The sequence below is a fragment of the Oryzias latipes genome, chromosome 4, assembly GCF_053564925.1.
Source record: "Oryzias latipes strain Hd-rR chromosome 4, Olatipes_Hd-rR_3.1".
Taxonomy (NCBI): Eukaryota; Metazoa; Chordata; class Actinopteri; order Beloniformes; family Adrianichthyidae; genus Oryzias; species Oryzias latipes.
In genome coordinates, this window is record NC_136240.1 from 7,198,494 (window position 1) to 7,270,582 (window position 72,089).

The 72,089-nt window shown below is 40.6% G+C and overlaps 4 long non-coding RNA genes across 4 annotated transcripts; 2 read left to right on the forward strand and 2 right to left on the reverse strand.

The window, feature by feature from the left end:
* Positions 1-34,363: 34,363 nt before the first annotated feature.
* On the forward strand, positions 34,364-35,519 carry LOC110013948 (uncharacterized). The gene is made up of 2 exons (XR_013655710.1): positions 34,364-34,500; positions 35,247-35,519. It is a non-coding gene; the product is annotated as an uncharacterized LOC110013948 (long non-coding RNA).
* Positions 35,520-35,525: 6 nt separating this feature from the next.
* Positions 35,526-36,528, reverse strand: LOC111947341 (uncharacterized). Its single transcript, XR_002873148.2, has 2 exons — positions 35,943-36,528; positions 35,526-35,864 (listed from the first exon to the last, which is right to left on the reverse strand). It is a non-coding gene; the product is annotated as an uncharacterized LOC111947341 (long non-coding RNA).
* A 104-nt stretch (positions 36,529-36,632) lies between these two features.
* Positions 36,633-37,452, forward strand: LOC110013949 (uncharacterized). The gene is made up of 2 exons (XR_002873150.2): positions 36,633-37,035; positions 37,114-37,452. It is a non-coding gene; the product is annotated as an uncharacterized LOC110013949 (long non-coding RNA).
* Positions 37,453-37,458: 6 nt separating this feature from the next.
* LOC144992007 (uncharacterized) lies at positions 37,459-38,890 on the reverse strand. Its single transcript, XR_013655711.1, has 2 exons — positions 37,818-38,890; positions 37,459-37,731 (listed from the first exon to the last, which is right to left on the reverse strand). It is a non-coding gene; the product is annotated as an uncharacterized LOC144992007 (long non-coding RNA).
* Between the last annotated feature and the right edge of the window lie 33,199 nt (positions 38,891-72,089).

The window sequence follows — 72,089 nt, forward strand, 5'->3', positions numbered from 1 at the left end:
TTTTCAAACATGCTAACAAAAGTCCGCAGACTCAGAACAAAAGTTTTATCTCTTTTTTGGAGTTTCTTCTTCATTTTTAACCCATCAGCAGGGATGCCCTCTCTTGTTCCAGTCACATTCAGTGTTGGAAAAAAATCCCACTGCTCCCACTGGCCTGAGAGCTATTTAAAAGCCACCTCTTCTAAATAACAGACACTCTTTATCCTCTTGAGACCTGAGATCTTGTTTGATATGCCTTTTTTTTTATTTCGTTGTCACAGGCCTCCTGGTGATCAGAATAACCTACAGTGGTTACAAAACCACAGTGACTACTTCCTTTAGTCATTGGTAGTATCCTCCGGTAAGTTCAAGGACTTAGTAATAAATTGTTTCCAAATGTTTTCAAAATTTCTTGTCTACCCATCAATATACATGTAATTCATTGTAGTGGCAAACATCTGTCAGATCCACTGGGTATTAGTTGGCTGGAGAACTTTCTTCCAAATTAACACAATACACCGTAAAGCAAGAATTATATAGAGGTCTATAAACGGTTGCTCAGAACTAGTGTAGTTGTGCTTCTCTGGGTATAAACTAAACAAAATCAACATTAGGTCTAGTATTATTCTTTTCGGAATAATTTTCTCTGTGATGTACCTTACGTCTTCTCAGGAAAGCGTAGTGTTTGCAGTACCACATACAGTGAACCAGTGTTCCTCTACATTTTGTTCATTTGGGACAAACATCAGATATATCTTCATTATATTTTTTTAAATCCACTGGTGTCACATACATGCACGTTAACCACTTGAAATGAGTCCATTTGAGACAAGTATTTACAGTTGTATTATGAGCCAGTGTATATACCGTAAATTCCGGACTACAAAGCGCACCCGATTACAAGCCGCACCCACCCATATTCACGCGTTTGACTGTTTTTATACATACACAAGCCGCGTCAGAGTACAAGCCGCGCATGTGTTAGCCGATATTGTCATCCTGGTAGATCATGCCCAGCATCCCAGAGTGAGTGCAATTTATTAGCACATTGTGGGTGGTGCCAGTTTTGTCTCTGGGTCACGTATTTGAGTGTATCGACATCTGTCAAACAGCATGGACCTATATTCTGTTCACAAGTCCCTCAGTTATGGTGTTTTTATTTCATTTTTTTTTTTTACTTATTGACAATCTAGGTATCTAACATAAAATTACAAACAGTAACCATATAATCAACATTACATCCCTCAGTTATAATGAGGAAATTTACATCCGCGATTCCACATTTCCCATGAGTCTTAGGGGCTAAAGGCGGGGCCAACGCCCGGCTCGCCATTCTGTTGTACGTGTTTAAGAATTACCAAGTAGCAGCAGTGCATGGAGGGGTGAACGGGAAAAGCTCTCCTTCCGCTTGTGTCGCAGCAGCGTTATGGGAGTAACAGGACTGGTTAGAAAACACAACGGTAAAATACAGCAGCGGCGACTGAAAAGCCCGCGCCTCAGCGTGATACGCGCGCCTCAGTGCGGCGCGTGCGTCAGAATTCAGAAGCCTCTGCACTCCGCGGACGCCTCTGCGCTCCGCTCCCGCCCCGCGCGCTCCTTGTCTCCCCTTCCTATCTACTCCGACACCTCTGGCCAGGGCAGCTTCAAGGAGGAGCACTTCGTCCCCGTTGCGCCGGTGGATGGAGCAAATCGTTTCTGTGCAAAGCAATCGGACTTAATACTGTACGATTTGTGTATGAGGGGCGGATGCGTTGTTACGTGTGGGAGCCATCAGACTGCCATCGGCCCCGCAGCTCAATCAGCAGGAGAAGATGTCTCCAGCTCACACGGAGGCTGTGAGTTTTTCAAAGCAAAATTCCGCTTTTACGGTTTCCTTAGAAACCGTAAATGGAGTGTACATTCACTCCATGCGCTGTTCTCTCCGTCACGCAGCAAACCGGCTTTTCCAAACCCGTTGGTGACGGTGGACTTTTTTACGCTGCTTTTAACGATTGCTTTTAACTTGAAAGCTTCATCATAATGTAGCGGCGATCACGTGCACGTTGGGTCTAATGGCCCCGAAGGATTCTGGGATGCGGCCGGGCATGCGTGTTTCATTTTGTTGAACCATGACTGAAGTGTCTAAGACCTGAAGTCAAGTCCATGCTGTTTGGCTGCTAAGAGGTGTGTTGAATAAAAATGCCTCGTGCTTGGTGTTAGATAGAGAATTCAAACTATTCACTGAGTTCGAAAGTACGTACATGGCGGCCGCCAATTAAATCCATAAATTAGCCGCGTCACTGGATAAGCCGCAAGGCTGTAAGCGCAGGAAAAAAGTAGCGGCTTGTAGTCCGGAAATTACGGTACTCTTCTGCACTTTTACTTTAGATTTACTGTGTGTACTAATACTTAAATATAGGGGTGTAGCAATTCCATTCATATCCGATTCATAGTCAATCTTGGTTCTTTTTTAACGATCTGATTCAATCCAGTTCACTGACCTCAAGTGGATCCAGAACATCTTTATCCAAAACTTCAAACAGGATGAATCAGAGAGAAATTTCTGCTACTTAACAGTGAAGTTTTCCAGATTCCTGGATTTCTTTAAGATAATCAAGAGTAAATGAAATATGTGTCCAAACAAACAAGTAAACAAGAGTGAATGTTAAATCCATTCACATGTTAGTTTCCTAAAGTTCAGCCCACTGTTGTTTTTCCACATCCAAAGAATCCAAAGGGAACATTCTTAGAACATTCTAGAACACTGCATGGTCACACGACTTTACTAAATTCAAAGTGTTTCCACACATTGGACTGGAATAATGGACTGATCAGTCTTTGATGACATCACATGTGTGTTGCCTGCTGTGATGCATTTGGTGTTTTTTCTGTTTGTTTTTTTCGCATATCATAAAATAAACCTGTGTCTCAATCCAAATGGTATTTTCTTAAATTGATATAATCAATGTATTTATTTCCTATTTTAAAACAATTTTATAATGGTATAGGTTAAGTCGAATAACAACTTCCCTCAGACATATCAGTTTTGTTTGATCCTGGGTCTCTAAATCGATTCATAGATTAATCGTTACACCCAGGCCAAAACAAGATATTTCTTATAGTATATGCTTTTGTTCATTTTAGATTAGATTTATCAAATTTCAAGTCATAGTTATTTTTTCATTTCTAATTTCATTGTAATACGTACGTTTAATGAATAAAATGTATGTCTTGGTATTTAAGTACGTAGTTTTATCTGATCCATAACAATAATTTCAACCATGTACACCATCCATCCAAGCTAACAGTGCATCTCCCACCTGATGACGCACAGCTGCCAGTAACCTGATATTTTACTTCACCTGTGACAAAATATTAATTAAACCCCGTCAAATGCCAGCCCGGTAATTGGTTTGCACCTGGATATGTGGATCTGATTTCATGATTAATGTTACCCCCTCTCACCTCTCCGTTCCTGGTAAGGAAAAAAAAGAAGTACTGGAACATGCAGAAGAGTGCAGAGTAAATATTGAATCTGGGACTAAACTCCCTCCATATGCCAAAAACGAGGGGAAGAAGATGTGTGAGAGTTGAGAAGCTCTCCTAATTAAGAAGATGTAATCAGGCTTGGAGCTTGAGGGTAACTCCCTGAGTGTCATTTGTGATATTAAACCATGCCGTCCTCCTCCCCTTTTGTTGTGCTTCACCAGCTCAAGTTAATCTCTTGTAATATAGCTGCAAATATGCAAACGGTTGTTTTAATATGCCAAACCTCCGATGGCTATCCTCTTTTAATTCAACAGAAGTCAAGAGCAGGACCTTGTCAGTCAAACTCTCTTTCCCCTCATAACAAAACTAATTTTCTCCCTTTACTCTCTGTCCAAATAATTAAGGGAAAGTTTGTGTGACGTAGGATTTGTGGCTCCTCGGAGAAAACAGGATGAGGCTTTTACATCTTCTTGGGGTTGGACTCAGGCTGGTCTGAAAGTTGTTTGCATACACTTGAAGACTTCATATAATGACACAAAAATGGAAATGAACACAACAAGCAGCTTAGGTTTGGTGTGGACCAACTCCCCGGTGCAGTCCTCTCCTCATGAGCTGTGGTTGGAATGAAAAGCTCAGCACAACTGTCTGAGAATTGATGACGCAGTTTGTGAGCAGGGGTTCAAAAGGCCAAGTACCCCACATTGAGATAGCAGCATTTATGTCCTTGCAACACAGTTCATAAATAATGGATTCATCTGTAGATTTTGCCCTGCACATGCACATGCCACCAGTGACTCAGCGATGATCCCATAAAGCAGAGCTAAAGTGGTTTAGGGTCTACTCTGTTGAAGTCTCTGGGTAAGGAGGGCTAAGAGAACCCAGGGACGCATTTCCTCTGCTATTCCCTCGCTGGATGTGAAGAATAATGCAGAAAGAAAAACTCTGCCATCAGCTGCTTAACCCTCAGACTGAAAGCAACACAGCAGTAACTCTGCTGCTGTCTGGTGGTAGAAGTTTCACTAACACCCCAGGGTGCTGCTGTCTCAATTCAGCATTGACGCCAGCAAACAGGTGGCTCAAATCCAGGTGGACGAATATCTGAGCAAATCTGTCAGCTATGAGCTGCAGGCCCACCAGGTCCGTCCTCAAAAGGTTAGGGTTAGTCTGTGGTGTTTATGGCTACAATCATGCACAGCTTCACAATTTGACTGTGAGGGAAACCAAACTGCAAACCACAGTCTGCTCCACAAGACCAATGACAGCATTAAATGTTGATAAAAATCAACCCGCTTTGTTAGACTATTTTGAGCCTTTATTTGATCATTCACTGGTGACTGATAAAATAATGAACAGAGTGGATAATACCACCCACTGAAGGGGTGTGAAACGGTCAGGCCAGGATTGCTTTGATCAATTTGAGAGATGGACAGGAAGAAGTCAAACTGGTAAAACAATCGCAATCAACCTTTACAGGTTGGAAATCAGTCATTTGTTCATTTGTTCATAATTTGAATGTCATTCATAGTAGAAATAAGCTGTTTTTGAACACCACTCAGAAAATGTATTATATTCAGTGTACATGTTCTGAACCCTATGTCATGGAGCATGGGTGTCAAACAGGTCCTGCTTGTTCTCAAAACCAACTCTGTCAGTCGGAAAATGTGCATTTGGGCTGGGTCTTAGGTGTAAATCAAGGTTTGAGTCCATCCACATGCCAGTCAAACTCCTGATTATCCACAAATTTAAAATCGGATCAAATTAAGTCAGTTGATTTGACAATGCCGTCCAATCAAACCTCGAGCACATAGTTGTCATCAATGTAAATGTAAATGAAATGGAAACAAATGTGAGAAATCTTAAAACAAAAACAGACTGCAAGCTAGTTTGTTTTGAAGTTTATTTTGTATTTTAAAATTTGGAGTTGAAATGAACTGCTCCAGTCTAAAACCACTCACTGGTTGTTTTGAGGACTCCAGTCCTTAATACTGGAGCTTTTTGGACTACTGTTACTCTTTAACTGTTGCAGGTGATTCTTAAGCAAAGAAAAGCAGCTTTGTGCTGAAACGCAACACACTTACAGGTATTACGTATTAGCCAAGCTGCTTTCCTCTGCATTACATTAATTGCGTAAATGGTTGACGAGACAGAAGTTCTGTATATTGTATTATTCTGTGGTTGCCACAGCTCCGGTGGTTAAGGGTTAAATCATTGACTGAATAAGAGAGAACTAGACTGAGCGTGTGTGAGGTCACCCGTATAAAATGCATTTCTTCCGGCTCCAGCCAAATGAAGCCAATTCGGTCGCCATGTTGGAGCCAGACGGCAGTGATTGGTCCAAGTAGTCGGAGTCAACGTTTCTATGGAAATTACTGTCGCCAAACAGGAATAAGCTTGCTGCACTGCACTGAAAGCAGCTCGGGAGAATGTGTCAATCAAACATTTGAGGTGGGGGCCAGCATTTTACTGAGGCTTCTGATTGGTCAGTTTATAACTTGACTAACTTGCGATAAAGAAATAATATCATGAAAAAATTTTGATTATCAAGAGCACGGTAAAAAAAAAGGTGTCAGAGAAAGAATAATTATTCTAAAAAATAGAATGACTGAGTAATAGTTTGTTTATTTCTCTATAGAATTTTACAGGATTGTGGCTTCTTGGATCCAGCAGGTACTTCCTATTTGGAATGTGAGGGGGGGGGGGGGGGGTCACTCAGTCCAGTTCTCATTTACAGTCAATGGGTTAAATTTGGAAAAAGAATGTGGGAGCTTGGGGGGAAAACTTTAATTATATCAGATTAAAGAACTGATGTACATATATGTAAGAATATAATACAGTCAGAGTCAATAAGATGTGTTTTTTTGACTGACACGTAGCGGTTTTTTTAACCCACCCACACTCATCCAGGTAATCAGTACTGATTACCTGGATGATTACCTGGATGAGTGTGGAGCTAGAATAGGGACTTTAGTTTTGTACTTGTAACTTTTTCTATGTGTCTTTAGCTCAAGACTTGAAAGTTTCGTTCTGTACTTATAAGTACAGAACCCCATGTTGAAACCCATGTACTTCTTAGTACTTCTAGCATACATATTGTATTTGCAAGTTATGTTTTGTAACTTTTATACATTTTAACCCTGGAGAACCCACAGGGTTGAACGATAGGAAGAATGCTGTTAATTGCTGCTTCCCAAAATGAAAAAAACGAAGAAAAAAAACAAAGAAAAACACATTTGTTTAATTCACTTTAAAAGCCCTAAAAGAAATTGTTGTCGGGTTCTCCAGGATTCAAAATACAGGTTTCAATCTCAAGGCTACAGGTACAAACAACCCTGCAAACCATTTTTTACCACGTTTGGCATGCCTGGAAGAACCATTGAGTGGTAAATTTTGACCAACCAATCTTTTTTTAAGATTCTCCATCCAATCATGGTGAGAGGAGGGTAGAGCTCTGTACTGCCCTCAACAAACATGATTACATTCACACAGTGGGTTGAAGTCTCACAACTCCTCAAATGTAAATAATGTTATAGACACTAAGATGTTTATTTTCGGGTAAGAATATTATCTCAAATATTGCCAATAGATAGGAAATAACGACAGGATAAAGCCCACAATTTTTTGAAACACTTCAAAACACATGTTTGATGAAAACATATAATATATGTATACACACACACAGATACATATGATATCATCACATCAAACAATTTGCTCATTGAGGCCCCTTTATAAAAACAAAACATTATTGACATCTTTGAACTCAAGATATTCCTATTAATAAACAAAATAAATACTCTGGATGCCCATATAAAGTGCATTATGACACATTACATGTAGAAAAACAAATTTATGTTTAAAAAAAAAGTAGGAGAAGCAGGGTCTGTTTACTACTTTCCATTCTTTCACATTTTAGCAGCGTCTTTCTCCTTCGGGTTAACACAGTTAGTCAAGCAGGAACTTTGACGCATGTTCAAACAAAGATGGTGTACGCAAATTTGACTCGTGAATTGCATTCGGAGTGAACACACAGTTGATTTACCTGATGTACGCGCGAGGTGCACAAGGAGCGGAACTGTGGCTGAGAAGCTAAGCTGGAGAAGCACATAATGCAAATGTATGTAAAGTGAAGAGAATGTAATGTAAAGTGAATGTTTGGTTGAGAGCAGTGCAAAGCCTTACACACACATAGTTGATAATTGGATGGAAATGCTAGAAACATGATATGTTGGTCAAAACTGATTGGTTCACATCAAAAGCCATTCATTCGTCAAATCTGGGTCCGCTTTCTCTTTTGACACTCGTCAAATGGTTGGTCCAGACATGCCAAATATGGCAACAACAAAAAAAAGGTTTTTGTCCAAGTTACAAAGCATAACTTAGAAGTATAAAAGCTGGAAGTACAAAACAAAAGTTACAAGAACAAAGTACAGTATAACTTACAAGTACAAAACAGAAGTTTTAAGTCATAAGCTACAGATACAAAGCGAAAGTTACAAATACAAAACTAGAGTCCTAATTCTAGCTTCATAGATGAGGTGATTTTAGTCAGACCAAAATCTGAAATCACTTTCTTCACATTCATACACATTTTTTCATTTTTTGTGCTGTTCTGGTGCTTTAAATATAGTATATTTTCCTTTCATACATAGATTGGACTCAAATTGCTTTTAATTGCACAAATGTTTTCAGGGTTGGTTATTTTTTAGGATTTCTGTTGTATATCTGCACTAAACCCCCACCCAGCCATCAAGAACTGGTCTGATAATGACTCTAATTACTGTCTGCATACTTGTCTTTGTTTAATTACTTGTAAACTGAAATCCACAGCTCTATAGCCTGTCTGAATTCACCGGTTAGCTTCAGTCACAGTGAGATGTTAATAAGCATCATGCTTGACTTGACAGATGCTTGAAGGTGTTAACTCTAGCAGGGTGAGGCTCTGGTCTCTGGCCTGTTGTTAATAGTAGTCAGATGCATGCACATAGGTGTGAATGAGGTGAAAATGAGAGCCGGACAGAAACGGCTGAGACCACAGTGTGTTTATGTACCGTGTGCTTTTCAAAGAAGAATCACTGAAACATACTCTTCCATCCTACACAGTGAAGCATTGTCCTCCTTCACAGCAGCAGCTACTCGGTCTGCAAAATGTGCTTGCTGGGTAAACTCAGCCACCCTTGTGTATCTTCAGACACTGTAGCAGTGTAAAAAGCTCTCTCAGTGGCTTTTCAATTATTGATTGACAGCAGAAAGCTGGTGGGTTCATTAAGATCATGGATGTGCTGGGGGTAAAGCTTCAAAAGTGGGGTAACTGCACAGCACTTAGTCACAGATGGCCCGGTAACAGTGCTCAATGGCTGGGAGGAAGCAGAGCCTGGGTATCACACTGAACCTGGTATTGGTGTACCATTAAACACTGAGCCAGACTGTTTCTGCTAAGGATCTGTGTATCTGCTCGAGGGGAGCTCAAAGCAACAGCCGCAGACAGCCTCCTCAAGGATGCCGCATAAACGTCACCTTTTCCTGCCGTCAGAGAGGAGCCTCCATCTGCAATGTGAGTCGAGCCTGTCGAACACTGAAAAGCATGCACACATATCCACATGGATAAGCCGCTGGGAAAGCAGTTGAGTTCATCATGACAATGAGAACGGATCCAACACAGTTCTGTACGGTAACCTAACGAAATGACACGATCCAGGAACCCCTCCTCAGGCATTTATATGGCAGGGCAGAAGCTTGAGGGCAGTTTGTGGCTTAGTGTATCCAGACAATGAATTTCTCAAGTAAGGTGCAATAGGAAAATGGAGACCTTTACATAAAAAGCCAAATTTGGCTATTTAGGTCAGCGGAAATTACAGAATTGAAATCACGAAATTATTAAAGATCATGAGAGGCCATAGTTGAAAGAGGTCAAAGAGGTCAAGAAGACTGTTTACATTACAATGTACAAAGGGACATTTTATATGAAACTTGCTGTGATTACAGTTCAGAAATTAAATGTGTTTGCATTGAGATTTAAAGAAGAGTGTTGTCTCCTGTTTGTCAAACCTCACAATGATCATAGAGAAAAATTCTTAAATTTCCATAAGTGCAGCTCCATAATTAGGGTGTGTAAAAGACCTCTCCATTCCCCTTGAGCTCGACCAGGTTAAATTGAGTTGAAAATGAGATTTTAGCATCTCCTGCAATAATAGCAGGGAGCTGAACTTGGGTATGATCTCTGTTAATAGAGTGAGAGCACAGGAGAATTTGGTGTTACACTGTGAATAGAGGCAGAGCAGGTGGAAACCAGGATCCTATTCATGAACAGGCATGAAGTCAATTAGACAAGAGAGAAGGAGTGTGAAGGGGGGGGGGGGGGGGGGGGTATGTGCTTATGGGTAGGAGTAATCTGTAGCTTTAGTTAACCATCTTTTGGACAGAAATGATTGTGTCATGATAACAAAGCTAAACAGTATATTGATTTTGCTGTATTGTACTTTTTTACACACATAATGAAACATAAGGGGTTTTAAAGCTTTATCTAAGGTTCTTAAACTGTTTCATCAGTGGTTTAAATGGGTAGAAATGCTAATAAATACCCCCCTCCTTTAATCTGCTTTGGTTTGCCTCCACGCCTGGCATTCTCAAGGGAGAACTGAAGGCCACAGCGGACAAAACTGCATTGAAAAATCATGCAGTTCCAACATCTGCTCAGGTGGGGGCGCAATTGTCTGACCACTTTAGATAAAAAGCAGAAGGAAGAAAATACTGGTCTAGAACTACACCAGTATTTTAAAACTTTTCAAGATTCCTGCTTTTAAGGATTACCGTAATTGTTTGTAGTAGAAGTCGCGTTTTTATCCATAGTTTGGCCAGGGGTGCAAAATAGCTTAGAAGCAATGTTTTGGTAATTTTTGTTAAACATAAATAGGCTCATATATTTATTATTGTCCCACAAAAAAACGCTATAGGGCAGTGTAGGTTTGTGTATCGCAGAAGAAGCGTCGTCCAAAACAAACATGGAGGAAAATCTGGCCGTTCTCCTGAATTTCATATTTTGCTTATTTTGATCTGAACATTATTATCGTTGTTTTTATTTTTTCCTTCCTTTGAATAATGCGGGACAGCAGGGGCCTGTTTCAGAAAGGAGGTTCAACCAACTCTGAGGTTAAACTTGAACTCTGAGTTGGTCAATCGAGAGATTAACAACTCTGAGTTTTCTGTTTCAGAGAAGCTGATCGGAGTTAGGTCAATCAACTCTGAGTGGACTGATTCGGAGTTAAGCATGCGCACCGCGACTATAAGAAGCCGTTATCAATGGAGCGCAGATATCACGAGTCACCATGGCAACTGTGAAAAAAAGAGGTCTGCGTATTTTTCGCCAGCTGAACTTGACGTGCTGCTGCAGAGTTACAGTGAATATGAGCACATATTCCAGAAGAAAAGCAACACCGCTGCATCTGCAAAACAGAGACAGTTAGCGTGGGAAAACCTAGCTGCTCCAGTTAATGCCTAAGTTTGCATTTAAATCATTGTTATAAAATATTGACTGTAATAACTTTTTAAATAGCGTAAGGTGTGAAATAAAAAATGGCGATATTTAGGTGTACTTTTGAAGTGTTATTCCTGGTGTAATTGCATGAAATGCTGCATAGTGTACAGAACCAATCTGGGGAAAAATGCATTTAACGTCGATAATGTTTAGAGGACTCTTTTGTTAACTTTCTCCTCTTGCAAACGTTGGTCATTTTAATATTAATACATGCAATTGTAGCCGGCCTCATAGGGTTCGGTGTCGGTAGATGTGAATGTAATTATGGCGCTCAGACACACACGTCTGTTCACTCCACAGGTCTCTTTATTATAAATCTTGCACAGCAGAACACATGCCCCCTACAGTCCCACTACCGTAACTGCAGTAGTAAATGCATGAACATGAGACACTGCATGGGCTGCTACAGAATTGTGTTTTTAAAAGTGAGCTTTTGTCTACCCTATTGATCAAGTGGTATAGGTCTATATGGGATTAAGAAAGTAAGCAGTACCAGCAAATTGTGTTTCCAAAAAGTAATTGTTACATTAATATAATTCAATGTCCCTGATTTCATTTTCATGTAGATGCAATCCTGCAGGAATTAAAAGAACATGGCAGCAGCTAAAAATGAAGTATAAAAACATAATTCAATCAGGTCAAATGTGAGCATGTCATGGATGTAGGCTTGTTTTCATTGTATATATGTAATTGACTGCAACGAAAAACGGTAACGCTCCACCAAAAACGTATGAGGAAATGACAAAGTCTAGGTCTCAAAATCCTCGCACGACGTAAATGTAATTCTCTACGAATTAATGCAGCCTCCTCGTCTATTGGGTCCTCCAAAAAAGGACAAGCCATTCTTGTCACTTAGACCGTCTCTGTATGACGGAAATTTGGACAATGAAGGTTAAAGCGAAAAATACCGCTTCGTCTTTAAAAAGGGGAGGGGACCGGCAGAAACCTTGAGTTTGGAGAATAAAACCTGCTCCCGACCAGGTTAGGTTCACAGCATAAGTAACCATGGACACTGACCCCGAGTATAAGTTACCTCTCTTTCAGAAACGGGTTTGACTTACTCTGCTTTCTCTGGTTTAACAAACCTCCCATTCTGAAACGGAAAACCCAGGGTTTCCCTGATTTCAGGGTTAACGCACTCAGAGTTTACACTTAACCTCCTTTCTGAAACAGGCCCCAGGTCCTCAAACTGGGTTACAGAGACATGGAAGTATCGCTGAAAGCGTCATCATTTAGACGCAGCTCCTGAAGCTTACAAAGTAAGATTCCCCCCCAAAAAAGACAGAATGATCTCATGAACCCAGACATGGAGACGTGTTTTCCGATGTTTTTGTAGAGCTAAAAAAAAAAACAACCTGGTCTCTCAACATCATCCGAGTCTTCCGAGCAATAAAAATGAGATATACAGCCGATGGTTCCATGTAGCAATGAGGATAAAAGTTTGACGGTAGCTTATTTCCCACCTGATGAGAGTGTCTAGTTTATGAACGTCTTTTTGGTCACGTGTTTTGAGAGGGAGTGGATGAAAATTTGAAGCATGAATGTCCTTTGATGTGAACTCAACATTACGCTGGGTTTGGCAGATTTATTCACAATCATCATATTTTTTTCTCAAAAGTGTGACCTGTACTCCGGAGCAAATTATATACGTAGTTTTCTTCTTTACTGAGCATTTTTTGGCTCCTGCGACTACTCTAGTGTTACTTCTATTCTGGTGCAAATTATACTCCGGCGCGATTTATACTCTGGTGTGACTCATACTCATACTCCAGAAGGTAAGGTGGTACTTCAGTCGTTTATTCTCCTCTCAAAATACAGAGTTTAAGTGGTTTCCTCTGTTTGGTTCTCTGCCTCTGTTTGTTCCATGGAAAGTCCATCTGTATTCACACTGAATTGAAGTGCATGCAGGGCTTCACTGTCACACATGTACGTATCACATCTAAACCAGGGGTGGGCTAACTACGGCCCGCGGGCTGGAACCGGCCCGTCTCCATGTTTGGACCGGCCCACTGAACAATATCAGAGACCCATGTTTTTTTTTTCTGGCCACACGATCAAGACCTGCATAGAACGTGACATTTTATTCCACCCTTCTGCTGTTTGAGCTCCAACATGAAACCCTCTAAAAATCTCTGTCAGACAGAACAGAAGACAGCCCCCCTGATTGGCTGGAGACCTTGTCAATCAATCTCCTCCTTGCCGTGTCTGCTACAGAAACGCGGAGCTCTTTAGATAAGAAATCTGTGATCGATCAGATCTTTGTTTTCATTCTAAGATCCTGGAACTAATTTCTATGAAGGTTTGAGAATTTAAACAAGAGAAAATGGGGAAAATGTTCATGTCTGTGTGAGAAAAGTGTACTGTATTTAGGCAGTGAAGAGTTTTCCTGCCATGAACGTCAGACTCCGTGGATTTCACTGATCACGATTATTTTTAGAACCCAATTCCTACAATAAATGAGGGAACTCTGTAATGGTGAAAAGGTAACGCAGAAATATGCGTAGCTGCAGACGAAGTCATAGAAATGAGCTTTTTCATTATTACTGGATGAGAAACAGATGTGCAGGACACAGCAGCTCAGTTTTAGTGCAAACTCTGAGACGTGTGAGGAGCTGCAGTCCTCAAAGTCTCAGCGGGAAAATGACGGACAGGATCCACTATTTATTGGTTTCTCTTTTTAATGTATCAGTATAGTTTTTCCTGACTTTTTGTCAGGAAACCACAGTTATTTGTACATCTTTTAATTTCATAAATAGTTTTATTTATTTTATTGAAAGGATCCTGAATTAACAAAATTTATTATAGGGTTTTACAATAAAAGAAAGATAAAAGAGGTTTAAAGAAAAAGAGTTATTGTGGCCTCATAAGAAAACCTTTGGGGACCCCGCTCTAGCATCCATGTGGTGTTGGAAGATTTGTTGTTTTTCATTCTTCCCATCGTTCAAACACCACATGAACGCAGCATTTCCCTAAGTTTTACATGAGATACATCAGGCCGTTGGTGCAATTGGCTCTAAATTGAGAACAAAAGTTTTAACCCAAAAACTCTAAAATGCTTTTTTTTTTAAAATATCATTTTCATCCAGATTCCATGTTATTTCTTTCTCACTCCACGATCTGCTCCTGGTCCGGCCCTTCTATCCAATTTTAGAACCCTATATGGCCTGCGAGTCAAAAATAATTGCCCAGCCCTGATCTAAACCATTCCCCAGGTTGTGCACTAAATTAAACATCAAACCAAAATAAAGTGTGATTACCTTACTCTTACTGTCGGATAGGGGCCGTTTTTCTGTCTTTTAATAATAGCTTACATAAGTAACCAACAGATCACATCAAAGGATTTCCAAGGTACACCCAACAACAGGATGGACAGAGCCTGGCAGGCTGAACGCTGAGGCCCAGGGACAGAAAAACCTGGTCAAATATTCAGAGTGAGAGTAAGTTAACATTCTGTGACAAGATGACAACAGAGCATCTGGCAGGGGAAGCAGGTAAATATAGCACATGCACAGGTGAGTGGAATCAGGTCATTAACCGTGATGCATTCATGGAAACCCCGAACAACCGAATACCAGGTTCAAGTTCAGACATTTAAATAAACAGAGAGAAAAGCATTACAAATAAAGAAAAATGTCAATCTCATTTTGTGTCTATGTCCACCACAGTGCTGTGAATGTAGACGCAGGCACCCAGTCTTTGATGCATTAACCACTGTGTGGAAGAGATTGTTGACAGAATCACTGCATAGCTCCAGAGTCTTTTTCATTTTAACCATGTTGTTTTTAGTATTCTTAATATGCAATTAAGCTAATTGGCACACAGACTCCTTTGTGATCCATTGTGCAGGATGATGAAGGGCAGCCCTCACCGGTCCCCCAATCAGCCCAATTCATTGGCCTTTTGCTGAAATCTGCTTCACCACTCACACTCTTGGCCTCCCCATTAGTACTATTCCCAGAGGAAAGCCTTTTCTTGCTTTACACTGTAACAAGCTTGTTAATAATACATTAATGAAGTGCTGCTCTCTAGATTATGTTGGTGGCCCCTCTGATAATGGGGAGCTGGAGGAGGGCCAGGCAATCACCTCGCTGTTGTAATCTAACCTTGGGTTAAATAAGCTTTTGTTGCTGAGAGAGTGAGCATGAGAGACAGAAGCAGGAGGAGGTGTGCCGCTGCGACACCAAGCAGTCGCCAAGAAAATGCAAATGACTCTTTTTTTGTGTGTGTGTGTCAGGCTAGGGGGAAGATAAGAAAGTGCTGCATGTAGCCTCGCCCAAACGTAATTGTGGAGCGGAAACACCATAACCAGGGACTTTATGGCTGTCCCTGTATGCATAACAACTGCTGCAGATAGGGTGAAGCACAGGCCCGTCAACAGATGCGTGGCAGGAATCCGTCCCTCATGTGTCAAATTCCTCCCGTACCCCCTGGAATCCAGGCTTTGGCACAAGTCCCGACTCGCATTCTGATGCCCGCAATCAACACAAACAACGGGGAAGGATGCACGTAAACAAAAAATGTACCAGAGTTTGGTTTAAATATTTTAAACGTGCTCTTTTTTGAATGGGGCTCCGCTCTCAGGATGCAGACTTGTCTTGTCTGCGTGCTGTTATGGCAGCCTCTTCTCTCCTGTCTGTCTCTAATAGAAATCTTGATAGAAGTATCAGAAGGAGATTTTATTCACAAGGGTGTTGTGCATGCTTACTTATCTGAACCACAAAGGAAGAAAGAATTTTCATCCGCCGCTGTCACCCCTCTCGCACGGCAGCCTCTGTCAGGGAGAAATGCGCCTTAAGACACATCTTCCATTCAGCCAATGTAACACTTGCCAAAGTGCGGCAAAGTTAACAGCAGCGGAGAACAAACGGAATGAGGAAGCGATAGGAAAATAAGATGCAATGAAATGTTTCCTAGAGTCAAATGTGATGTGCTAAAGGAGTGCCTTGAGAGAAAACATTCAGGGGGAGAAGGTAAACACAACCATTACATTTCTAACTGATTCTAAGCGCACAGGGAATTTATGCCAATATGCTTTTGTCTCCTACTCTCCCCAATCCTCTCTCGGTTTTGTTTTGTTCCTAGGAGTGTTTTGATGGGGACAAATTTTCCAAAAGCCATCCTGTAGATGAAATGCCTGCTCTTGAAAGAGCAGAGGGCCAAAATCAGTTCTGTTCACCTCAACGTTTCCTTGCCTTTATGCTAAAAGCAGCTAAAAACTGTAACCTTGATGCCTGCTGCCTCGTCTGCAAAGTTCTTGCTAAGAAAACTCAACTCAATCTTAGACACATCTTCTCGACTTTTGTCTGTAATAAATAAATTACAGCACAAATAAAACGTTGGGGGGCGGATTAAACATAAAGAAGAGCTGAAAGAAGAGCTGTCTGAGTCAAGTCAGTCGTCTTCAATTAGGGCCTAATAACCAATGTTCTTTCTAAAGTTGGGGTAATTTGAAGCTCCCCGATGTTTTCACACAGGCCTTTCCTACTCATCTCCACATAAAAGGAGCAGTTCAGAAATTGTTGTCCCAAAGTAAGATCTAAAAGACCTTCAAATCATTAAGTATGAGTTTTCAAAGAGCTGCCGATTGAAAGCCAATGGGAAAGTCCTCTCACTTTTATCTTGGATGTTAAAGAAAAAGATGAGGATCTTGAGCCTGGGCCTTTCAGATAAGTGAATATATTTAATTTTTGAAAGAATCACAGACTTGGTGTCTTTGGTCCTCAGGCCTGTTGGGACCGAGGCATGAAGAAGTTTTTTTTTTTCTGCTACTCTACATCTCTCACCCTGCTGTACTCATGAAGAGGAATAGACCCTGAAACCTCACTGGGCCTCTAAGTTGATTTATTTATCAGGTCTACTCAGCTCCCGAGTGATGGCTGTGTGTGATGGATACCCAGGGGTGGGTCTTCGCAGAGCATTGCCCCCCCTCTCTCCCCACGCTCCCTTGCTGTGGCATCAGAGCACACGCCTGACATTGCTGCTTTCATCGCCGGGCATGTGGCTTGGCCCCTGCACCTAATGAATGCCAAGCAGCGCCTGCTGCTGCTAGCGTTTGCAGGAACGTGACCATTAAATGCAGACAGGTTAGATTTTACAGTCAACCAGGTCCCTGTACCCTCTCCGCCGGTGCAGCTCAGGCGCAGCGCTGGACTGTACATCCTACCCATACGCCACAGCTGTTTGCTTAGCCATGTGGGAGCGTTCTGTCAAGCTGCCAAAAACCCAAGCCAAGAGCCTCCTGCAAAGCAAAAATGAACCACTCATTAACCGGGTAAGACAAACACGTTGAAAACACTTGTGTTGAATCATAGAAACCCAGTTCTTAAATGTCCCTTAAAAGTCCTTGCTTCAAATTCCCTTATTGGTTTGTTGTTATTTCAGTTCCGCTTTGATGGTCCACCATGTTCGCAGCGCAGGGACCCAACGGTGGCAGGAACATCTGGTTTTTTTGTGCATATAGTGGAAAATATATTATGCATATCTGCCAAAAATGCGACCACTGCTCGGGATAGCACTCATGTATGTGTCTTTCAGTGCAAAATTTATTTCTGAAGATCTTGTCTTGGAGCTTCATTTAGAGGCAGGTAGGGAGTTTTCAGGAAAACTCTTGGAAAATGAGGAATTTCCTGTTGTGGCACAAGCAACACCTGCAATCAGTCAGTAATCACACCACATTTAAGATAAAAGGCAAATCAGCTAAAACCATCAAGTCTCTTGACATAATGAAGACATCTGTTGTTAGAGGAAAATACTTTTCGCTTTGCTCTGTTGTAATGTACTGTACTGTTGGGTAATTAAACTAAAGACATGTTCTCCTGCCTGCAGCAATGTAAAAATGCTGTGAGCAATTATTTTTCCTCAGGGACACGGAAAGATGAACAACAGTGCAACGAGACAACAGAGCACAAGAGTCCAACAACAAGGCTTCTGTTCACCACCGTCAAAGATGGAGGTGTTCAAAATAATCAGCATACAGGCAAACTAAACATTCAACAATAATTCCTTCGGGGCCAGAGATGTTACTGCTCCGCTCACCATCTGTTTCGCCACTGTTACGATGACAGGATTTCACCAGGAAGGATTCTGCTTTGTGCTAGAACTAAACATTAACTCTGAAACAACCAAATGGACTGCTGGAACGGGACGAGGTTTATCTGCTAACGTATGAACTGGTGTTTGATAACGTTCCGTCTAATTTCCATGCAGTGGTAGAGCTTGAACATTTTATATTTGGGGAGGCAGAAGACTTCGGAAGGGTGGCAAATAAGAACAACAGAGCGGACGGCCATTTCAAATGAAAATGGTCAGTTTTCATAAAACAGTTTTATTATTGTTACTAATATTAGTATCGGTTCCTTTAGCTAAGGTGCAATAATTAACGCTCAAAGAAGCTTGTATTGATGATTTCTTCATCTTTGTCAATAATGATACTAATATTGCCTTAAAAATTGGGTGGTGGGGGGGTACAAACATTTTGGTTGACGCGGCAGCTGCCCCACCCCCTTTAGCTCCGCCCCAGTTGTCATTTTCCAAGACAAATCTTGAATAACTGTGAAACAGTGATTAATTTGTTTTCTGTTGAAGCCCGGTGCTCAACAGTCGTCTTTGAAAAAGTTACTTTGCAGGGACGGACATTGCTCACTAAGCTAATGTATGTTTTAGTTTTCAGAAAGAGGAACCAACTATCTGCATTTTTTCCAATTGCAGTGCAAAGCATCAGAATCAGCTGATTTACGTTGATCGCGTAAACACGTCACTACTGTAAAGTGTTGCATATCATTGCAAAGCTGCTTTTCTTAACTTCAAAATCCTTTGGATTTCTTTTAATTGAAGAATTACGGTAATTCGAAGAATGTCAATGAGCTCCAGGTTTTTGATATTCTGGTTATTTTAAGTTGTAGACCACTAATACCATAGAGTTGAGATTTATTGACCTTTTCTTAGTTATCTAAACTAAATTCATATTTAGGAATTTTAAACAGTTGTAGGTATTATCTGGCTTAATGTTTTTGCATTGTTACTGTGGTTTGTGGAGAGAAATTTGCTTAGAAAACTACATATAGAAGTTTTTATTGGTAAAATGTAATTCCTTTAACTCTTTAACTCTGGAGATGTCCCCAGCAACATCTAAACAACACATGCTCTTTGACATACTGTAACTACCGTAAAATTTACTTTTGTTCACTTCGGAATTTACGTAAGCTTTGCAGTGCAAAGTGTAAGAATCAGTTGATTTATGTTTATAAAGTAAACACTTCACTATTGTAAAATGTTACATATCAGCGCAAAACCGCTTTCTGAGTTATAGTGGTTGAAACAGGAGCTAAAGCACCTGTGTTAAAGGGTTAGAACAATAGATTTTAGCTTTTGTTAAAGATAAACAACAATCTAATTAGTTTTTAGTCTGTAATGGCCTTAGTCATCATTACATTAGTTTCAAATGGCTCCGTTACTGTTTAAGGGATTTCTAATTTATTTTTCTTCAGTTTAACTTGCTTAAGTGCGACTGAACCTGTTTTGTTTTTTATTTTCAATAATGCATCAATAGATTCTGGCATGTTTGTGATTTCTTCGACAGTTAAATAACTTTATCGTGTTGGGACCCCCACAAAGCTAGAAACGAGTTGGTTAAAAAAGATGTTTTCTGCACAGTACATAGTACAAATCCAGGAAATTTCATTCCAACTATTATTTCCATAGAGATAAAAAACATGAGCGCACAGACTAGAATGCATTCCACTCTTGCCTACAGATTGAAAATTTGTCCCCCTTATAATGCAACACACGTCTTGCCTTATGTGTCACATTTGTTTGCTGTCAACCAGGGCAAGTGTGTGCTCAACATGTCGCACGATCCCCACTTCTGTTCTCACAGGAAAGTTTCTCTGCTCCATGCCATCTAGCTGTGAGAGTGATAATTGGATAATGAGTAAATAAACAGCTGGAGTTCCCGTTTTTTAGCTCCTAGAGAAGAAATGGCTAAGAGTATGAGTGGAAGCGAAGCTGCAGTCAATCACAAACAGTCACCTCCACCGCTTCCAACACCACCGAGGCAAACTTGTCACGGAGGGAGCAGCTATTTGGAGGCCATCTTGTTGTGTGTGTGTGTTTCCCTGGCTGAACTGCAGGAAAACAATGACAGGAAGGAAGCAGGCTGGAGGTGAGTGAGGTGTGAGAGCCCTAAGAGTGTGCATCCAAGCCCTAATTAACTCGGCTGCTTCCTCTCTTACTGGCATGCCTGCCTTCTTGGAGCACATGCCAGTTACACGGATGCTCTGCTCGGTGTGTGCATCTGTGTGTGTGTGTGTGCAAGCATTGTGATGTCGTTGTCAGCCCCGTTTGTTCCTACCCCCCTGCCCTCTGCTAGACTGGCACGCCTGCCCTCCGGTGTCAGCTTTTGTGAAGCGCACCAGAGCCACCGGATGGAGCGTAATTACCCTCTGCTCACGCTGAACCCTGGCCCCCCCAAAACAAGAGCTTTCTTTCACTGTATCCATAAACAAACCAGCTCCCCCTCCCCCCCATTGCCACCCACTCATTATAGGTGCTCCTCTCACTGCACACCTGGTCAGGAGTCCCCCCTCCCAAGTCTGACAGCAGCTTTTTAATGACATCTCAAAATGGCAAATGTTCTCTAACAATCCTGTCTTTCATTGAAGGTACTGACCTTCTTCTGTAAGTGTGAGCTTCAGCGGGGATGTGCTGCTTTACTCCAAATCAGGACGACTAAAAGAGAAGTGTAGGTGCTTTATTTCTCCCAAGGTGGGGGGAGTCGACCAGCCCCTCATTTTCCTAAGCCTGGAGCTTTGAGCGGCCTTGTCACAACTTGATGCGAACCATTAAAGGCAGTGATGATGCAGACCAGCAAACCCCCCCACCCCGGCACACACAAGCTGTGACAGGCGTGCTGTCACCGCAAAGCTGCAAAGCTTTAAAACATGACTAGGAAGCCATCCAAAGACCAGAGTAAATAAAGGAGGGAGGAGATGAAATGCACGCGACACTGAGGCAGACAGCTGAACAAATGCAACCACTTGGAAAACAGGTCTAACAGCTCACCCCCCCTTTAGACAATCAGCCATGTAAATTATTGAATATCATGAAATATAAATAGATTAATGACGAAAGGTTCTGCCAAGACCAGGTTATGCCGATAAGCTGCATATATTAGAGTTTTGTCTCCGTTAATGAATTAAAGAGAGAAGGCTGTTCATACTTAATGAAGGAACGATCCGAAAGGATCCCAGAGAACAAAGTAGATCCAAGGAAAGGAGCGGATCACACCCCAAACATTAGACTGCCTTTATTTGCCCTAACGAGCTGATCTAAAGGATGAAACCGGAGAATTATAGACTGGATCATGTCCAATTCAAGGCGGCAACAACACTCTTTGAAGTGTTCACTGATTGAGTCCTGCAGTAATGCAGGAGCTATGCTAAATGTCTTTTGTTTAACTTTGGGGGCTTTTCCCGTGTTCTCCAGTGGTACCTCGTCAAAGAGTAATGCCACAGGAGTCCAGGAGCTCTGAGCGGGGACTAGCCCTCATCCTCTGGTCCTTACATGTGATCTCCTTGATTTTAATGAGGCGGCGTGGACCCCCTGTGATGTGCTTTGGAGGGAAGGACTATCCCTCACTCACTTTGAGGTCGCAGTGCTGGTTGAGCACCAGTGACCCCTGCTCCCCCACCGTTTGTTCTAGCCGAGCCTCTCAGGCGCTTCTTATGTTTTATTAAACCAGGTTCACTCCCTTCTGAGGCCAGCAGCCGCCTGTCAATCATCTGTCTGTGTAAAGTGCTGGGTGGTGTCCGCGTCACACGAATACGTATCACATCCACCAAATCGATACCAAATTTTTCTGACTGCCTCATGCAACATGTCGACAACATTTCTGCACCTGAATATTAAAACTACCCCCTGAGTCCCCTGTGTACTTGTGCATCAGCAAAGCTGTACCTAAAGAAAGTCACTAATTACTCCTGATGTGTATGCATGATGCACACATGATAGCAATGCCTCTCTGAGTGTGTGAGCATCATCATTAGTGGTGCATAATTGTTGATGGGGCGTCATTTCAGTCTCGAAGAAGATACGTTTTTAATGCCATTAGTTTTCACCTTTAACCATTTATCAACACATCCCCTACAGTTCATCTCTGAAAGTTTGTTTTTTCTCTGCTTATCCAATTCTGGAAATGAGTTCAATGGAAAGAATTCAAAGTCACTATATCTCTACATAACTAGTAAATCTGTGAAGTGACTGAAACCAGAAGTGATGAGGCAAATGCTAAATTACTTTGAAATGGAAGTGGGGTGGGGACGGGGGGCTTTATCGGGTGAATAAAAGACTATTCATAGAGGGATTGAGGTAGTGCAATGCATCATGCTTGAAATATTTCATTATGTCTACTTCACCAATTTGGTAGCAAAAGGTGCTAGATTAGTTCACAACCCAAAAATGTTTTAACATTTCCCCCACGAAACCAAAAAACACAGTTTGTTAAAGGAGCACTGGCTGACAAATTTTAACAAGCAAAGAAAGGTGCAGGTGTTGATACATGCATGCATTACATGCACAAATATAATTTAGCAAGTTAACATCTTATGACTGGCACCCTTGACAGTATAATGAATTAATAAACTTGATTGATTATCCTGCAAATCTTAGGCCTGGAAAGACAGAAAGTTTGATAGACAATGATGGTTTGGTGACTGAGCAATAGAAAGATAGTCTTCTGTAAAATTAAAATATTTGTATTATGTAAGTATGGATAGATGCTCCTCAAAAACCCAGAGAATCTTTTGAGGGGTCCCCCAATGATCAACTTTAGGCCTGGTCTTTTTTTATTTTGATTATTATAGTTAACATTCATAGCATTTTATTTACATATATTAGAATTTAGGTATTTCCTCTTCACCATAACAGAGCATAGGAAGGATCAGCCTCTGCTATGAGTCCAGTTTTATTTTAAAAACGTATCCGCCATCACCATTGGAGGTCAGCACAGCCATCACTGACAGCTGCAGCAGTTACTGTTCAGCTGCTGAAGGAGCTTTGACAGTTACTGCTGTGACTCCTCATCTATCTATCTATCTATCTATCTATCTATCTATCTATCTATCTATCTATCTATCTATCTATCTATCTATCTATCTATCTATCTATCTATCTATCTATCTATCTATCTATCTATCTATCTATCTATCTGTCTGTCTGTCTGTCTGTCTGTCTGTCTGTCTGTCTGTCTGTCTGTCTGTCTGTCTGTCTGTCTGTCTGTCTGTCTGAATGGACAGACCGATTGAAATTACAGTGTGAAAATAAAAAAGGTCTAAAAACAAATAAATAATGAAGGAGAACCTCTAAAAAGTCCTAAAAGAGCATAATTGGCTTGATTTGTCTTGGCTTTTCTTAGTAATAAATATTGCAGAAGATAAATCACTATAACAGAAACGGTCAGAGCAGAACGTTTACATCCTGGTCCTCTTTTTTCAACTGAACCCTCAGTGGGAGCACAGAAAAAGCCCTTTCCTGGTGATGTGTCCCACCACATTGTGTTGAAGGGCATGCTCAAGAGACAAAAGTGACATTTAGGAAGAACTAAAACAATGAAACAGTGGTGCTTTAATGTCTCATAAGACGTCCTCTAAACATGGCTTTTCCATCTGAAAGCTTCTCCATGCTGAGTCAAGTGCACCAACTGTGCATGAAAGAGCCTGTTCCCTGAGGACAAGGCCGCCTGATACCCGCAAGAATAAACCGGCCTTTAACCGCCCGACTCCAGATTTTCAGGGTAGAGACCAAACAACATCAGAACCCCGACTCTGTGTGGGAGGAGACGAAATAGCATTTAAAATGTCAAACAAGCTTACCTATTAACACGTTCTAAATGTAAAATAACAAGGAACAAGCTCTGAAAAGTTCCTTAAAGAAAGTATTATTGCAATAAAACTGACGCATTTTTCTATTTTCCACCAAAATTTAAATTTAACAAATTTAACAAATTTAACCCTTGTGCTATGCTATGCACTTTAACATTGGGAGTTGGGTCATCTAGACCCACTAGACAGTGCTCTGAACCTTTTTTCTTCAATGATTTGTGATCTTCACTGGTGTCCATGGATTACATGAAATCTTTCCACCTTTATCCACCTTTGTCATGGTAGGGAGAACACGTCAAAGTAAGGGTGGGGTCACCTAGGATAGCACAAGGGTTACGACTATCATACACTTTATTTATGATGCAATTTGGGAAAACCAAAGGTCAACTATAAATTGAATTTTTACAGTTAAAGATATGATCTCAAAGAAACATATCTCAAACGTATCTCAAAGAAACAAAAAGTTAATTTAGGCAAAAAGTGAAATGGTGCTAGTGACCAAATTTTAGGTTATAACTGAACAAAAACTTTAAAAAGCATATTTAATAAAAAAATTAAAAATATTTTTAAAACAATTGTAAAAGATATCTTAAGTTTTTTTAAGCTTTACCATTCATTTTTGTTTGTTCAAACCTTTAGAAATTTTCATAACATTATTAACATTAGACTAAGAATATCATTAAAGTGCTAACAAAAAAATATTTTTTTTCTAGTTTTATTTATTGTTTGTTTACCAAACAAAGTAAAGCTCACTTGTACATTTGTTTCCTTTCAAATCTATTGTTTCCATAACATTTCTCATCTTAATGGTGTGAGAGAGAAAGAGGATCCTGGCCCGAGCCTTTAGCCCTCCTAGGCACTTTAACGTTGGGAGTTGGGTCATCTAGACCCACTAGACAGTGCTCTGAACCTTTTTTCTTCAATGATTTGTGATCTTCACTGGTGTCCATGGATTACATGATATCTTTCCACCTTTATCCACCTTTGTCATGGTAGGGAGAACACGTCAATGTAAGGGTGGGGTCATCTAAGATAGCACAAGGGGCTAAATGATTCCAAATCCAGATTACAAACAATAGAAATGTGTTGCAACTCGTTTCATCAAACTCACAATTTCCACTTTCCAGGAATTGCCTTTTTTTCTAGGTGGGATTAAAATTCATGGACATTCCCCCTGGCGTCCTGCCGGCCAGCCCCCAACAGTTTGAAGTGGACTGCTCAGGAAAACAAATATTTTTTGCCAAGTGGCAGTGGTTGTGAAGTACATACGTCCCGCAGCTCTGATTTTACATCCTGTCACATTAATGATTCAAAGCACTCAATATAAATATTAAAAGTAATAGCTTTGCCGTTCAGCTATTACTCCATCATTCCCTGAAATCATCATAAAACATTCAGAGCCTTTTATAAAATTTACACACTTGAATTTGATGGCAGGGAGACGAGGCTGTCAGAGTGTGAGCTCCTGGAAGCTTAAATAATAGTGGAAAGCTGTTTATGGAACATGCTTTATTTATTCATCGTCTCCCAGTAAAGAGTGCAGTTTAGATGGAGGGGCAGAAACAGAGGGAGTGTAAGACAGAGAGAAAGACACACAGCAAAAGAAAGAAATCAAAGGAGGTCTATCTTGGGGGGGCTGAAATATAACTCCTACTGCAGAGCAGCGAAAGAGGGAAAAAGTGCAGAGTCCATGAGATTCTAGGTGCAAGGTCAATCAATGGAAGGACTCTGGGTCCAGGAGCGGCTAATGGATTGTGAAGACGCGAAGCAGGGTTATGAATTTTTAACCAGTTCCCCCTTCAGCCCAGACCTCCATAAATCAATGACGACTTATTGGAGAGGATCAATTATGCAAACTTTAAAACACTTAATGACAGATAATGAAGAGGTCCCTGGAGGCTGGCCAGCAGGGTGGAACCTGATGTAGAACAAGTTTCAAGGCCACAAATTCAATTCTGTCCTGACCTCAGGAAAACAGCTTCTGGCAAAGACGGCATCCAACTAAAGTTTAAATGTTACTGCAGTTTTGTTAGTTACGTTTTTTCCTTGTTGTTTTTAAACGATTCTCTCCAAAGAAAGAGGCGTCCTCTTCCAGGAGCTCATCCTAAAACGCCCTGGGGCCGCCCCCTGTGGTAGTAATCTCAAATCACTGAGCTCCAAACAATGTTAAGCACAAGTGGTCACGTTAAAACGCTCTCTGCAAATCTGTCCCCTCCTCTCATGTCGCTCTGACTGCCTCTGTTGCCACATGCTTTTATGTCGTCTTTTCCAACAATTCATGTTTAATGCATCACATTGCAGTCGAGTGCATGGCTGAGTGTGCAAACTGTTCAGAGAACCAAGTGCAGCTTCACTGCCTTCCATGTTTCTACGAAAGGTGCTAATCTATCTTTAAGCTTTGCATTTTAAGGCACTTTCAACATATTTTCCAGATTGAGAACTAATAAGTGATCAAGGCATAGGTGTCTGAATCAACGCAACCCTCTGAGAGACTTGCGATTGTGAGTGAGAGCACACCTCTGCTCAAGCAAACACGTGGAGGCGGTAGATGCGAGGTGGAAGGGATCAAAGTGGATCTGAGTAAATGTGCTGCCGCTCAGGTCATCTGTGTTTATGTCACGGCAGGGAAATTCATTTTTCATTACTCCAGGTACTGTATCAACCCCTCTGACGATTCCCTCCAGATGTTTCTGTGCATCCCAGGGGTGTCTGAGCCCAATCCGCAGGCTTGATGGAGAGACTCATAACCAAGCTCACATCTGTCCCTCTTGTCATCTTTCTCCCTCTCTGGGAAAGCAACCTTTTCATCACTCTGACAGCAGTAAGTGTTAAGTGCTTCTAGACTGTACCGCGTTCTTCTATAAGTACAATCAAACCTGAAGAAGTGTTTTCCATGAGTGCTGTGTGTTTGGTTTTTTGCCGCCTGTCCTTAATGCCAGAAGGTCATTCTCCCTCTGGTCTCTGGTGTTTGGTGGAGGTAAAGAGGCACTTTGCTGCTGATGGGCTTTACTTCAGTCTGGCCCGGCTGGTCATTTTGTTCCCCCATTTCCTTTCGAATTTCTCCAGATGCACCTTTGAGATGTGATTTATAATTACATATCATTTGAAATGACATTTTGCTTCATTCCTTTTGATGTTTTGTAGCACATATTTTCCTTATTCATTCATAAAGAGTTGTTTGTGTACTTAAACTATGATTTAGGAATCTGTATTTTAAGAAAAGTAAAACTCTGGGATCATTTGTGTGGGATGATTAAAAACAATAAGCTGGAGCTGAGGTAGTTTAGTCTGAAGGGAATAGCAGAGTCTTGGGGTTTGTGCAGGTACTTCTTCTTCACGCTCTGCTGGATCTTGTCCAGACAGGAGAGATGACCCAGAGTCAGGCCAAAATGTTTACTGGCAGATGTGTTTTAAAGGAGCTCTCCTTAGCTGGTCATGGCAGCGGAAAATACCCTGCTGTTCGGTGCATCTGCAATTCGCTGCTCCTCACAATTCCACCTACAAAATCCTGACCTTTAAAAGAAATGATGGATGAGTTATGCTACTGTTCTTTCTCCTTTCTCATCTCCTTCGTCTTTTTTCCGTTCCATTGAAGATGGAATCTCTGTCCACTTTGGGCTAAGACAGAGATTTCTGCCGCTTTTAGCTCGCCGTTTTAAAACCAGGTCCACGTCTGATGCTGGCTTTGGCCAGACCCCCTTGGCGCTCTGTGCAGCGGTTCGCGTCAGGAGCTTCGATTTGTGATTTGCAGATGACACGAGCAGCACTTCGCTTGTGGCTGTGGAGGTGGTTTGGCAAACCAAAGTCATGTGACTGGAACTTCACATACAGATGAAGTGATTGAGTTGGTGAAAAGCCTGCTGGCCTTGTGCATTCTTATGTCTGGAAATGCATCTATATTCTGTTTGTTGTCTCAGATTCTTCAGCAGCTTACATCATATGCAGCCTTTCTTCTGATGTCCAGTGTTTGAGGTAAACTTCTTTTTTAATCCTCCCCCCTGTGAAGCATCATAAATCATTTTTCCTCTATATTTTTTCCACTAAAAATATGAAAAATAACTATATACTTACATCAATTCCACTCATAAAATAACTAAGAGCATAACCAGCCTTTAAAAGAGCAAAGGCTGCTTACGAAACAATGATTTTTCAGCTCTTTCCAGGATAAAAGGTAATCTTTCCACATGTTAGCGTTGCCTCTGGCTGCCTGAGGAAACTTCACAGTCCGATGGCCATCATCGTCTCTGTGTGATGAAGCTTTCTCGCTCTGCAGGTCTTTGTATCGGCCCTGATCAGCTGTATTTTTCAGTCTTTTTCTTCTTTTGTACACAAAAAGAAACTCAGTATACCATAAGCAAGAGACAAGCACAGTTTAATCAGTGAGGGAACAAACTGCCATGAAGCCCGGTGTGTATCCCGGAGGAAAACATGCTGTATTTATTGCCAATTCTTCACTTTTAAATACTTTGAAAATTATGGATTTTTGTTTTTCTCGCACAAGTGTAAAATAAATCAAAGGACCACATACTGATGAAAAGAAACAAAAAATCTTTTTGTTCTGCTGACCTGTTTCAAAATGGTAAACAGATGGAGTAGCAATGATAGCACTGTGGGGATCAGGGTCTTTGCCGAGCCTGTGATCTTCTGACCAGAGGTCGACCGATCTACCTCTGCACCAAGAAATAAACATTTTACTGATTCACTCACTCATTTTCCTGAGCTCCTGCATTCAGACACATCAAAATTCTGTACCATTGTTAACAGAACACTGACACAAGTTCCTGTTTCTTAGCTGCCCAGGATCATTGATGATTTAAAGACAGATTCTGGGTAAGATAAACTCATTTCACTATTAAATGCTGTTCTATTATTTCTGTTAAAGTAAATTTTTTAGTTTTTATGTAGATGTTTTTCATAGGTCTTACGCAGGTGTGTCCAAATCCAGGCCTCGAGGGCCGGTGTCCTGCTGGTTTTCCAGAAATCCTGCCTTATCTGCTGCTGATTACCTGGAGCAGGTGTGTTTAGCCAATCAGGAGCCTCAATGGCAGGTTGGTTGAAAAACATGTACGACACCGGCCCTCGAGGCCTGGATTTGGGGACCCCTGGGTCATAGTATCTTTTTTTTTTGTTTAATGTCCTGATTATTCTTTGTGTCTTACAATAAATGTGAAACGTTAAGAAAAATTGATGTTTCATAACAAGTTTAAAGCTGGAAGAGGTAATTTAACACAAATTTGCATTAAAATAATAGCCAGTTTTGCCTGACTTCAGGCTTCTATTGGGTACTGTCCATGTTCCACCATTCAAGTTGCACCATAATGTGGTTGACCCCAGATTTCAGTTGCCTGATTTCTCCATCCAGCTCAGACATTCTGAGCTGCAAGGGGGCTGGCCTGCAGAAGTGCTTTAGAGCTAATTCAATAAAGTAGTTGAACACATTTCTTTAAATCTATGACACAAATTTTGTTCCACTCAATTAACAGCTTCAAGACAAACCACGACGTGCACCAAACTGCAAACAAAGACAGATAACAGTGGACATGATAAAATAACATGATACAGTACGGCTCTGTCCTAGGTGTGTGACATTTGTTGTTCGCATTTGACCCGTTGCCTGGGGGAGCGGTGAGCTCCAGACGCAGCCACGCTCGGGAACCATTTGGTGGTTTAACCCCCCAATCCAACCCCTTAATGCTGAGTGGGAGGCAGGGAGTCTTTGGTATGATCTCGACCATGGGTTTGAACTTATGAACTTACGAGTCCTCTCTCAGGGCAGACACTCTACCACAAGACCACTCAGCTGTTTAGCATTTGTTCCTCCCTCTCAATAATTTGACGACTCACTATTCGAATGCAATGTTTCTTTAGCTACGTGGTGAATACTTGAGACTCCAGGGAGAAGTTACAGTCCAGAACCCTGTCTGTTTTCTGATTGGCTGTCTGGTTGTTTGGTTTTTAACTAAAACTGATGACGCATTAAATGGATCACATTATAAACAGATGAGTCGCACATAACGAAGAAATATTCCAAAAAAGAAAGGAGCTGAAAGACCTAAGTTGACTTAGGTCTGATTTGGGAGAAAGACCATCCTCATACCTGATGTCCAAGAAGAAACACTTTTACCAGAAAAGATTCAATGTTGAAACTGGCCGAGAAATTGAAGCTGATTAAAAAGATTGTTCTCATTTATTCAGGTTCTGGGGTCTCATGAAGAGAAGTATCAATCGGGAAGCCAACAGAACAGTTAGCTTTCCAATTAACGCACAGCTGGATAGCATATTAAGCTGTCTGAGGGTGAAAGCATTGTGTTTGCCCGTGTCTGTGGCGAGGTCATCCTTGGCTGAAAGTTTCCCCTGGGGCTGTCATCTGTTGTGCAGTCATCTCCGCAGTTTAGTAAAACACAGTTCTCAATCTGTTCACTTGTTTAATGAGGCACAGTGTAAAACAAAACATGTTTCGTGCCCATCTTTGTATTTTCTTCCCTCTCTTTAAATGAATGCTAATTTCTGCCATTCTGATGGCCTTACAACCTGCCACAGTTTGACTCTTGAAATGAAAAAAAAAAACAAATCAATACCCTTGTGTATGTGGACTTCTGACTATACTGCTCAATGCTCAGTGCTATGGGAAATGAAGCATATCTTACTTTGGCCAACAGTTCTCAGGAGAATACAAAATGCCCAGGGCATTGTTTAGCTTAGAAAATCCTCAACAAGAGCTTTTGCAGGGTTCTGTTGGTCCCTTCAAAGATGAAATTGATGCTGTGTTTGAGAGAAGGCCTTGACAGTGCCCCAGACAGCCAATCCCCTGTGACAAAGCCCACTTAGAATTTACTTTTCAGAAGATGTGTTTACTAAGGGTAACACTTCATGTGCTAAAATATTGATAAAGAACATTTGACAAGCTTGAAAAGTCGTGGTAAAGTCGGCCCCATACCAGGAGGTCAGATCACACCAATACACATTGTTTTGTTTTTAATAGCATGGATCAATACAACAAATTGTTATTTATTACAAATAGACAACTTTAACATTGTTCCACACAGAATGGCCTTCAAGTAAGTTACATTCTCTTTTAGCTAGTTTGTGTTTTTCAATTTGAAAATGTTATTAAAAACCTCCTCTGATCCAAAGAGTATTTATCTCTCTGTATGACTCTTACATAAACTGAATTGAGCTAAATGGTATTTTTCTCAGTCTGTAATTCTTCAAGCTGCAGTTTGAAAATGATCCTTAAGTCCCACTCCAATCATCCTTTGATCTATTTTAAGTGTATCCTGTGGTCTTTTAATTGGGATTGTGCCATTTTAGGCAAAAACCCAAAATCCTCTGTTGTTTTCTAGGTTGGACATAGTTTCTGCAGAGCGGCTAAAATTCATTCAAATGTTTGCCTCTGAATTGTGGGCGGGTCTGTTGGCATGGAGCAACCCCACCCCTCCTTTCCTCCCCCGTTGTTGAGAGCTTTTTAAATGGCTTTTTTTTTTGTCTGATCCTGATTCACAATTTGAATAAAGAAATACTCAGAAATCTTAAAATGAATTTTCTTCATGTTTGTCTTCCATCATCAGAAAACACCACAATTACTGTATGTTGCAATCACAAAACACAAATTTTCATTGGAGTGGGTCTTTCATTATAGGGAAGGTAACTATTAGTCCTTAAAGAGTTTCTTGCTCTTTACCATTATGGCGTTCAATGTCTAAGCCACCAAGAAGATCACTTACAGCACCACCTTAACCCTTGTGCTATCCTAGGCACTTTAACATTGGAAGTTGGGTCATCTAGACCCACTAGACAGTGCTCTGAACCTTTTTTCTTCAATGATTTGTGATCTTCACTGGTGTCCATGGATAACATGAAATCTTTCCACCTTTATCCACCTTTGTCATGGTAGGGAGAACACGTCAATGGAAAGGTGGGGTCATCTAAGATAGCACAAGGGTTAGATTATCACTGAAGTTTTGAACATATGGATGAGCTTTAGAATTCCCATATTTGGACACTTTGGATAAATAATATCTGAAAATACAGCTCTTCCACTAAAACATTGCAGTGGAAGGGTAAAGCTGTGGATTTCCTTTGTTCTTCAGGTCAAAGAAATGCTCCCAGTCTAGTTTTGGGTCTTCAGCTAGTTAGTCCCCAAACATTTCCAAAATTAGGATCCCAGCTTGTTGTTTTTCATTGCATTTGCACTAAGAAAGTCCCTTGGACTGGGTTTTATCTGGCTATGTTTTCTGTCACACATGGGGCTCTCAAGAGAGGACCAATGACAGAAGTGGACCAAACACTGGTAAAATCATGCAGTTTCAACAGTATCTCGTCATTTAGCTTAAGATTTTTTTTACCCATTTTTTCAATTCACAGTAACCACATGTGGCCACAATCCAGTGTCAATCCTTAGTATAAGGTTGGTATCAGATAGGGCATTCAACATAAACTCAAAGCCAAATCAATCATGTGAATCTCAAACAGAGCTTTCTTACTGGATCAGTTGTTGCTCAAAAAAACATCAAACATCACTAGTGATGTTGACCTGCAGGGTTGTGGTGGAAATCGGACTTCTAATGGTGGAAGAAACAGACGAAGAAGGCAAAGAGAAGAAATTACTTATATTAGGAACTTTGAAAGAAAACTAAATAGTTGGTTGACATGATGGAGAGAAGGTGGAGATCCTGTGTGTTAGGAGACCACATGGAGAGGAGCAAGATTTATCGATTTGGAGCAAGTTCAAGCTGTTTTATCGTGTGTGGATGGAAAGTGGAACAGAGGAGAATTGATACTGAAGGAGGAGTTTGCTAAAAACAATCTGGAGATGAAGGCCTTGTGCCACCAGACAAACTACTTCCATCTTCCATCTTAATTTTAAAAAAAAATCTTTTCTAGCTGCCACAGCCTCCTGCCCAACCTCAAAGCTCAAAGCAGCACTGCTCAAGCATTGAGATAAGATTAAAGATAAATAATTCTCTCCATGAACAAAAGCCTGAAATAGATTTACATCAGAGTGAAAGTCTAAAAGACAAACTATTTCCAAGTTCATCTGAAGCTGTTTTCGCATACAGTTGAAGTACAAACATAGTAACATGGTTGTATTGATGGCTGTGCTGGTGACATACATGGCCTGTGGCTAGGTCAACAGCAGTGAGTGCCTCATTTGAATCCCTCCACAGGGGCCCTCGGACACATGCCTCCACCCCTCCAGCCATTCTGCAGTGATGAAGTGCAGCCCCCCGCCTCCCTTTGTCCGCTGGCCTTGAGGATCAGGAAGGTGTTACAGCAGCTGTCAGACAGGGTGAGCTGTATTGACTTAGAGAGCTTGACCCAGCGCATCTCTGATGGCTCTACCTTTTCACCCTGACCCCTGAACTCCTGGAGCCGCTGCGTCACTTGAGCAGCACCTTTACGGTGGAGCTGGAAACCCACTCAGCCTTCCTACAGGTGTTGATCTCTGTCCACATGCACTACATCACAAAAGGAAAAATGAGAAATGAAACAGAAAAGTAATGAGCCAGGCTTTAATAATTTAATTACCCAACCTGGTTTGATGAGAGTCTAAGAAGGATGGATCTGCTCTCTATAATCCATCCCTGCAGTAAACCCTCTGCACTCCTCCTGCTGCCTGGAAATCCCAGGAGATCCACAACAATGAGTCAAAATGTCATAGACTTTGGGATTGTGATCTGTTACCAACATGTAACTACCGTCCCCCTACAAGTGATTGTGTAAAACTACAACTTGAGATCCACTTTTCTTTTTTAGCTATGAACCAAAGACAGAAAAGTAACAACAAATATATTTATTACAACTCCCCATGGTAATTGGCTGATAGCTTTAACACAGCTCCATCCTTTGACCACAGCACATAAAGTCCACATCTGAACAGGATTGGAATATTGAACCTTTTGCAGTTTGGGCTTCTCATCCAATGCGTCCAGAGCATTGACTGTATACAGAGAACTGGACTGAGCAACTCCTTCCCCATCGCATTACAAACAGGAAGTACCCGCTGGCTCCAAAAAGGCCAAGTCCCATTGATTACCGTAATTTCCGTACTATAAACCGCTACTTTTGTCCTGCGCTTACAGCCCCGCAGCTTATTTAGTGATGCGGCTTATTTATGGATTTATATGGCAGCCGCCTTGAACGTACTTTCAGTTTCATAGCATGGGTTGAATGCATACTCAACTCCAAGCAACAACTCATGTATTTTTGAACACATCTTTAAGCATGCCAGTATGGTGTCAAAATAGAGCCTAAAGTATTGCGCATCAAAACAGTAAAACCGCGCATCAAAACCCCAAATCTGCGAATCAAAATGCATAAATTGAGAACCAAAACCCACAATTTGCAACCAAAAGCCTTTCCCCAAAGCACAATCCTATTTCTCAGCTGCCGATTTGTTTTCTCGCCATTCTGAAATCCTGTTTTTGAGTTGCAGTTTTATTTTGAAACTGTCTTTTTGAGTTGCGCTTTTATTTTTTGAGTTGCGCTTTTATTTTTTGCGGTTTTGATTCTAAAACCTGTCGACACGTAAAAACAGCGACATGTCAGTCAAGGGGAGGGGAGGCGGGACATCCCTGATATCCAGAAGCTCATTGGCTACCGAATAAGACCGAGTCTTACGTCAACAGACCAGTTTAGAATGTGCCGGTAAGTTTCTCATGTTTTTCATATCTTTTACTATATTAAAAGATCAAAATTGTACTTTATTTAACCAGAGGACGCCAGCACATTCAGATGAGGAGCTCCACCAGTAGCTGCTAGTGAAAAAAGATGTTAGAAAGTTAGATGTTGCATGAAAAACTACCACCATTGTTCTCCTGTGTTAGCATGCTAGCTAGCTCAATGCTAGCGGGGTATCCAGCTCTTCTCATGACTTTTGTGGATTAAACAAAGTACATTTTTTACCACAGTGTCAGGATCAGTCATGTCAACCTGGGAATAATTGCCCGTGGATTGTCACTAGGGTTAATCAAATAGTTTTTTAAGAAGTACATTCATCATGTATATATAAGGTTTTTCAATATTTCCTTAGGGATTACACAGATGGATTGAACAACAAAGCAACATATTGCTGCAAGAAAGTGACACCTTTCCTAGTTTGGGATCAAGTTAATCCCTATTTAAAATAAATAAATAAAAGAAACACAATTTTTATTTGAAGTACCAGAGCAAATTTCCCACAGGTGGGATCAATAAAGTTTTTCTGATTCTGAACTGTATTCCAAAATAATTTTCTCAACCTTAAAGATTGCAGGTTAACACAGGAAGTTACCTTTCACAATATGCAGCTACTGAGTAGCAATTAAGGTGTGTGTGTGTGTATATATATATATAAATATATACACACACACACTCATTTTAACTGTCTTAAATACATTTTTCTTTGTGTGCAGGATGCTGTGGACATTGGACGACAGACTAACTTAAACCAGGCAGAGCAGGAAACTGTTGGAGTTGTTGTTCCCTCTGTGGCTTGTCCTCTCTCCTCTCAGACCTGTTCAACCCTTGTGGGACATCAGAAAACCATGGCCAAGACATTAACATTTATGTACTGATCTATGCATGTCATCACAGCAGGATGTAACAAAAACTAACAATGTGAACAGATCTCATCTGCCTTACAAAATACTGCCCCCCTTAAGAAAATAAATGGCTAATAATCACCACTGGTATTTTGTAAAGCTTCATTTTTTAATGTTTGACCATTGAATGTGTTTTGTACAAAAGACTGATGGTTTTGCAAAGATCTTTGAAACACAGAGTCAAGTGCATTAGATTCTGTGAAATTCTGAACCACAATTCAGAGAAATTAAAATAACTGTTTTTAAAACTCCTTAAAAGACTTGAGGTGGAAAAGTCACTGTTTTCGTACAGGCACTAAGAAATGGGAAGCAGACAGTGTGGTCAAAATGGACAACTATTTTAAAGGCTTCTCTTTCAGTTGACAGGAGATGTCTGTGAGCCTGCTGGACAGCCTTTGCATCACACTGGGACGTCTTTGGGGCCTGCATCTGGAAAGAAACAAAAACAGCAAAGTTAATTAACCAAAAAAAGAAGAGAAAAATTAAGATTAAATTTTTTTTCATTACCTTAAAGAAGATGTAGACATCCACGTCGTAGCTGCCTCAGTATTCCTGCCTTTTTTGTTATGGCATGCATAACAACGGCCCTTATAGAAAACAACAGACATACAGCAATAGTCAATTTTAAAACCACCACCCAATTAAATATACTAATAATTCTATTGATGTCTAATACTGGAATAATTTTAAGTGGAATAAAACACGTTTTTGCTGGTCTGCTACAATTTACTCTGCTCTGGTTCACTCGAATACCGGACTTCTGCCAGTCTGCATAGTGCAGACGCATACATTTTGAATAATATGGGACAGCAATATTGTTTCTCTGTTCAATAATTCCCTCTGTCTGTATCCCTGAAAAATATTGAGAAACCTTATAGGTTATAACATATTTGATTAACCCTAGTGACAATTCACGGACAATTATTCCCAGGTTGACATGACCGATCCTGACACTGTGGTAAAAAATGTACTTTGTTTAATCCACAAAAGTCATGAGAAGAGCTGGATACCCCGCTAGCATTGAGCTAGCTAGCATGCTAACACAGGAGAACAATGGTGGTAGTTTTTCATGCAACATCTAACTTTCTAACATCTTTTTTCACTAGCAGCTACTGGTGGAGCTCCTCATCTGAATGTGCTGGCGTCCTCTGGTTAAATAAAGTACAATTTTGATCTTTTAATATAATTGTCCGTGAATTGTCACTAGGGTTAATCAAATATGTTATAACCTATAAGGTTTCTCAATATTTTTCAGGGATACAGACAGAGGGAATTATTGAACAGAGAAACAATATTGCTGTCCCATATTATTCAAAATGTATGCGTCTGCACTATGCAGACTGGCAGAAGTCCGGTATTCGAGTGAACCAGAGCAGAGTAAATTGTAGCAGACCAGCAAAAACGTGTTTTATTCCACTTAAAATTATTCCAGTATTAGACATCAATAGAATTATTAGTATATTTAATTGGGTGGTGGTTTTAAAATTGACTATTGCTGTATGTCTGTTGTTTTCTATAAGGGCCGTTGTTATGCATGCCATAACAAAAAAGGCAGGAATACTGAGGCAGCTACGACGTGGATGTCTACATCTTCTTTAAGGTAATGAAAAAAAATTTAATCTTAATTTTTCTCTTCTTTTTTTGGTTAATTAACTTTGCTGTTTTTGTTTCTTTCCAGATGCAGGCCCCAAAGACGTCCCAGTGTGATGCAAAGGCTGTCCAGCAGGCTCACAGACATCTCCTGTCAACTGAAAGAGAAGCCTTTAAAATAGTTGTCCATTTTGACCACACTGTCTGCTTCCCATTTCTTAGTGCCTGTACGAAAACAGTGACTTTTCCACCTCAAGTCTTTTAAGGAGTTTTAAAAACAGTTATTTTAATTTCTCTGAATTGTGGTTCAGAATTTCACAGAATCTAATGCACTTGACTCTGTGTTTCAAAGATCTTTGCAAAACCATCAGTCTTTTGTACAAAACACATTCAATGGTCAAACATTAAAAAATGAAGCTTTACAAAATACCAGTGGTGATTATTAGCCATTTATTTTCTTAAGGGGGGCAGTATTTTGTAAGGCAGATGAGATCTGTTCACATTGTTAGTTTTTGTTACATCCTGCTGTGATGACATGCATAGATCAGTACATAAATGTTAATGTCTTGGCCATGGTTTTCTGATGTCCCACAAGGGTTGAACAGGTCTGAGAGGAGAGAGGACAAGCCACAGAGGGAACAACAACTCCAACAGTTTCCTGCTCTGCCTGGTTTAAGTAAGTCTGTCGTCCAATGTCCACAGCATCCTGCACACAAAGAAAAATGTATTTAAGACAGTTAAAATGAGTGTGTGTGTGTATATATTTATATATATATATACACACACACACACCTTAATTGCTACTCAGTAGCTGCATATTGTGAAAGGTAACTTCCTGTGTTAACCTGCAATCTTTAAGGTTGAGAAAATTATTTTGGAATACAGTTCAGAATCAGAAAAACTTTATTGATCCCACCTGTGGGAAATTTGCTCTGGTACTTCAAATAAAAATTGTGTTTCTTTTATTTATTTATTTTAAATAGGGATTAACTTGATCCCAAACTAGGAAAGGTGTCACTTTCTTGCAGCAATATGTTGCTTTGTTGTTCAATCCATCTGTGTAATCCCTAAGGAAATATTGAAAAACCTTATATATACATGATGAATGTACTTCTTAAAAAACTATTTGATTAACCCTAGTGACAATCCACGGGCAATTATTCCCAGGTTGACATGACTGATCCTGACACTGTGGTAAAAAATGTACTTTGTTTAATCCACAAAAGTCATGAGAAGAGCTGGATACCCCGCTAGCATTGAGCTAGCTAGCATGCTAACACAGGAGAACAATGGTGGTAGTTTTTCATGCAACATCTAACTTTCTAACATCTTTTTTCACTAGCAGCTACTGGTGGAGCTCCTCATCTGAATGTGCTGGCGTCCTCTGGTTAAATAAAGTACAATTTTGATCTTTTAATATAGTAAAAGATATGAAAAACATGAGAAACTTACCGGCACATTCTAAACTGGTCTGTTGACGTAAGACTCGGTCTTATTCGGTAGCCAATGAGCTTCTGGATATCAGGGATGTCCCGCCTCCCCTCCCCTTGACTGACATGTCGCTGTTTTTACGTGTCGACAGGTTTTAGAATCAAAACCGCAAAAAATAAAAGCGCAACTCAAAAAATAAAAGCGCAACTCAAAAAGACAGTTTCAAAATAAAACTGCAACTCAAAAACAGGATTTCAGAATGGCGAGAAAACAAATCGGCAGCTGAGAAATAGGATTGTGCTTTGGGGAAAGGCTTTTGGTTGCAAATTGTGGGTTTTGGTTCTCAATTTATGCATTTTGATTCGCAGATTTGGGGTTTTGATGCGCGGTTTTACTGTTTTGATGCGCAATACTTTAGGCTCTATTTTGACACCATACACGCCTGTTCGCTCATTATTTTATTTTTAATCTGTGTGGTCAGTGCATTTTTGTGGCAGAACAAAGCCGGAAGTATGGCTAGGTGAAGGCTAACAGGCGCTAACAACATTTAGCCTGGATGAACATGAATCCATGCAGGAAAAGCTGCAATCAGCCTTTATTTTGTCGGGACACGACTGGAAACACAAATTGACGTGATCGTTTTAACGTTTTCTAAGGACTGAGCGGAATTTTACTTTGAAAAGCTCACACCGACCACAGCCGGCCCGTGAGCTGGAGACATGTTCTCCTGCTGCTCGTTCACATTGAGCTGCGGGACCGATGGCAGTCTGAAGACTCCCACACGTAACAACACATCTTCCCTTCATACACAAAACGTACAGTATTAAGTCAGATTGCTCTGCACAGACACGATTCGCTCGGTCCACCGGCGCAATGGGGACGAAGCGCTCCTCCCTGTAGCCGCCCTGGCCAGGGGTGTCGGAGAAAATAGGAAGGGGAGACAAGGAGCGCGTGGGGCGAGCGCGGAGCGCATAGGCATCCACGGAGCAACAGTGTTTGTTGTGGAAGGAAACTTCTGAGGCACGCGCCGCGCTGAGGCGCGCTTTTCAGTCGCCGCTGCTTTATTTTACTGGTGTGTCTTTTTAACCAGCCCTGTTACTATCATAATGCTGCCGCGACACAAGCGGAAGGAGAGCTGTTCCCGTTCGCCCCTCCATCCACTGGTGCTCCTTGCTCATTCTTAAACACGTACAACAGTATGGCGACCCGGGCGTTGGCCCCGCCTTTAGCCCCTAAGACTCATGGGAAATGGGGAATCACAAAGGTAAATATACTCATCATAACTGAGGGATGTAATGTTGATTATATGGTTACTGTTTGTAATTTTATGTATGATACCTCAATTGTCAATAAGTAAAAAATAAAATAAAAACTATAACTGAGGAACTTGTGAACAGAAGTGACATCCATGCTGTTTGGCAGATGTGGTTGAATTCAAGTTCATGAGCTGATGCAAGGCTGTCTCCTCCCACATTTGCACCCAATCTGGGAGTCAGGACTTGCTTTTTCGGGCTGACGGTGTTGTGTAATGCATGCGGCTTGTACACAGACGCGGCTTATGTATGTAAGAAGCAAGCTTAATACATGAAAATGAGTGGGTGCGGCTTGTAATCGGTTGCGCTCTATAACCCGGAATTTACGGTACTATAGAAAAATAAACAGCTATTACTCAGTCGTTCTATTGGTCAGAATAACCATTCTCACTCTGCTACCTTTTCTCAACATGTTCTTGAAAATCCTCTTTTTTGGGGGGGGGGCAGCCCTAATCTTTTGTAGAGTTTGGCAGCCAAATGTCCTAAACTTTTTAAAATATCCAGTTTGGTTCTTGAAGTTATCGCTTTAATGTCACTCAGTAATAGGTAGTTTTGTTTTTTGCGGGAAATTATGTTAACATACAGATGTTCTTTTAAATATTCAAATTTGTTACAAAGTGAAAGTTGTTCAAACTAAAATAGTTCAGAGATAAAACCTCCAGTTGAAACAGATCACTCAGTGTTTCCTTTTTTTACTTCTTTGCTGAGTTTAACTTCAGACGTTCTCTTGTTTTTGGAAACTTTCTTTGTCCTAGAATGGAGTTTGAGTTGAGCAAATCAACACATGAAGCAGATCGAGTGTCCTACCTGGTCTCACTTGAAATGTAACTGAAAATGATTTTCCCATAGACTCAGCTGTCACCTGATGTCAACATCAACCAATATGTAACATGAAAAAAACTGGCCAAAACCAGTTGTGATTTAACGTAATCCACAATAATCCACAACAGATTATTTGTAAATAATCTGCTATTTAAGTATAAGAACAGTCTAAGATTGAATGAGTGTGCTAATGCTGTTTATATGCCACTATCTACTTTCTAAATCTATACTTTTATGGGCACACATTGGATTTGGCAGTTTTTGAGTTAGTGGTATGTTGTTATTTTAGCTTTGCCTCCGCCCACAAGTAAGCGGGATAGGCTCTGGCAGCCCTGTGACCCCGAAAGGGACAAAACCAGTTTAGAAGAAGAATGAATGAAAAAGTAATTTGCCAAAAGCAGACAGAAATAAAAAAAAAAAACATAATCGTGTTTCAGCAACACCATTACATGTTTCCAATAGCTTCACCTAAACTCCCTTTGTATGTAGACTGTGTTCTCATTAATCACAAACATGTTTACCCCAATTTGCTGAAATATCAATACTGTAATCTTTATATCCATAGAACAAAAGTACTTGGGCTCAGAAGTATCAATCTGTCATCAATAATAAGCATAACTTAATTTCTTTCATCATTTATGTTTTCATTAAAAAAAACTAACTGTTGCATAAGTACCTTATTTTTGGTAGTTGGTACAACATCAGCTAATATAAATGTCTGTGAGGAAACAAAAATTACTTTTCCTCAACTTCCTAAATGTGCCCCATTTGCCTGCATACTGTCTTGAGGTTTAAACACAGAGTTTTAGGACTTTTTTCTTATTGATTGTCCACCTTGTCTGTGGACTGTTGGCCTTGAACACAGTTCCTGTTTAAAGCCTCTCTCAGCTTATTAGCTGCTTGATTTTATTGATCGTTTCCTTCAGTCTGGTGGCCAGCAGCTGTGCTGTGGATTACTGCAGAGGAGGAGGCTGTAAAGAGCTGATGTCCTCCTGAGAATACACAGAGCTACTTTGTCCTGTGATGACAAGCTGCAACAACAAAATATGCATATGGCTGAATATGGATAATGTACCATGGAGATGATCAAAAGTCCCACACCCTCGACTCTGTCATGGTCACAGCAATAAACAAAAATAGCTTGTGTAGTTGTGAGGCTCCTCTGCTGACGGCTTTATTGCCTTCCTTTACAAAACTCAAGGGAGACAGAAGCAAAGACAGTTATACAAACACTTTGAAGTGACTGTACGTGGGTAATTTCAGCTGACAAGGAAGAGACAAGGATATCACAGACTTAAACAAAGCATACATGCTAGAAATGTGCCTGTTTTGATGAGGATAATTTGGAGAATGAGGCTGTACTGCGCTCCTCCCACAACAATTCAGAGCTGATGGAGTGCGTGTGTGGACAAGTGCTGCTTCAGGGTCCAATAATTGTATCTCTGATCTGTCAAAACATAGAATTGTTTCGGGTCTGTGCTGAGGCTGATCTGCCACACCTCCTGGTGAAAGGTAGAGTTTAGATCTGCCCTGGCTTGTGATGGCCCTGGGTCCTTTTGGTGCCATGAGCTAATTGTGTATATTATCACACATTTTTGGTCGGCGTCCAGTCCACAGCAGTGAAACAAGCAGGACACCTATCAAAACCATTATTCCCAGGTGTGAAAAGCTGTCACCTTCGCATGTGTCACTTTCGTCTGCCCGCCTTGTCCCACTTGCTGGCCCATTTTGCCTGGGCAGGTGAAATATGTGCCACCTGCCAGCGCTCGCCCGCTTCGGCTGTGCGATTGATGGAACACATCCTGGGAGAAGGTGATGGTAAGTGACAGGGTCTTTACATCATTCTGCGCGAAAAAAGGGGCGATGACCATTAATCAATACTATTTTCACGCAGTGAGCAGAAAAAGACATGGCAAATTCTATTTTGGAAGATTTGCCCTTTACCTCCCTCATGCTGCACTGCACAAGCAGAAAGGCGAGAAGAATCTTCTTCTCTGCACGCTTTTCTCTCTGCATGGGTTACATAATCGTACCATGGCTCAATTAGTTCCATAATGATCGTGTGTTTTGAGCTTCCTTTGGCCAAAACTTCATCTTAGATCTCATCACTGACTAACCTGATAAAAAGTGCAGAGAGCGGCCTGCCACACCCGTTCCCGTTCATTTCCCAGTCAGCTATGCACAGTGTCAGCCCCCCAATGTCTTTTAAAGCATTTACCCACCGTGCTGACAGTGAGTGCCGGGGACACTCGCTCATGCGGGGTGGCAGCTCCCTCTCCGACTCAAAGAAACAGACATCTGTCTATCTTTTAATTTCTCCTAAAATAGAAAAGAGCCTTGCAGCTTCCACTTTTAAAGCTTCAGTTTAGGTCAGTGCAATTCAATCTGTTGATTAATCTTCCAGCGTCGCTGCGAAGATGGCTTCCGCTCCAGCACACCGTTCATTGGAAGGCTTTTTTCATGCTTTATTAAACAGAGAGTCAGTTTGATTAGCGAGGAAATATACTTTCCTTTGAGAGGTATAATGACTAAATCATAGCCGTCAGAGGCTTTTACTTCCTGAAGGGTGATATTCAAAAGACGCACAATACAGCTAGAAGGACTCAGCAGGACTCACACACTGCAGCCTTCATCCTTAACATCTGACTCTCATGCTTTTATTTTAAATGATCTAAAATAAAACAGCTGTCAGTTTTGTGATTTTTTTTTCTTGTTTGGCAGTGAAAGTAAAAAGAAAGGAAGACCCTCCATTAATATCTGTCGTTCCTACGATCAATCAATCCTCCAACCTCAACACTCGACGTTTATGGGTTTTGCTCAGTCAGGTGGCTTGACTGGTTGCTATCGATTCCCACTGCAGCCTCATATGTCAATATCACTTCTTTTGGGATGTGTCACACACACACAAAAAAAAGAGAAAAGATCATCTCCATTGATCAGTGAGGTCGGTGAGCAGGTGGCTCACGTGTTCTGTGCCACTACGAATGGAAACAGTGGTTGGCATGGCGCTCAGAAATGTTACACAGGCAATTCATGGTCGAGTAGGTCACTTGTCAGCCGCCAACAACAGATCCTGAAGATGTATCTTCACTGACCTGTGGCCGCCATAGGAGGAGTGCTGCATGAGCGCACACGGCTGTGCACAGCAGCGCACGTCCAGCTCACGTGGGCTCCACTAAAGGTTGTGCATTTATGCATTTAGTTGTAAACCGGTTGGGAAAAGTAGCATGAAAAGTGTGTTTTTGTGATGAAAGATCATGTGAAAGGTCAGTGCCGATGCTGCTGGTTGGTTTGAGCCTCTTCATGAGTCAAAGTGTGATGTATTCAAAAAAAAAAGATAAATATATAACAGGCTTAAGCTAAGTTTGGCTTTAAAACGTAAAAAAAAATTATCAAACCCGGTGGGGGTGTAATTTGGCCCTCCTTTTTTTGTTAATTTTTTTTTAATGTCATTTTTGTTTCTTCCAATTTTTACTTTTGGGCTGCTGTTAGTTGCTGCTACCTAAAATGAACAAACAAAAATAATTTTGTTTTTTATTTACTTTAAAATCCCTGAAGAAAATTGTTGTTGGGTTTTGCTGGGTTAATGTTTGTAACAAACATGAATGCTGATTAAAAACTTGTTTTTTTAAGATGCTAACGTGTGTTCAAACTCTAAAGGAAATGGAAAAAGTCTGAAATAATTGTTATAGCTGAAGGAGTTTTAAGTTACCAAAAAAGCAGCAGCAACCAGATAAATACTTCAAACGCCTCAACAACTGTTCAAGTCCCAGGATCAATTCAAAACCATCAAAATGGTCACAAACAGGATTGTTGTCAAAAAGCTGAATGTTTTGACTCCACAGTGGTTTAATAGCTGGTAGGAGGCTAAGGACTTTATAATCCATCAAACTTAGAGGAAAACCAGAAGAGGATCTTAAGAGTGAGACAGTTTCTCAAGTTCACACAGTTAATATCTTCTGAACAAAGCATGCATCAGAAATTGTTATAAATATTGCATTTGTCTTTTGAAAAATAGTCAGAGATGGAGAAACATTTTCTGGGAATGAAAGTGTTCATCTTTAAAGGTTAAAGATGGATAAAAATGGTTTTCTTGGTGTTTTTTAATCTGTTTTTGTAGCATTATTCTCATGATGGAGGAAGACAATTATACATTTCAGAGAATTTCTTCAATATCTGCTTTTTACTTCTGCTTAACTGTGTTGCAGCTGGGACACCGACTGAGAGTCAGAGTTGCTTCTGTCTCCTGACACATGGGCAGACAGTACGGGAACCTGCAATCCTTTGATCAGAGGTTGACCCTTGCTCCTCAGCCACCCATATGGCTCTTTTTAAACCAGTTTTTTCCCTTGATGTTTTTATATTTTTAGAAATGCTGTAGGGAAAAGCAAATATTGTACCTGCCCTTTGCAGGACAATAGTTTTTCTTAATCTTTAAAAAAGTCGTCCCAACTTTCTCACCTGCTTTGCTGCACATAAACCTGCGCTGTGCATTGACATTTCCCTCCACCAGCTCTATATCTTCAAGTGATATAAAGTCTATTAAAATAAGCATGGATGAGATACGGAGCTGCAATGTCAGACATCATATCAAAACTTGAATCTCTCTTTGGTAGTTAGAGAGTAAGAAGTTATGAGGGTGGGCAACATGAAATAATCAACATCCCCGCTCTCAGCACAAGCATCATTTCATTGTTGCCTTTCCTGGGTGTTGGCTGAGCTTCTCTGATGAAAAAAAAAGGCAGAGATGGGAGACAAAGAGCCTCCTCTTCCTCCTTCTCATCATCATCATCGTAAACGATGAAAGCTCCCTTCCCTTCCGAGTGTCATTCTCTCCTGAAGAAAATCTTCTCCACATTAGATTGGGCTTTTTGAAGTCACTGTCTGTTCTCTTGTCTCATTATACATAAAAGAATGAGACAGAATTCAAACGAACTGTTTGCCCTGTTACTTTAAGATGTGTAATTTACCCTCACTCTGTGAGACAACTCACAATTACGGTGGGCTGGCTCTCGCTGATCCGTTTAGTGCATTTTCTATAACAAACGCCTATTAATCATTTCAGAGATCAAAGTGATGCTGCAGAAGAGTTTTAAATATTTAAATCTCAACTATTCAAATCTTATATCAGATGAAAGAATTTAACTTTAATTTCATGAGGCGCCAGCATCCTAGATACAGAGACATACACAAAGATGTGCACAAACTCCTATTAAATACTGCAAATTTCTCCATATATTTTCATATCTAAGCAGGCCTCATGCTGGGTGCATCTAGCCGAAGAGCAGCCAACTGCAGACAGAATTGCTTTTTGTGGTCAGTCCTGAGATGTTTTATTGATCACATGGAACCGAAAGCAACTTTTTTCCCTTTTAAAAACCTAAACCAAAACATTAAAACCGCCTCCTAATTCACTTATCCTCCCCAAAATGACTGACAACACAAGACGCCCCAAATAAAAACATATGTTTGAGTTTTAACCACTCTAAGTAACCAAAATAAAAGAAAGAAAAACAATATGCCTAAATTAAAACAATAAAAGTAGAATTCCATTCTTTCTTATATGTGCAGTTGTGTTGTGAAGCATTAAAGTGACATTTCCTGATTTATAGTGCAATTAAAATGAACTTTCTTGTTTCTGAAACCCCTATCTCATTATCATGATTCAAATGTTCCTTAAAAACCTATGGTATATAATCTTGTCCATGTTTTCTGCCCTGCAGTTCATCATCATCCCGCTAGAGGCAGTAGAAGAGTTTTCCTATTTCAAAATGGCTGCTTCCATGAAATCTGAAAAACATGTTTGGCTGAAAAAAATGTCGCTAATTTGTTGTCTATGTTGTTTCTGGTGAGGATAATTCATCTAATTTTCTTTTTTAATAACTAGTTAAAGTGGTGACAGAATACAAAAGAAAAACTATATTAATATATCAACACTTTATAGTACAGTTACTCCATCTTAAAAATGTGTGGATCCAATTTGAGACAGTGATAAGGTGCTTTTCTTCAAGAACCCTCAAAAAATTGAATATTCTTTTGTCAATTCTTTGATGTGGTAGGTTTTATCTGGTTAAAAGCGATTTGTGGTTTGTTCTGTTTCCACAAACTGGACTGGTGGCAGTTTAAGTTTTTCCCCCATAAAATGTTTATGAATAAGATCCAGCAGACAACAGTCTTTGAGGGATGGAGTCAACCGAAGGAACTCCGAAGGAAATCAACCTGATTTTCAAAATAAAACACTGCATGTGGACTTAAGACGTAAATTCCAACATGTTTTGGTGAATGTGGAACGGTCAGCATTGCTTAAGTTCTCTAAGACTGAAAATCAACTCCTTTAAATTTCATGTCAAGATGTTTGATATCTGTACGCTATTGTTTTTAACCAATGTAAAAAAGTTTGCTTACAGGTTACTCCAAAACATCAGTTGTTTACCCATGATCCTCAGTTCGTTTGCCATGTTGGCCATATTGTGTCACCTTGTTAATTTTACTATTTATAAAGACCTGCAGAGCTTCCATGTGTTGGTAACATTCACTGTTCCCAGCAAACAACTTTTACAGGTGAGACCTCTAACATCAAACACATGGAGTAAAAAATGTCCTGCCTGCCCACCAAGAAAGAGTTCTTTGCACGTAGTGGAGGCCGCACAGCATACGCGAAAAACCCAGAGCTATAGAGGTTTGTCCGTAAAACAATGGTTCAAAGTTGAAAAAGGAGAGGTGGACCCAACGACAGTGATAATTCAGTATTTCACAACTGTTAGAAGTTACAAAAAGCCAGAATGAGAAGAACTGTTTGATGGACCACATTGGCTATCAGAGAAAAGCTCAGGTGCAGAGATGGTCTTTTTTTTTTTTTTTTTTTGGCTGGCCTTCAAATGCTTTTTAACTTTTCTCCCTCGCATGAACATATTTAAGCTAAAGTGAGTTTTTTTCTGGGTTTAAATTTTGAACCTGCCTTCTCATTTTTCTCAGTATCAATACTGTTTGTGATACTTTTAAAAGTAGAATTTTCAGGTTTTTGTTTATTTTTTTATATAAATGTTTCAATATGATAAATGAAAGTCACATGTTAACATCTTAGATAAACACATCCCTAAAGTTCAACAGTGGTGTTTCTTTCACCGGGACTTTAAGCAAGAGCATCCCTCACACAGTTAAACCTCTATGGAAAAACAAGTTAAACTTAAGACAATTATAAAACAACATAAAATTGAATGACAAGTACAAAGAAAAAAATAAAATCTGGTCTTAAAATGTCTTTGGTTAATGCAAATTCTGTATAAGAGTCGTGAAATAATATTTGAATTTTTATTCATGTTTTTTTAACATACTTAGGTAAACCTTTACTTGTAAAGCATGTTTGGCTTTCTGTGCTGCCTTGAGGACAAGAAAAGATGTCAAACATTTAAGCAGCGCCTGACTTTATTCCCTGCATGTCCCATCAGGATACCATACAGACACTGGAGTGCTCATATTCCTGTTAAGGGGATCATCTGTTATTTCCAAACTGTGTTTCACTTTTCTCATGAAAAAGATGAAATAAATTAAGATTCCATCTCCTTTCTGTCAGTCCCACCTTCACCTTTGCACGCGTTTCTCTCTGCTGTGGTTGGTAGAGTCGTTGCCCCAGGCCTGATCCCAGCCTCAGGGCACTCAGCTGCTCCCAGACACCAGCAACACTTAACATACAGTAGACTGGATCACAAATATGCAGGAAGCTTTGTTTGTTAACATTTCAAGTGATTTTTATTTAATCAAATCATCAAAAATTCTACAACTGGGGTTGTTTGGACAAACAGTGTAAAAACTGGATAAATTAGCCCAATTAATAAACCTGATGGGATAAACAGCCAATCAAACTCCTCCGTCTGAAGCGGCCAGAGCTCCAGACGTGGACAGCTTGGAGAGGTTCCCTGTAAAAAGAAAATACATAGAAATAAAACAAAAAAAATGCAAAGAATGACACCTCTTTGAAAAAGTGAACAGATGGATGTGTGCCACCAAAAGCTCTTGTTCCAGCAGACTAATGCTACGCCTTTGACTGCAATCAGAGCTTGATGTCACCAGTTCTCCTTCTCTTTTGTGCTTTTTCCTTTTGCAGGGGAAGAAACATTTTCCCTGTGGATTGGAAGGTTTTCATGAGCAGGCAGATGGAGAAAATATTGTTGACATTAAACTGTTCCTCTTTAAGGGAATTGTTGTGACAAGGTGGAGCTCCCATCACTCGAAATAGCAGCTGTGTGCTGTTTACAAAGAGGCCCAGAGCAATGTTTGTTTCCATTGAAACACTGGCAACTTTTTCTGTCGATGTAATGAAGAAGCTCCTGGCATTATCTGTTTGCGCTCACATCTGCTGTCATCATATTGTAATATTTTTGTAGCGACAGCATTTGTGCTTTTACAGCATGACACGACTGCTGTTGTGTTTGAAACAAGTCACGGTACAACAATTAGTGTGTTTAAAAACTCAAATTCAAAAATTAGTCAAAATCTAATTCTCCATTTTCATAACATTAACACAGCATTATTCTCTTAATTCTCTTTCCATTTCAAAATTAGAAAAAAGGAGAGATTCAGAAACTCAGCAAGAATTTTTTAGAAAAACTTAACGGTTGCAAACTGTATGAAGAGGAATAAACTTGTTTTTACTTTTTTTGTTAAAGTGTACAACTGTGGAGGATCTCATCTTTTTTCTGAAACCAAAACTAAAAGACACCAAAGCATAAAGTAAGAAAAACTTTGTTCAACTTAATTTGAAACACTTACACATTTGAAAGTGCAATTACCCATGACAGTTTAAAGTTGTGCTCGGACCAATCTCCCATAAATTCAACATCATTTAAGCAAAGATATAACTTTAATACTTAAGTATTAAAGTATAAAAACAAATGTTCAAGTTTTCAATCTTATTGCGAAAAAAAGATTTGTCTTCTTTTTATTCTAGTTAAAAGACTGACTCCAATCATCTTTTGATCCATTTTAGAGCGTTCCCAGTGGTCTTTCAGTTATGATTATGATGTTTTTAGGCCAAATTAAAAAAACCTGTGTGGTTCTCTAAAACAGTGTTTTTCAACCAGTGTGCCGCGGCACACTAGTGTGCCGTGGGAGATGGCCAAGTGTGCCGTGGGAAATTGCCCTCATTAACTGATCTAAAAACATTTCCCATCTCCAAGATTTCAATTCTCTGTTCATCCAAACAGGCCCTGATAAAACACTGAGGAGTTAGGAATATAAAAGATCGTAAAATACTTTTTCTTTGCGTTTATTTTATTTTATTAAAGACATTTTGATAAGAATGACGATACAGTACCGAGATTCAGCTGCACCTTCGGCTGTATTTTGGAAAAGTCCCGTCCCTTTAACTGTCTCCCCCAATCATTCTTGGGGAGCTTAATCACATGTCATCAGTCTGACCAATCAGAAGTGGTTAAAGTCTTCACTTCCTTGTCCCAATTTAGCACGTAAAGTCGCTCAGTTCTAACAAAAATACCAGCTAAAGCTCGTCTTTAGCGGTGTAGCTTCCCACAGAATCCGGTATCAGACCGTGGAACAAGTGAACAAAACAATGAGGCTCCGAAAACCGATCTTTGGCCGTTTTTTTGCACTACATTCCCATGATGCATTGGGTTGTGAGAGTGACAGCACACAAGGAGATCTGTTGTTAGACGTCTTGAAACCAACGAACACACTTCAAACTGTTTTTAAATCTTCTAACTTAACTTTTATTGCATCTTTTAGAAAAAAAACAGCTGCAGTTTCCAGCTTTTTCTGTAACAATTATCTCAAAAATGCATGTGAGATTGTGGAGGGAGGGGCTGTAGATCAATACAGACTATGAGTTTATCCTTTTTTTTTAATTTTTGGATCCTGGTGTGCCGCGGGATTTTTTTAAGGTTAAAGTGTGCCGTGGCTCAGAAAAGGTTGAAAAACACTGCTCTAAAACATAGTTTCTGCAGAGCAGCAGGAGTTCTTTAAAAATTTACCTCTGAGTTCTGGGCGGGACTTTTTGCGCGGAACAACGCTGTCCGCCCTTCCCATCACCCATAACAGGCCCAGACGTACAGTTTAGATCCAGATTCCAGCTCAGACGAGGAAAACAAAGATGAACATGGATCTAGTCGTCTACAAGTGGATGCATCAGAACGGAGGTGACTGTAGCTGAGAAGGAGTGGAGAAGTCTGTCTTTCAGTTGGTCGATGGTTCTCATCCCAGGATTGGACCAAGACACATCACCCCAGGCCTTCAATTGTAAGAAATTAATAAAACACGGATAATAAAATGATGATAATGTACAATTCTTGTGCTTGTGCTCAAGCTGGCTGACAATAACTGCCAAACATAAACAAAATCTTAAAGAGTTTAAATGGAAAAATTAGACGAAAAACTGGACTAAAGAACTTCAATCCACAAATGAACGCGGCAGACTTTAAAAGACAGATCCGACTAAGTAGGAGGGAAAGTTAAAGTACCACAAAAGATAAAAATAAATCCCCAAAAGTTTTTACTACACATTTTTAACCATCTTTATTGTCTTGGTGGTGTAATCACTTCAAACAGTTTCCATTTTCTGTTACTGAAAAACTTTTGGGGATTCCAGAAGTGTTGAGACGGTAAATCTAGCCCCTGTCTCTCTTCTGCGGAGCAAACTCCGGAGTGTCAGGCTGTACTTTGTGATAAATAATTTGTGTGTGTGAAGTCTTTGGAGCATTGCAGGTTGAGGAAGACGTCGGTTAACAGAACGTGTCATGTTAACAACCCCCGCTCAATGTTAACGGCGCTAACACGAGCGCACATGTAAGCTGACACAGGCTGGACACACGTGGACCTAGTCATGTTCATCACTGCATGCATTAGCAGATACATTGCCGTGTTGAGCAACGGCTCATTCTAACAGCAGTAATGAAAGCAGACTGCTCCCAATCCTAAACCAGTCCTTCTTACGCTGAACACGATAACGCGTCTTGAATTAACAATGTAAATACATCATTAGCACGTTTGAAACCATCCAGTGGAGGGAAAATAACGCGTCTCGTCACACTAATTGAATGAGCAGGTCTGTTAATCATGCATAAATAGTGAGTGTACTCTGAGGAGAAATGTAGGCACTGATTGTCTTTGTTGTCATCTCCTTTAAAGAGAGCTTTATCAGATGAGCCGCTGTCACTTTACCTCAACGCCTGCATCAGCAGCAAACACGGGTCATATGTGGGTTATATAGGTTCCTCGGAAATGACTTGTCTTTTTTTGGTTTGACATGCTGGTGAAGCTTTTGTCGACTGGGATGTTGGGTCTGTTGGGCCTGTGTGAAGTCAAACCTGGTGGTTTGCTCTGCCTGTTGTTGATTATCATCTGACCCAAAATGCAACATCTGGCTCAAAGTCTGGTTCATGCTCGCTGATGTGAAAAGAAATGTTTCCAACATTTTGACCTCGTTTTACCCTCATTTTACTCCAGGGCAAATTTTTGATAATACACGTAAATATGTAACTCAGGAGCAATGAATCAACTAAGCTTTTTCAAGCTCCTTAACCCGGATTCCTTTTTTTCTGCCTTTCCATGTTTTGTTAAAGACCCACTTCTATAGGAATTGGGTTTTTTGGTGTTTTAACACGTTCTTGTGGCTTTTTTCAGATGTTAGAGGACATTATTAAAGAAAATTAAGGGCAAAGTGCATTTCTGAGTATTGCTTGGTAAAGATCATGGTAAATCTTGAGAAAAATGTTGTTTCAAAAAACTTGTATTTGTGACGTAGAAAATTTGCTGGGCGGGCCCGAATCTCCCTGCTCCGCTCCATTCTGATGCATCCATTTGTAGACAAATAGATCCATGTTCATCTTTGTTTCCCTTGTCTGAGATGGCTCCAAATGTGAGATGGATCAAAACTGTAGGGCTGGATAGTTTCAGTATTGCTCGCCGGAGCGCTTCTAGCAACATAGAGGGGGAGGGACGGGTCGGTGTTGCTCCACGCCAATGGTCCCAACTACAACACAGAGGTACATTTTTGATGAACCCCTGCTGCTCTGGAGAAACTATATCCTAGAAATTTTGGCTAAAAACGACATCATCATCATTACAAGACCAGTGGGAACGCTTAGAAAATAGATCAGACGATGATCGGGACTTTAAAGAGAACATCTAAAGACTGTCAGTAAATCTTTAAGAGATTATAAAGGGTACACCTTGATTTTTTTATAAACATGCTGTGTCCGGCTGCCCCCACAGCTCAACTGAGCCCAAAATAGTTAGAGAAATTGCTGTAGTGAGAGTTGGACATAAGTGAGTGAATGTTGAAATTGTTGCCAGAGGCACATTAAGCCATCAGGCAAAGGTAGATGATTGCCTGGGGGCCATGACAAAGAAGAACCCCTGTAAAGATCAATGAAAAGAATTACTTTACTTTTTAATCTTTCATTTGTTATTCAGAATATAATAGCTGGGCTTGCATTATTACTGCTAATTTGTCTTTATTGGACCATAAGGTCACAACAACAGAAGTGTTTCAGTGCTGCCTTAATTGTTGCTTTCAGTCAATGGAGAGTCACATGAATGTGTTGAAGACATGCAATCTCAATTTCTTTTTGTAAAAGCACCAGTCCAAGTAAATTTAAAAAAAAAAACACACAGCAGCTCTGTATACTTTATATCTAAATATATAGGTAAAACATAAATAAAAGCTTTAAAATACTGATTTGTTTTTGTTGCCCCGCCTTTTTCCTCTTCCACATTAAGCGTTTGACTTCCTTTATAATAGTTATTAAAGAAAACAGCTTATTTGGAAAACATAACCACTTTGAATAGACTTATTCATATGTTTTAATAATAAAGGTTATTTTTTATTATTATCCGTCATACATGAGATTGAATCAGTTCCGAGCTCTGACAGATAGCAGACCATTGGATTTTTTTTCACAGATACACACTGTAAAAGAGTTATGGTAAAAACTTAAGAAACTGAAGTGTACTGTTTGTACTTGAAGATTCTTAAATGACCCTCATTTCTATAAACCTTGTACAGTTTACCCAAATTGCAATAATTTTATTCTAACTTAATTCACAGCTGAATTCCCAACCTAACAGGGGGCGTGGAAAGGACAATTTTCTGGAATAAGTTTGTGCCTCCATCGTGTCTTGATAATTTCAAACAAATATGACACAAAAGGTTTACGCTTTTCTTATTTTTAACGGTTTATTAATAACTTGATTAATAATAGTTACCCCTAGAATATTTGTTAACCTTATAGCTAAAAATCTGCAATGATGAGGTCTGTTTGTTGCTTTTAAACTTTGAATAGTTATTATTTTTACTTTGAAAATTGTATATTTTCTAAAAAGTGAAGTACTTTTATTTGTCCTGATGCTGACCACTAGAAAACACTTTAAAAAAAAAAAATTCCCTCAAGAACTGATGACATAGTCTGGGACAAATTGTTGATCCCCCCAAAAAAATGGCTGCAGTTATGATGAAGCCATCATGGCTGCTAATAAAAAAACATCCAATTCTGTAGCATAAAAGGAAGACAAATGTCTTGAGCAGGTATTTTTGGATGTGCTATTCAATATTGAGACGTCTTGATGCTCCAATCTATCCATTCCTTGTCTCTTCTTCTCCAACAGTGAATGTACTTCTTTACTGCAAAACAAAATAAATAAATCAACAAATGTGGCTTTAAGCCTTGGACCCTCAATCATGCACACCTCTTTGGTCCCCTCTCGGCGCCCATGGCATGCCCCGGCGTGCTTTCTCTCTGACTTACAGCAAACAGTGAAGGCCAGGGCCAAAATAATTTGTATCTGTTCAATAAAACATTAAAGAGCATCATGCCATGTCGTGCTCTCTTCCCCCCGCTCTCTCCTTCTCGTCTGCTCTCAAAGGTCTTGTTAATGTTTCAAAACTGCACATAAGACAGACCAGCCAGACGATTAATTTGAAAGATACCCACAGGGTAGCTGCAGGATTTTTTCTTGCTCCTCTTGCTTCTGTAGTGTTAACACCTAGCTTTCTTCAGAAATGAAGAGTGGAGGGGTGGCAGGCCAGGGAAGGGGGTGAGGGTAAAAAGCGTACAAAGTGTACCCTCCAGTTATATAAGTGAGCACTTTTCAAAAACAGCCTTTTGATATGTGGAGTACGGTGAAGCAAAATGGGTTAAATGCTTCAAACCAGCTTTATTTGTCAGAAGTTTGAAGACTCAGTATATCCACACTAATGTGTTGCTTTTTCCAATTTATACCAGTTAAATGCTCTCTTAGATCACTTCATCTGCAGCTCCCATTATTTTTAATTAGATGCAGTAAATATGGATTCACTTTGCTGCAACGTTTTTGAACCACTTATTAGAAATTGTTGGCATTTCAGCGGATTAGACATCATTTAGATTCCAGCCAGCATCAACACTTAAATAAGATTTAGCTCAATAGTGGGTGTTTGAACGGTTCTAAAGTTGTCTTAAAATATTAAAATCTAAAAAGAATGAAACTCCAAAAAGTGGAGTTTTTCAGAAGGAGCGCCCAGGTCAAAGGAGGTCTGGGTAAACAAAATTCCACGGCGGTTTTTGTGTGTTCAACACCTTATTGACTTTCTTCTGATTCTCACTGCACAACTGGTGTACTTCTCAGATCCTCTTTAAACCAAATGCTGAGCTACGAAAACCAGTGCATTCATTTTAGATAAATAGTTTAAGCTCAAGTGAATACATTATTTATTTCTACTCATAAATAATTTCAGCAAAATATCCCAAAGCACTTTTTGCCTCATTGTACATCATTTTCTAAGTATGCTAGATGAGTCCTCATTTATTTTCAACTATCACACCATGTCTCTTGTAAATATGTATACTGGTCTTTCCACTTATTTATTTTACAGATCTGATTTTAATATTTCATCCTCAGCATAAAGCTCTATTTGTTTCCATGGGCATGATAGCATGAAATAAATATCAGAAGTATCATTCCAGTCTTAAACATATTGGTGTGCATGAATCATTTAGGAGAAACAGATTTTCTACACAAATCTAAGGCCTAATTTTTTGTTTTTAGAACATGTTAATCTGCAAACTCAGTCTGTGTTTTAAAGCTGCAAACCACAGTTTAGGTGGATGACTGGAGGGTTGCATGCTCACGCCATATGGTGACAAACCTGGTGATCCCGCCTTGAGCCAAGGATTTACTGTGGCTTGCTTTGGTAAATATTCCTCTTTACTGAATAATGATGCGCTGCACAGGCCTGAAAGGAGGATTAGCTGCTTGGATTGAAATTTAACTGGAGTTTTTTTCTTTTTTTTTTACCAAATTATGCACAAAGCTGCTCAAAGCTGTTCCAACAGCAACACAGACACTGCTACATGCTTGTTTTTTGTTTTTGTGTTTTTTTTTTTTTCTTTTATGCTTTGAGCTATTTATATGCTGATCACCCACCACCGTTTTTATATCCTTGGTGGCATTCTGGGCCAAAATTAACCCTTCAATAAAAAAAAAATAATATGACATAAACATTTATATGTTGTGACCTAAAGTTGTATTTTGCATTAGACATGGAAATTGTTTTCAAACAGAGGGGGGTTCCTGTTAATTGAAAGACCTTTAAATCTTGAGCCTTGTCTGTCACCCATGGTGACAGCAAAGCTCAAAAATGCCTTCTCAATATGCAAAAAACAAACCAATGCTACACATTTTTTAGCAAATTAATTGAACTTTTTTTGTTTTTTACAATCTTATTCAACAAGGATGAACAGCTCCACTTTGTGAGTATGTAGCATCTTTTGCATGGCTGAACACACCTGGTCGGGTATCAACAGCACATTGGACAAAGTCTCTCATAGTCTGAAGTAGTCCCTCCATGACCAAGCAGACGAGAGCTGAAGGCCTCTTGTGTTAGAAATACTTTACTGTTACAACTGGGGTGATAAATCTTTTGACATAACTATCAGATGTTTATTTGAATTGACCCCGTTGGTAATTGAGGCCAAACTTTGTTCATCTTATATTTGTAACAGTTTTTTGAAGGACCGGACGGAAAAGAAAAGGAAGGAAGAAGAGAAGGATGCTAGGGGAGGGGGGGGGGACACCATGAAGCAGCATAAAGCAACAAGTTCGTGGATGTTTATAATCATCATGTTTAGAAGTAATACAAATCTGAAAGGGCGGAGCCTGTCCACCCACTCACTCAAATGTTACAAACGTACCTACTGGCTCCAAAAATGTTCACATACAAACAAGTCAACATGTACACAATACAACTAATGTTCCCACACGCATGGTAATGCTTTCAGATTAACACGTGAAACATTTAATTCAGTCACACAAACTATTTGTGCAAAGGTGAGCTAACACCTGTATGCGTGTTCATGTTCTTCTAAAATGGATGATGGAATGTAAAAAGAAGGAGGGAGAGTGCCCAGTCACTCCCACACCAAGGCCCCCACCGCAGCAGCAGCGGCAGCCAGGGAACTCCCCAACACCCACATTGAGAACAACCGCCCGCCGGGCAATCACACCCCACACAGGCTAGGGCCACCAGGACAGCCTCATGGGCCCCCAGTGCCAGAGAGCAGGGAGGAGGAGAGAGAGCAAACTCCAGCCCCACCAAAGGAGCAGCCCCCCCACCACAACGGGAGGGCCCAACGCAGGGCCCTTTCCAGGGGGAGCACCCCCAGCCCCAGACGAGCACCCCACCATCACCCAGGAGTTCTGAGCACCCCCCCCACCCAAACCGCATGAACGTGCCAGGACCCCCAAAGGAGACCTGCCCCACGCTCCAGGCAACCACCCACCTAGCCCACGGTTGGTCCAGGAGAGAGCGAGGCAGGAGCCGGGCACCCCTGTCCATGAGGAGGAAGTCTACGAGAAGTGAGGGTCTACAAGGAGTGTTGTAACCAAGGCCCGACAAGGCTCACCTACAGTTGGGATTTTGGCGAGGCCTAGCTCTCCAGGACAAGGACAAGAACCCACACCACAGGGACACGGACACCCCCAGGCTCAGATGTGATGTGATCCCCGGCTTCTGGACTTGCCAGAGAACTTAGGGAACCCTCTCCCCGCGTGGAGAGAGGGCCGCCGGGCCTAGGAAGCCAGCACCCAAGGAACACGGCCACCGTTGCCAAGGGCCTGGTACCGCCCACCAGGGATGGGGTATGGGACAGATGGTCAGAGGTCCCACCTTCCTTGTATAATGTTTGTGCGTTTGTTAGCATGTGTGTGTAGTATGTGAGTGTGTGTGTTGGAGAGTGTATTTTTGAGGGGTAAACGGTATGTATGTATGTTCACCCCGTGCATGCGTGTATTTTCTCTGGGGACTGTGGTGTCCTCCCACCGTCCAAAAACAGTGGTGTGAATGTGAGAGTGCATGGGTATGTGATTGTGACCCTGTGACAGACTGGTGACCTGTCCAGGGTGTCCCCTGCCCTCGCCCGCAAGTGGCCAGGATAGCCTCCAGCAACCCCGTGACCTCGAAATGGATAAAACATAATAGAAGACGCATGAGTCTGGAAGCTGACCCTGACCTACCCTCCTTCCTCAAACGACCACTTATTAGGCTAATGGGAGCGGGTCAGCCTGCAATGCACCTTGGGGGTAGAGCAACTTGGCAGTGGTTCTCCTCCCATTGGTTGCCGCATGGCAAAAAAAGGAATAATTTCTAAATTTTATTCTGTCCTTGCAATTATAATAAGAAATTTTCTGAATCGTTTTTAGTTTGTTTGTAAAATTCAAGCTAAAATTTTTCATTCATTCATTTAAACATAGTTGTAGACTGTATGACATGTTGTTTGGACCAAAAAGTAACAGTAATTCATGCGTTACTCTACTAATCCATCCATCCCTGAAGCACCGTGCTTGCAGATTCCAAATAGGAACAACACAACATAGCGCATTTTAGTAAAAATGTTGCAGTTGTGTATTATTCTGAAAAGATTGTTATGTGTGTAGCATCCCATGAACCTATGGTGGGATTCTTAAAGTTCCAAATGACTTAAAACAGGAGGATTATCTGTATTTTTATCTCATGAGCACATTAATCCTGTTCGTTTTGAATAATGAAGTAGCATGTTTGTCAAAAGACCTTTGCTCTTTAGAACTATATAAAGCTCATATCTATTTAAACCATGAGAAAGTAAATCACTTATTGGACATTTTCCAAGGTGTTATGTATGCTCAGTTGCATGAATGGAAATCAAATATTCCAATGTTCTCTCCTGCCTCTCAGTTTGATGTGTGAGTGCTGAATCATTAATTTCACAGCAAGATGTCCACTCTGGTGTGGGAGTCAAAGAAGCATTAGAGTTGCTGCATTTAGAGCAGCATGAGGAGATAAACGCCTTTCTTTCCACAAGGTTTGCCACAGAGACATCAACAAGAATCAACAGCAGAGAAAATCCTCCTTCAGGCATGTTCATGCAACATTTGTACCTCAGTCTGAAAAAGCAACTCCGTGAAAATCAAAGAAAAAGATGATTTTTTTATGACAAAGTTATAAATACAATCTTTTTTTGGACAAAATTACCAAAGAGATGTCTGTTTACTTAAAAGTATCATTTTAGGAGAGGGGCAGACTGCACATGAGAACAGTTCTGACAACTTAGTTACAATATAAATTTATCTGAATACCATTTATTTGTATTAGATAGTCTAGTTTGGTTTTCTCCAAATGTAATTCTTGTTCTGTTTAATTTAAAGCCGCCTAAATTCATCATGACTCTCTACATAGCACTGCCTTTTTGGCCGGTTTGAGGTGAAACAAATAATCCCCACTATTTCAGGCCATGAAAATCTAATAGTTTGATTCAAACTGGAAAAAAGACATGACAGCTTGAATCAAACACTGAAAGGTGTGCAGAGAAAACTGTGGTTTTGTCAGGAATCTCAGTCTTCAGTTCTGTTTGGCTTTGAGTTGACTTCATTCAAGCTACAGACCTCTGTTTGACAATCCCATGAACAGAAACTAACAAGAATATAAAAAAGTGGTTGGGAATCACGTCTCGTCACACTGTTCGCAGTAGAGACGAGATTGTGTTTGTAACACTCGTTTGTAAATTTACAAGAAAAAAAACTCGTAAAATTCACGTCTTAAAAAAGTCATCGATTAACGAGGAAAAAACACCAACGTTGTCTGTTTATCTGAGCTTAACTTGAAGATGAAATGTGGAGCATTTTGTGAAGCTTTATTTCCAAATAGGTTTCAAAAACAAAGAAATTCTGAACCTTTTGACGACTCAAAATAAGATTTTTGTCAGTGTAGACGGCTTTCCGGGGTTCTGTGAGTTTCATGTGTAAAATAAGAAGCTCAGAGACACGTTTGGGTGAAGAGGACCACTAATTTATTTTCCTTTTCATTCACAAACCCAGAAGTGCATTTGCCTTATTACATCATGAACCTGTCATCCGAACACCAATGTGTAAACAGCTACATACACCCCCTCCTCCTGACAAAACGTCCCGTTTCAACATAATACAACAAAGATGAATGAAACTAGTCTGTTATATTAGCAGAAGAATGTTGAAAATGCCACAAAATGCTTCTCCTCAGACTCACACAAATGTATAGATCTAGTCTTTAATGGAGGAAGAAAGGATTAAAGTGGACAGCTGTAGGGACACCAATGTCTTCATCAACACCTGCAGAGTTCCTGCAAACCACCCATCAAGAAATAAAACATTAATAAATCGTTAATCAAGCAAAGGAGCTTCAAAACTTTTCTAACATTATCAATATAAATTCAGCTCAACTGTTCAATTAAGTTTAGTTGGTCTGCTCTGCTGCTGCGTGGCGTTCACTTGCTGCTCTGTATGCTCACTTTCACTTTAATCTCGTTTTTTTTCTCATAAATTTACGACTTTAAATCTGGTCATTTTACTTTTCTTTTTTTTTTTGGTGGCCCTAAAACTTCGTCGTAGGAAAGAAATGTATACTACTGTAAAATTAAATATTTTAAGTGTGCCGTATAGTATATAGTATTATGTTGTATAAAAGGTATATAATTCTTTGTTCTTAGCTGTCCACTCCTTGCTTGCCATAATCTTTTTTTTTAATTCACATTACATTTTTTTCTAATTCAGTTGTGTTGCATATTTTTTTTATTTTTGGTAAAAAATAATTAAAAAAATAAAAATAAAGGCTTAAAAGGTGAAGGAAAAGAAAAGCGGACCAAAGTGTCAATTTAGAGAAACACAGATTAGAAGGAGCAGAAAAATTTGAAAATGTAGAAAGAGTCTCACCTTGAATGATGGCTTCCAAAGGAGACAGAGGCCCTTATCGGGATAACATAGTCAGAAGACTTTTCGGTCCCTGTATTTCCTTCCTGATTGGATCTGGTTTCGGGTAATGCCGCCCTGTAACAAGCAGCAGTTTGAACTGCGACATATTTCCAGGTGGTTTGGTCCTTTTTGTGTGAAAGCAAACTGCACCACAAAAAGGTGTGAAACTTTTCTGCAAGTCCTGCAGGCTGAAAGTGATCCCCCCACCATTCCCAAACTTGGAAGTATTCCCCAAAAGACTTTATATTGTCCAACCAATTTCCATTTTCAAAAGTTGAGAAAATTAATTTCCCCTTTGGGCTTCTTTTTCACTATTGTTGAATATGGCCGATTGTCATTCCAGTGAATGCTACATCTGTAGTTGAAAATGAGTTTGTAGCTTTTATGCAGTCTGCATGAGGGCTTTTTTAATGTAAACAATTTTAATTAAATGTGTTTATTGATTAGAAAACCATCTATATGATACAAATGTAAAAATAGTAATAACAACAATAACAATATTAACAATGCAAACATTATTCATCTTTAAAACCAAGTGACATTTTATAACCCCTTTTTCTGCCTAACGCCTAAAAAGACTTCATGTTTGCTTGATTTTATATTAACTCAAAAATTAGGGATTTATTATTTAAAACATTTCTAAATTAACTGTCCTCTCTGGGTGGGTGGAAGGCTCCACCCCCAGGGGGAGGAGTTTAAATACCTTGGGGTCTTGTTTACGAGTTAGAAAGAAGTTATGCGGTCGCTGTATCGGTCAGTTGTGGTGAAGAGAGAGTTTAGACAGAAAGCAAAGCCCTCAATTTACTGGTCGACCTTCGTTCCAACACTCACCTATAGTAACGAGCTCTGGGTCATGACCAAAAGAACGAGGTCCTGAATACAAGCGGTTGAAATGAGCTTCCTCCGCAGGCTGGCTAGGCGCTCCCTTAGAGATAGGGTGAGGAGCCAGTTGAGGTAGTTCAGGCATCTGCTCCTGGACGCCTCTCTGGGGAGGTGTTCCTGCCATGTCCCACTGGGGTGAGGCCCTAAGTAAGACCCAGGACACACTGGAGAGAATAGCAAGTATTTAAATTGTTGTGTTTTGATCAATACTTTGTCTCTTTGAATTGTGTTTGAAGGGTAAATGTCAAGTATTGTAAGCTGAGGGCGCTCCAGGATGTCTTGAGGATTTTAGGAAATTAATTATCCTATAAGAGACGTTTGTATGGCAGGCAGATACTGACACATTGGTTAATGAGCCTGAAGGTGTTTGCTTTTAAGAATATCAATTAATTTTTTTTTTACATCCAAGTGGAGTCATTAAAATGAATGAGAAGACCTTGACTTAGAAATCCTAACAAACATGCAGAGAAAGCAGCATGATCACAGGGGAGGGAGCGAGGGGGGGCCACGCTGCAGGCCGGCCGTGCTCCGGGTCACACGCCTGGCCCGCCCCTGATATCCTCTCCCTCTGCAGCTCTCTTCTTCAAACCACATGCTGAGCCAATTTGCAACAAAGATGAGGCACAGAGGCCATGCCTTACCCTTCTTATTTACCTCTTTAATGAAGCCCCATCATTACTTTAATTTTCTTTTAAAAGGACAAAGAAAGGAGGGAGGAGAAATTATTCTCTCACTTTCTTCAGCCTTTCTTTAAGTTGGGCTTCCTATTGCTGATGGCAACCGCAATATATTTAAAATGTGTTTTTATTATTTACCATTTGTTTAGAAAGTGACATTTTGACAAAGTTTGGATGTGACATTGTCGAAAGATGTGGAGCTTGTATATATATATATATATATATATATATATACATATATATATATATATATATATATATATATAAAAACGCCCCTCTCAACCTCCGCGGATGGTTGCTCCTCCAAGCTCGGGTCCTCTACCAGAGGCCTGGGAGCTTGAGGGTCCTGCGCAGTATCTTAGCTGTTCCTAGCACTGCGCTTTTCTGGACTTAGAGGTCTGAGGTCTTTCCAGGTATCTGTTGTAGCCACTCCTCCAGCTTGGGGGTTACTGCCCCGAGTGCTCCAATTACCACAGGCACCACTGTCACCTTCACTTTCCAGGCTTTCTCCAGTTCTTCTCTGAGTCCCTGGTATTTCTCCAGTTTCTCATGTTCCTTCTTCCTGATGTTTCCATCGCTTGGCACTGCCACATCCACCACAACGGCTTTCCTCTGTTCTTTATCCACCACTACAATGTCTGGTTGGTTCGCCATTACCATCCTATCAGTCTGGATCTGGAAGTCCCACAGGATCTTTGCCCTCTCATTCTCTACCACCTTCGGAGGTGTTTCCCATTTTGACCTTGGGGTTTCCAGTTCATATTCTGCACACATGTTCCTGTATATTATTCCAGCCACTTGATTGTGGCGCTCCATGTATGCTTTACCTGCCAGCATCTTACATCCTGCAGTTATGTGCTGGATTGTTTCAGGCGCCTCTTTGCACAGCCTACACCTTGGGTCTTGTCTGGTGTGGTAGATCTGAGCTTCTATCGCTCTGGTGCTCAGGGCTTGTTCCTGAGCTGCCAGGATGAGCGCTTAAGTACTGTCCTGTAGGCCAGCCCTTTCTAGCCGTTGGTAGGACTTCTTGATATCAGTCACTTCAGTTATGGTCCGGTGGTACATCCCATGCAGGGGTTTGTCCTCCCATGAGGATCTGTCCTCCAGCACTGTGTCCTCTGCTCTCCATTGCCTGAGACATTCACTGAGCACACTGTCATTTGGGGCCTTGAGCTTGATGTACTCATGCATCTTGGATTCATCCTGGATAGTGGCTTCTACACTCACTAGTCCTCGGCCTCCTTCCTTGCGGCTAGCATACAGTCTCAGTGTGCTGGATTTGGGATGGAACCCTCCATGCATGGTGAGGAGCTTCCGTGTTTTAACATCCGTGGTCTGTATCTCTTCCTTTGGCCATCTTATTATTCCTGCAGGGTATCTGATAACTGGCAGTGCGTAGCTGTTTATTGCCCGGGTCTTATTTTTGCCATTGAGCTGGCTTCTCAGGACTTGCCTTACTCGTTGGAGGTATTTAGCTGTTGCAGCTTTCCTTGTTGCCTGCTCCAGGTTGCCATTTGCCTGGGGAATTCCAAGGTACTTATAACTGTCCTCGATGTCTGTTATTGTTCCTTCTGGGAGTGAACCGGCTGGTAAGATGCAGGACTGTCATGCAGGAAACCCGGGTTCGATTCCCAGGGCGGAATGAACAATTAATGGCAATGAAAAATGGGGCAATTACCATGAAAATGGAAATGGGGCAATTACCATAACAATGACGGGCAATTAACATCACCCAGTGAGGGTCCTTGGGCAAGACCCTTAACGCTACCGCCTACCTCACAACATGAGAGACAATGAACCACATGTCATGCTGGCTCAGACGTCGCCCGGCCAAACAAGGTCTGCGTCAGGTGCTGAGGGACCAGAGCACCCTGATGGAAAGTGGGATACTGGAACAAGAACAAGACGGAAATGGACTAGATGTGAGAACAAGGTTCTGTTAGAATGCTACTACTCAAGTAATCCCACCCAGAGGGGTTACATGCAGAGAATGTGGAATGAATGGATGCTTCGAAACCCACAATCAGGGCTAACTGCCAAACAACTGGTAGCCCAGTGCTCTAACATCCACAAACGGCAACTCCTATCACAACTTGAGATTGAAGCAATACAATACAATGCCACGGGAGAGCCAGAACAACAGGTCAGAGAGGAGGTTATACCACACTCCCACCCTGAGATTGGGTACACAGCCCCAACAACCACAATTACACTGAGCGAGGCAGCAACTGACCTGAAAGACAAGATCATGTCTACAATGAACACTAGGCAACCCCGACACCAGCTACTATATATATATATATACACAGTGTATATATAAATATATATATATACACTATAAAAAACGCCCTTCTCACCCTCCGCGGGTGGATTCTGACCCAAGCTCGGGTCTTCTACCAGAGGCCTGGGAGCTTGAGGGTCCTACGCAGTATCTTAGCTGTTCCTAGCACTGCGCTTTTCTGGACTTAGAGGTCTGAGGTCTTTCCAGGTATCTGTTGTAGCCACTCCTCCAGCTTGGAGGTTACTGTCCTGAGTGCTCCAATTACCACAGGCACCACTGTCACCTTCACTTTCCAGGCTTTCTCCAGTTCTTCTCTGAGTCCCTGGTATTTCTCCAGTTTCTCATGTTACTTCTTCCTTATGTTTCCATCGCTTGGCACTGCCACATCCACCACAACGGCTTTCCTCTGTTGTTTATCCACCACTACAATGTCTGGTTGGTTCTCCATTACCATCCTATCAGTCTGGATCTGGAAGTCCCACAGGATCTTTGCCCTCTCATTCTCTACCACCTTTGGAGGTGTTTCCCATTTTGACCGAGGGGTTTCCAGTCCATATTCTGCACACATGTTCCTGTATATTATTCCAGCCACTTGATTGTGGCGCTCCATGTATGCTTTCCCTGCCAGCATCTTACATCCTGCAGTTATGTGCTGGATTGTTTCAGTTCGCATTAAGATCCAGGAATCCAGGTTTGAGCAGTCCAGGTCAGGCGGTTTGTGAACAGGACCCGTTTTTAGGCAATCTTAATGCGAAAAATGCAGTAGAATGTTCCTTAAGTGCCCTCGAGAATCAGAAGCTGTGAATCGCAAGCCAGCCACTTGATTGTGGCGCTCCATGTATACTTTACCTGCCAGCATCTTACACCCTGCAGTTATGTGCTGGATTGTTTCAGGCGCCTCTTTGCACAGCCTACACCTTGGGTCTTGTCTGGTGTGGTAGATCTGAGCCTCTATCACTCTGGTGCTCGGGGCTTGTTCCTGAGCTGCCAGGCTGAGTGCTTCAGTGCTGTCCTGTAGGCCAGCCCTTTCTAGCCATTGGTAGGACTTCTTGATATCAGCCACTTCAGTAATGGTCCGGTGGTGCTTCCCATGCAGGGGTTTGTCCTCCAATGAGGATCTGTCCTCCAGCACTGTATCCTCTGCTCTCCATTGCTTGAGACATTCACTGAGCACAGTGTCATTTGGGGCCTTGAGCTTGATGTAATCATGGATCTTGGATGTTTCATCCTGGATAGTGGCTTCCACGCTCACTAGTCCTCGGCCCCCTTCCTGGCGGCTAGCATACAGTCCCAGGGTGCTGGATTTGGGATGGAACCCTCCATGCATGGTGAGGAGCTTTCGTGTTTTAACATCCGTGGTCTGTATCTCTTCCTTTGGCCATCTTATTATTCCTGCAGGGTATCTGATAACTGGCAGTACGCAGCTGTTTATTGCCCGGGTCTTATTTTTGCTATTGAGCTGGCTTCTCAGGACTTGCCTTACTTGTTGGAGGTATTTAGCTGTTGCAGCTTTCCTTGTTGCCTGCTCCAGGTTGCCATTTGCCTGTGGAATTCCAAGGAACTTGTAACTGTCCTCGATGTCTGCCATTGTTTCTTCTGGGAGTGAGATCCCTCCTGTATATGGAAGCAATTGTGTAGCATAAATAAAAAGAAAAGTCAAAACCAGAAATGCTTTTTCATTTTCAAAATGAAGCTGCATTTTTTTACTCAAAATTAAAATGAAAAAGCAATCCACCAAAATGCTTTTTCATTTCCTTCCTCAACACTGCTTATTCTGTCACTTAATTAAAATGAAAATGAAAATAGTATTTGACATTTCATTTTCAAAATGTTCTCTGCTAGCATAATTCTAAGACTATAATAATTCTAACTGTAGCATAATTCATTTAGAAATGTTTAATTTGACAATTAAAATGGATTAATAGAAATGCTTTTTGATTTTCTAAATGAAGCTGCATCAAATGACTCAAAATTAAAATGAAAAAGTGATACTTCAAAATGCTTTTTCCTTTTCTACTTTAACACAGCTTTTTCTGTCACTTAATTAAAATAATAATGAAAATGGTATTTTGCATTTCATTTTCAAAAGGTTATTAGGTAAATGTGTAGCAAAATCAATTTAGAAATGTCTAATTTGACCATTAAAATGGATTAACAGAAATGCTTTTTCATTTTCAAATTGTCACTGCATCAAATGACTCAAAATTAAAATTAAAATGCAAAGAGGGAATTGCATTTGCATTTTCACATCCACCCTGCGAACATTGTCTCAATAATCATTTAGAAAAAGCATCTCCAGCGAGGAGGCAGGGCGATGACGTCACTGCTTTCTCCGTTTGTCCGGCCGCTGAAGTTGGCTTGCGATTCACAGCTTATGATTCTCGAGGGCACTAAAGGAACATTCTGCTGCATTTTTCGCATTAAGATCGCCTAAAAACGGGTCCTGTTCACAAACCGCTGGACCTGGACTACTCAAACCTGGATTCCTGGATCTTAATGCGAACTGAAACAATCCAGAACATAACTGCAGGATGTAAGATGCTGGCAGGGAAAGCATACATGAAGCGCCACAATCAAGTGGCTGGAATAATATACAGGAACATGTGTGCAGAATACGGACTCGAAACCCCTCGGTCAAAATGGGAAACACCTCCGAAGGTGGTAGGGAATGAGAGGGCAACGATCCTGTGGGACTTCCAGATCCAGACTGATAGGATGGTAATGGCGAACCAACCAGACATTATAGTGATGGATAAAGAACAGAGGAAAGCCGTTGTGGTGGATGTGGCAGTGCCAAGAGATGGGAACATCAGGAAGAAGGAACATGAGAAACTGGAGAAATACCAGGGACTCAGAGAAGAACTGGAGAAAGCCTGGAAAGTGAAGGTGATAGTGGTGCCTGTGGTAATTGGAGCACTCGGGGCAGTAACCCCCAAGCTGGAGGAGTGGCTACAACAGATACCTGGAGAGACCTCAGACCTCTAAGTCCAGAAAAACGCAGTGCTAGGAACAGCTAGGAGGAGAAACCACTCGCGGAAGATGAGAGAGGCGTTTTTTTTTTTGTTTTTATTTGTAAATAAATGGGCTCTGAGGAAGCCAGAAAACAATAAAAAAAGCATAATGACAACCAAATAGTTTTCAGACAACATTTGTGACATCACAGTCTAACTTTACAAAGGCTCGGACAAATGTCATTTTCACATCGTAATGATAACAATAATAATAATAATAATAATAATGAATCAGTCTTAACATAAAGCTAGTTTTAGACAAATTTTGTAAATCAAGGTTTAAGAGCATTAAATCAAAGTCATTGATCTCAACTTTTTAAAATAGGGGAATAACAAGGGATAAAAGCATTTTAAAATGGAATAAACATGCTGAAGTTCTCCCTAAAAACACAAATCCTCTCTTTTTATCTTTCACAGTTTTTTCCTTGCCAATTTTTTTTTCTTTCTTTCTTTCTTGCTTTCTGTTGGTGTCATAAAGCTGACCGCTATCAAGTCTACTTTATCAGAACAGGCCGAATCCCTCTCTGTAAGCCCATGCAGTCCCACCGCTTTGACTTAAATATTACACAAGAACCGCCTTTTGCCACTGCTGCATGTTCCATGAAAATGTTGTCATAAAAAAATTGTTAGGTACAAACCAATGTTTTACTTTAAGCTTAGCCTATAAACTCTCTGATCTGTAATTTTAGGAATTCCAACCTAAAGGCTAAATTCTGTGGGTGTTTAATTTTTTAGAATAATGTCTACTGGTTTGTTATCCATTGTTAAACTTGAACAATCATGAAAATCAATCAATAACATGCACATGTTAATGTGCATTAACTGTAGACGATGACAGATTTCTTTTTGAAGAATGTGTTTTTGTGTTCTGCTGTTCAAGTGTAGCTCTGTTTTGCTTTGTTGGGGTCCAGCGCTGCTCCTCAGATACTGTCATGACATCCATCATTGGCACAGATCCAGAGACAATTATCCCAGCATTACTCACACACTGCAAAGCCCACTTCCTCCTGACTTGCTGCTTGTTTGTCTCCCCGTCTCTGCTAGGAGCCTCTCACTTGTAACTCCATGCAGACGCCTCTTGAGGGCCCCGCGTTGCCTACACTGAGCAACAGTGCAAAGCCATCTTAAGTAAGCAGATACTTGGGGGCCCTCTGTGCAGCAGAGGATCATTATTCTGAGGTAGAAAATTCCAGTTTGACGAATGAAGCACAGTCTCAGAGAGATACATCACTCACATAACAAGATCTCTGAAGAGGGAAACACTGACTCATACATCAAGACAGGCTGTGAAGAAGGATTTATTTGTTTTGTGGCAAGAGGTGATGATTCTATTTCATATTCGCCAAAGCTGCGCAGAAGGACACCACAGGTCTGGGGTATTATCACCGGCCCCAGTGATGGGCTGCAGGGTCAAAATCAAGTCAGCAATTCATCCCCACCTCCCAAAATGGGAATTGCAAGGGATCGGCAAAAAAGTCTGAGCAATTTAATGGGTGAGTCAGTCAGGTGATGGAAATCAAGATTTTTGATTCGCAGGCTAAACTCAGATGATCATATGATGAAAAAGATGAAGCAAAATAAAAGTTTTTGTTGGTTTATTGATATTTCCTTTATTTGTACTTGAGAATGTCTTATTAGGACATGTGTTATACCAAGTTCTGCTCGAACAAATACATGAACAAATAGCAAAACAAACAAAATCATCATTTCCATTTCACTCCAACAGTTTAATTTAAATAAGAGTCAACATAACATAAAATAAGGTCCAAATGACGATCGTGTACGTAGGTGAACATCTAAAAAATCCATCTGACTGCTCAACAACGTGAAGGGCTCTATCCAATTGGTCAAATGCATAAAGAGAATTATTTGATTAGTTAAATTCTTCAAGCTGCCATAAGATTGTTTTAGCATATTTAAGATTACCATTTATTGCAATTTTTGACAACTTTTGCGATATGCGCATTGCACAGCTTGAAATCGCAATAACGATAGATTTGCAATTTATTGTGCAGGCCTGATGATAAAGGACATCAAATTATCCGGTTTACATGTCACTTGCAAAAATCCAACAACTTCAGAAATAAGATAAAGAGGCATTTGCTATTTGTTAACAGGCTCACTGTTGGTTCTTTGGAGTTAACCAGTAAAAGAACAACCAGTAGACTGTGAAGTTTTTGAGTGTAGAGTTCCACAACACATACAGTTTGATGTCAGTCCCACTTTTTGGCCTTAGGTTGACTTAAGCCTTAGTCACAACTGCTCTTCCAGCTGGATACAGGCTTTCTGTGGGTGAAAAATGGGCAGATATGTTTATGGGCCGTAAGAAATATCAAGGTTGTGGTGGAATGCTCGATGGGCCGTAGAGCGCAAAATATTTATACTCATTTGTTTTTCTATGGGCATGTTGCAAGCGACAGGTCATGGTGACACATAAGGGTAAGTAGTAGTAGTAAGCGATGAAGAAGGTTAGACACAGACGTGTCGCAAGGATTTTAATTTCTTCAACCCCCCCCAAATCGTCTAGACGATTCAAGGGGCCCATTAGTGCTGTTCAAGTGATGGGTGCGCACTCCTTACACCTGACTCTAAAAACCACATATCTAAAAGCCTGACTCTTAGATATGAGGAAATTAGACAGTGTGGTTTGTGTGGTTATCCTGTAGGCACCTATGTATCACCTTCACAACCCATGCGTCCAACATTCAGAATTAGGAAGGAGTCAGTAATGGCACCTTACTAATGACTAGAGTTTGGCGTAAAGGCATTGTACAACAACATGGCCTGTACATCATAAGTGAATGTAACTTACAGTATTCTTACAAATACTTCATGATACAGTTACCACAGGCACGACAATGGTATGTTCCATTATGATGTTCCTTCAAATGGCGACACAAACATCAAGGAAACTGCAAAACACATCTGCAACATGCCCATAGAAAAAAAAGGAAGCCGCTCAACTTCACAAGCCTCCACCCAGAAACCTCCAGTGTCCAAACGGGTCCAACCCCGTATGCGTGCATGAAACTACGGCTTAAATGACAAATAATTAACTCTGGTATAATTGTCTGAACAAAAAAACAAAACAAAAGATGGACTCTGCAGGACGTTGTATTACTTTTGTATAATTTTACTGTGGCAGCTTACATGTTTATAAAGCATATTGCAAGCCTTTTTTTTCTTTTTTCTTTTGTTGCCTTCAGTGCTTTGGTGATGAACGCTGTAATTCGGTTTGCTGATTTTAGCAAATCTCAGATATCTATGTAAATAGAAAAGTCTAGAGTCTCTGCATGAATTTCTACTTTGACAAGTTTGACTTTTTCTTAAGTAAATTCCCGAACATGACCACAAAGTGTTAGAGGTCATTGTTTAAACCTTCCTCCATGTCAGTCTGTGGATCCCCCTGCCGGTGACAGAAAGCATCTTATTGGATAATCATTAAAAGATAGACTTAAGACACATAATTATTTGTTTAAATACAAAATATCCTTTTTGAAATATTTTTGTGAAGACTTTGAAAGCAAATAACTTCATCATTTGAACTTTACTTCCCACACTTTTTATAGTTGACGGTGAAATGCTGTTGACTTAAATTAAACTGGCAGTGCCTTTGATTCAACTAGAAAGGTAAGTGGAAAAAAAACTTCTATATCAATCAATTAACCTCACTCCTTTCATTTAAAAAAAGAAAAAAAGTAAAATCTACTCTGGCACCTGATGGTAGGGGAGCACAGCGAAATCAAAGTGTATTAATAATTAACTCTAATTAGCAGCGTGTGGGAGAGGTGTGATGCCTGTTTGGATGGCAGCGCTCCGCTCAGTCCTGAACCTCTGTCTGCTCTGCAGATCATCCGCACTGAGAGATGACAGGCTGCAGAGGGAGAAGACAAATGTTTCACAGAGGAAAGGCACCGGGTTAAAAGAACAGGCCTTTTTGCTTCTTCTTTTAATTTTGCTCGTTTGTGAAAAAGGAATCAAAGGGAAAGCGACCGGGAAAAAAAAAAATGGCGACAAAGCAAGAGAGTGGCTGTTTTGTTACAATTTTAAGTTAATTAAGGAGCTTGTGAGATGATGGGGGCACCTGCACACGCAGTCTTTCACAGAAGAAGAGCATTGCAGGGGCAACCGCTGCAAAAGCAGCTGAAAGGAGCTGTAATTAATGTCTCAGCGGGTGAGCTGGGAACACTGAGGCTGAGCTAAAGCCCTCACAGGCCAAGACACAAACCACAGCTCCAATAATTTCATTTCAGACTATTGCATCATCGCTGATTATCCAACAAGAACAAGTGTCACTAAGCCAATAAACATCCCCCGGACCTTCAGGGCTAAATTAGTCTCCTTTCTCACACTCAAAGTGTGAAAAGAAATACAATTAAATCCAGCTCCTTCCGTAAAAG